The sequence below is a fragment of the Ochotona curzoniae genome, unplaced genomic scaffold (genome assembly GCF_017591425.1).
Source record: "Ochotona curzoniae isolate NIBS_2020 unplaced genomic scaffold, NIBS_Ocur_1.0 scaffold_1037, whole genome shotgun sequence".
In the NCBI taxonomy this organism is placed as follows: Eukaryota; Metazoa; Chordata; class Mammalia; order Lagomorpha; family Ochotonidae; genus Ochotona; species Ochotona curzoniae.
In genome coordinates, this window is record NW_024467083.1 from 16,789,243 (window position 1) to 16,861,331 (window position 72,089).

General features: G+C 39.2%; 1 protein-coding gene across 1 annotated transcript; it reads right to left on the reverse strand.

Annotated features, from left to right (window-relative positions):
• Positions 1-270: 270 nt before the first annotated feature.
• On the reverse strand, positions 271-43,081 carry LOC121168709 (calcium-binding mitochondrial carrier protein SCaMC-1-like). The gene is made up of 10 exons (XM_040999023.1): positions 42,899-43,081; positions 39,256-39,382; positions 37,971-38,058; positions 34,302-34,413; positions 22,790-22,948; positions 16,770-16,922; positions 8,122-8,229; positions 4,376-4,543; positions 2,781-2,931; positions 271-446 (listed from the first exon to the last, which is right to left on the reverse strand). The coding sequence occupies exons 1-10, from the start codon at positions 43,079-43,081 to the stop codon at positions 271-273; spliced, it is 1,425 nt and encodes a 474-aa protein (XP_040854957.1).
• Between the last annotated feature and the right edge of the window lie 29,008 nt (positions 43,082-72,089).

Here is a 72,089-nt window from a genome sequence, read left to right on the forward strand (position 1 = left end):
AGAAAACAGATCCAGTCATTTACTAGACATCAATTTTAAATGCACTGATTTTGTTCTTGGTGTATCAAACATTTGAAAATTCAGCTTTTAAAAAGTGTTTTTAAATTCAAAAGGCTAAGATAAACTCTTGTAACTGACCAAGCGTTCTGGAATGTTACCCTTCAAAATTTTTAAGTTCATTCAAAAAAAAATTTCAAGTTGGAATCCACATTTTCAAGTGTTAAATCAATTCGGTGATTATGTCAATGACAACAGTTTGATACTTGACTTCTATTTTAGTCCAAAATATGGCGTCACTTCCTCATAAACTATAGAGCCGATGATTACTGCAGGAAGCACCTTTATGATATTAGGGGTAATTCCTCTAAAAAATCCCCGTTTCCCTTCTTTATTATATATCTCTCGAATGAGTTGAATCATTGGTGTTGCTTCCTTTTCTGCTAGGACTGTAAATTAAAAAAACAATGTAAATCAATATTTAATCTTTATATATTAATATTACTCCATGATAAATAAGAAATTACGCAGATTAAAATTACTTTAAAGCATACACTCTCCTCTTTATAGTCCTATGCTAGCCAACATGGAATACCTAGACATATATAACATCTAAGTTTAAATCAATTAAAGTTAAAATTAAATAAAACCATGAATTCAGTCCCCAGCCTACACTAACAAAATTTCAAATGCCTGGCAACTACATGTGACTGGTGCTTTCCATTATTGGCTAGCACAGATACAAAGTATTTCCATCACAGAAGAAAGTTCTAGTGAAAAATGATCAAAACCCCTTCATGAAAGACCTCAAAGGAACATTTGGAAGTGGGGCATAACACAGATAGTTTAATAGAGAGAGAATGGGTGATGAGATAAATAGATCTTCCAGTCAGGTTGCACAAATGGTCCTGGGAAAATTGTATCCACCCAAGCAGAAGTATGACATATGATCCTCTACCTTATACAAAAATATTAAAATAGATCAAAAATCAAAATATACAACTTGATAAATCCAATTACTAAAGGAAAACATCAGCAGAAAATCTGCAAGATCTTGGCATATGCAAAGACTTCTTGGGAAAAAAAACAAAACAGAAGTATAGACAAATAAAAGCAAAAATAAGCTAATGAGATCACATCAAGCTAAGAATCTTCTGTTCTGCAAAGCAAAAAATTCAATGTAGAGAAAAGACAACTAAATGGTAGAAAATATTTGCAAACCGTGCCACTGATACAGTATTAAAGTCCAGGATCTATAAAGAAACCAAGACACTCAACAACATCAAAAGAAACAATCTAGGTAAGAAAGAGGCAAAGGACATGAACAGGCATTTTTTAAAGGGTGAAATACAAATGATCAACAGCCACATGAAATAATGCTCAAGATCAATACCCACCAGGAAAATGTAAATAATAATGAGGCTTTCTTTCACCCTAGGTAGAATAGCTGTCACGAAACAACAACAACCACCCTCTGGCAAGGATATGGGGAGAAAAGCAGCTTGGAATACTATTACCATTATGGAAGACAATAGGGAGATTCCTAAGAAATCTGACCATTGCACTCCCGGCAATTTACTCAAACAAAATTAAATCAACAAATGAAAGAATTACTTTTACACCCATGTTTACTGCAGCTCAATTCACAATAGCTGAGACATGGAATCAACCCGGATGTCCATCAACCAATGATTAGAAAGAAAATGGGACACACACACACACATATATATATATATATATATATACACAATGGACTACTACTGAGCCATAAAAAGAATGAAATTCTGTCTCCTGCAATAAAATGGAAGCAATTGTAAATTATGCTTAGTGAAATAAATCAGTCTCAAAAAGACAAATATCATGGTTTTTTTTTTGATATGTGGTAGTTAAGATAGGATACCAAAAAAATGTATAGGAATGAAATACGTATCCTATAATTTGATTCTTGTGTTTAGCACTTATTTATATTTCTGTGGAACTGTCATCTTCCTGCTTTTTACTTGTTAGTGGGTGAATTGGGCCTGTGATTATAGAGGGGATTATGACTTTGCAAAAATTAAGAAATAAAAAGAAAAGTGAAGAAGAGAGGAAAAAGGGAAGTATGGTTATCACCTTAGAAATTTTAGGAAATCTGTCCTCTTTATGTTAGCAGAGTTAAAAAAAAAATCCAAAAATCTAACTAAACAGAATTTGATCCCTTAAATAAAGTATCCAAAAACATAACAGTAGGGTTCATGTAGGAAGTTTTTTCCTTCTTGAAAAAAAAAAAAGAATATATTTTCTTAAAATATAAATTCCCAATATTTCACTATGAAAGGAAGAAACAGACACCCTCCCCAAGCAAACTGGAATTTAAAATGAATTCAATGCCACAAATATGTTAATTTCCTGATACAAAACATGACATGATAGCAGAACTATGGAGGCATTACATGCTCAAGTGGGGATGACCACGGATCACTTTGAAGACCTCCTCCACTGTTCTTTACAGTACCTCCTAATTGTAAACTTCTCAGAGGGATCCCACATAACTGAAAGAAATGAGGAGACTTTCATTCACACATAACTGAATGAGGAGAGATCACACATAACTGAAAGCAATGAGAAATTTATAAAATAAATTTATAAAAAGTTCAATTTAATAACATCATAGATTCAAAATCCATGCCTTAATCAAAGAGCTTTTCCTGCATAATTTTACATTTTTTGTTCACAGAATCTTTAATTTTTACAAATGACTTTTTAGTTCTTTCTGCCTCGTTGAATCAATGACAACAACTCACCATCAGCCTGCATGCGAGTTCTAACAAGGTGCAGAGGGAAGCTGCCTAATTGACCACACATGTGAGACAGTGTACTACATCCCATCAAAATCGTTATCCCGGGGTTTATGGAGTCTTCTGCATAACGCTCTAGCCAATAATTCTTCAAAAGCTAGCAGAGAATAGAATAATAAATATTCTTCAGCTATCATATAATTCTAAATACAAGAGCTCTTTAGTACGAAAGGGCTATCCTGCTCCCATTTCAGGGATGGTATGCGAATGTTTTCAAATAAACATACTTATTCAACCTCAGTTTGAGTTTTATGTTTGCATCTCTCTATGTGCTTTGTTTGTTTTTGTTTGAGATGATATTCAAACACCCAAGCAAAAACTTGCAGAGACTCACACAGATTAATAAATAGTGTGAAGAGGAAAACTGCAAAATCCACTCTTAGTGAAGGAAACTACATCTTCTTTCTTTTTTTTTAAAGACTCATCTTTCCAAATTTGTCCTTTTTTTAAAATAAAAGTAGCTGGAAGAAATTATTTAGAAATGGTATGTTTAAATGCCATTAAGTGCTTCAAAACACTTCATTTATTAAAGGACATCAACTTGGTAATTATGTATTATGACCATGATCAGAATGCATAGATTTATTATTATAATCATCTAATGATTTAAAAAAGAAATGGCTCATGATATTCTGGAGTGAAATAAAAAAATAAACTATTAAAGAATGGAGCGAGCCCAACATAAATAGCAGTGAAAATTCCTTTTAATAAGATCACATAAGTAAGAATATAAAAAGTAACGCATAGTATAATTATGCTTTTTAAAGTGCTAAGTTAAATTAGCCAACTTTGGCATGACTCAGGTACTACTTGCCAAAAATACTGTTGGGTTTGTGCCTTTTGAGAACTGCCCTTCCTAGACTGAGAATTATTTAAGTTTTCTAGTCACACACTCTCACCTGACTCTTAATGGGAAATAGTAAGATGATTTCCATGAAATATAAATGTTCATAAGGGTGGAATGATGGGCTGAAAGGGGAGTGTTCCAGAATTGGCCTGGTTGGTTCTACTCTGTCATGGTGTCTGTCCTATCTCCTTGCTGCCCCTCCTGTCCAACTCCCAATTACTTCTCTCCTTGGCTCTTTTCACAACAGTGCAACAATACCTCACCTGTACATCAAAGTGCACCTGGTGGTTAAAAATCTGATACCCAAGCATCTCTTTGAGGTTATTAAATCAGAATATCTCATTATGTATATGTTGAAACTTTTTAAAAAGATAAACATGTAGGTAATTCTGATATCATCCATGGTTGAAAACCACTTTTTTTTTTTATCAAAATTTAGATCTCTTACCAAGATCTAATTCACAGTAAGAATAAATTAGTATTAGAATATATAAATAACATTATATATATGCATTATGTAATATGTGTATTAGAAAAAATATATATAATGGAAAATCCAAACCAACTAAGTTGAATTCTCAGTCAAAAGCCATTTCATTAAAAAGTAATTTAGAACCATATTCTTAGAATAAAAATTGTTGGGCCATATTTTCTAATCTAAATACATCATGTCAAATTATAAGAATAAACTCACCTCATAAACAGCAAGATCTAATCCTGCATAAGGTAAAATGCCCAGTAAATTAGGAATATAACCCTGAAAAAGTGTTCTGACTCCTCCTTGTTTCAGAAGCTTCTTGCCACAATCAATAATCCCTGAATACTCTCCCGTAGTAGCCACTGCTAGTCTGGTCTTTATTACCTAAATGTGGAATAATATAATAAGGATAAATTGCTCAGGTCTATCCAACTCCTTTAGCCATCCAGTGAGCTATGATAAATTACAATGTTTGTAAACTATCATAGAAATAAAAAGGAAAGAAAGCATAAACATCATTACAACTTTACAATAATTATTTGTTAAAGGTTTATTTATTTGGAAGTCTGTTGCAGTGAGAGGGAGAAAAAGAGCTCTCTGTTCACTGGTTTGCTTCTCAAGTGGCCACAACAGCCATGACTGAGCTAAGTCATTGCCAGGAGCCAGGAGCTTCACCCAGAACTCATAGGGTCACATAGTTGGGCCATCTGCTGCTTTTCTCAGACCATTAACAAGGACCTGGGTGGCAAGTGGAACCACCAAGACATGCCTTAGTGCCTATATAGGATGCCAGCAGAGGTAGCAGTTTTACCTGATACGCCACAAGACTGGCCCCCAATAGTGATTCTCAATTAAGAACAAATGATATAGTATAAAGGTATTTTAAACTAATCAAAATAAAATTTAAAATGGTCACTTTGTCTTTGACTGATATATCCTGATATATCCACTCCACTTCTACTGGCATTTTTTTGTTTGCTGTTTGAAAAGCATAGATTCTGGGTGAGAGATTTCCAATCATGGAATAGGCAAGGGAAGCCTGGAACTCAAAGTCTCCTTCAGTGGGTGGCAGGAATCCAATGACTTCAGCCATCAACTCTACTTCCCAGAGTCTGAAACAGCAGGAGACTGGAATTGTGGGCCAGAGCCCAGCAAAAAATCAAGTCTCTAATGTGAGAGTGACTGTTTTAATAAACATCTGTTAGACCAAACATCCACCCCTTCAAACACTCTAAATGTACTTTAAGATAGCATGTCCTAATACTTTTCCTTTATGATAATATATTACTTAAAAATAAAACAAATTTAGCTAAAATTTAAGTTTAAAATAATGGTCATTTTAGTGAAGAGCCAATATTTTTAAAAACTTCTTAAAATGCACATTCTGCCCCACTGTGTATTCATTAATTGTTACAAATCTGCTAATAGGAGGTGGTAATAGGGGAAATGAGATGAGCAGAATTATTACACAACTTTTTTTTGTAAATTTTAAATTACCATGAAATAAGATGCTAAAACATTTACATGCATACTTTGGGAAATGAAAAAGGTCATTCAGATGTCAACCTCTCAAAGATACAGACACACTTCACCCTCTTCCTTTCTCTATTCTCTGCTTTTCAAGTTGTCATTTCTTTTTTTTTTCTAATTATTCTTTTCCATAGTACAGTTTCACAGTTCACTCCTCTTCCATTTTCTCCCTTCCCATTTTCCCTTCCTCATTATAATCCCTTAGTATACATTACAAACTTAATTTTAATATTTAAATGCAGCATGACATGGTAAGTATAGGAAAGGGTAAAAAGCCAAATATTATAGTGTAGAGGTATATTCCTCTGATATCACAAGGGTTTCAATGTTTTGTTTTTTTTTTCATTTCTTCAGTTTATTTGCTCATATTAAATTCTTTACTGACTTACAGATAGTGCAATAGCATCATTTTCTTCAAGAAGGTTCTTGACTTTCTTTTTCATTTTTTTTTCAGCAACACATTGGTCATTCAGTAGCGTATGTTTAACAGTTTCATTGGGAGTCCATCTTTGATCTGGAAGTAAAGATGCATACTGCATTGTGTCTTCACATCTGGATATGATAGTCTCTGTCACACAACTGCTACACATTTCCTTAAATGAAAATCAATGCCAAAAAAAAAAAAAAACAGCAACAGGAAAAAAAAATAAAAATCTACAACACCATGAAGTTAAATAAAATGCTACTGAGATATAGTTGCCACTGATCTTTTTTGGTGAGATATGTCTCCTGTAAGCAAAAGATAAATGGGTTTTGTTTTTGGATCCAGTCCACTAATCTATGACATTTGATTGATGAGTTTAAGTCATTTACATTCAGGGATAAATTGAATATGTGGGAATTTGGTCCTGTCATTTTAGTAATAGGCTGTTCATTGTTTTAGTCTTCTGCTGTGACTTTACTGGAATATTCTCCACATTTGCCTTTGGTTTTAGCAGATACTATTCCTTTTCTCTATCAAGAAAACAACTTTGTCTTTTGGAGGGCAGATCTGGAAGAGGCATATTCCTTGAACTTTTCTTTGCTGTGGAAGAATTTTATTTTGTTTTTAAAGATAAAGGAAAGCTTTGCTGTGTACGTTATTCCAGGCTGACAATTTTTTTCCTTTAAAATCTGGAATATGTCTCTCCATTCTCTTCTGGCCTGTAGAGTTTCCTCTGATAGGTCAGCTGAGAGTCGGATTGTGGCTTCTGTAAATGTTATTTGATTTTTTTTTTCACGTGAACATGTAAGGATATTTTCCTTAGGTTCAACTGACGAGAGCTTGATTATCATGTGCCTTGGTGAAGATCAATTTTGTTCAATTCTATTGGGAGTTCTGTGCCTCTCCTATATTCTGTTTCCAAATTCTTTTTTCATATTAGGGAAGTTTTTATTTATTATTTCATTGAATAAAGCCTAGCTTTTCTTTCTGTGTCTTCTGGAACTCCCATAACTCCTTATATTTGGCCTTGTAATCGTGTCTTAATTCATGAATATTTTTTTAGCTTGACCCACCTCTTTCTTTCAGCTTTTTGATTGCTTCCCCATTTTCACAAGAAATATCTTCCAATTCTATGATTCTTTCTTCTGCCTCATTCATTCTATTATTAAGACTTTCCACTGAATTTTTAATTTTCTTAATTATATCCTTCCTTCATTCCCAATAATTCTGCTTGATTTTGTTTCAATATTGCTATTTCCTGTGTGACTTATTCCTTAAATTCCTTGAACTCCTGCATGTGCTTCTCGCTATTGATAACATGCTTTATAACAAATTTTAAAGTTCTTTATTCCCCCATTTTCTCAATGTATTTCTCTGTTAACTCTGAGGTTGACAAAGACTTTTGCTCCTTTGCAGGGGAGTCTTCAGTAATACTCACTGTGGCTCTATCTAGTATTTTGCGCTTTGTCATTTCACTAGTGGTTAGCAGATTCTTCTCCATAGGGCATGTTTCTAAGCTTTGTCACCCATAAGTCTAAAGTTTAATTTTACTGATTGTGGTTGGTACTCAGTTCTTCATTTGTAGTCACTTGTGCTACTCCTTCCTGTGAGTTTCAAGCCTGGGCTCATGTGTTAGGCTTCCACCAGGGTCTCCATAGCCCCAGCTCCTGGCTCATCACTCTCCACCTCCTGTGATCCCCTGCTGTGGCTCCACTTCTGGTTCAAGCAATTCCCAGGTTTAGAGAGACACTAGGTGTCCTAAATAGAGTGTTGCTGGTGCTGATCTTGTTGGAACCTGCTGGCCATTAAGTCTGAGGGCCACCTGGACCTATTTTGGATGGCACCCGTAAAATGCCAAAGGCAGTATCATTTTCCCTGGGGGACCAGTGCAATGTACTATGCTGGAAGTGAGTTTATTATATAAAATATTGATCTGGAATTCATTCATAAGAAGTTGTAGTTTTCATCTAAAGCATGGCTTTAATGAAAATGCTATAATAATGCATACCTCCATGGGATAAATACAGGTCTGAGCAGTCGCACCAGCCAATGAACCAGATATGAATCTTTGAAAAACTCCTATATGAGCGTCATCAAAACTAAGCCATTTTTTATACTGTATGAATACAAATGTTGAAATGTATATCACTGAAGTGAAGTATAGTTTCCAAGTCTATAGCATTAATTAGTGGGATAAAATAATATGTAAAAATTATACCATATGCCTAATAAGTACACAACCTTATAGAATACCTAATGTTAACTTTTATGAAATTGCCCAATGCTTAAAAATCCTCTAATGAGTCTTTTACCTTTTCCTGCAGAACAAGTTAACAGTAACACTAAATCACTTAAGCAAATTCTTGAAGATTTTATTTCATAAGGGGTATGCAAATGACCCAAAAGGAGCAGAAATTAGCAATTTTTACCACCACATCTTACACAGGGAAGATATTAAATATTTCTCAGCTACTGGATAAAATCAGAACTAGCAATTTAATGTAGAAGCCTCTATTTGTTACAAAGAATAATGCATTCTTGTTAGCTCAAGCCAGATTATCATAAGAATACATGTTGAAAAAGCAAAGATAGAAATCTAAGCCTAACCACCCACTAGGCTTCAACAGAATCTAAAGGTCATGAGTTTCCTGAGAATTGAACATTTAATGTCCAAAACAACTGTAGCAAGCATATGCCCTCGCCACTTCCTAGGCAGGATGATTTTGTTTGCCTTTTCTAGTGATTGATCAATGTGATTCAGCTGCTTGCTAAGAGCTAACTTTCTGGCTCTCAAATCAGTAACTTTGCATCAGGAAATATGATTGCTTCAGTTAATTCAGAGAGAGTGCTATCCATTTCCAGTAAGAACTATCTTCTCTAGGAACAGGGCTTATTCATGGCAGACTACTGTTTTCTCCCTTGTATATAAATTACATAGCTAAGTAATTTTGGTTAATGAGATAGGAGGGGAAGTTGGGTGTATACATTCTGCAATACTATCCTAAAGATGTTTGTCATGTACTCCTCTTTCTTTCACCTAGAAAATCACAAACAGGCACATCCTTTGAAGTCTTGTAGTGATATTGTAAGTTCCAGATTGTTTACCCTATCTTATTTAAGCCACTGGGTCCTGGAATTTCTTTGAAACAACTGCTTAGAATGAGCCCTAACAAGTACAGGAACTGGTTCCTGGATAGAAGGGCCTACCACAATGAAAACTTATATGGTGGTGGCTTGTTGAAGCACAGATATTGCAGTTTAAGAAGGTGATGGATTGATTTATTCATTTATCCAAAAGACAGAGAAATCTGAGAAGTATCTTCCATCTGGTTCACTCCCCAAATGCCTGCAATAGTTGAGATTGGATCAAGGCAAGTCAGCAACTAGAACTCAATCCAGGTCTCACACATGGGTGGAAAGCCTTCCAAGGCATCCAGCAGTAAGAAGCTGAAATCAGGAGGTATGGAGCCAGAACTTGAACAAGGTACTCTGATGTGGGATGATATTAATAAAAAATAAAATATAATACAAACTAAAAGATTATAGAGGTAACATATGAAAGAAACAACAGAGATAAGAATACTTCTATGATTTGAATATCCCCTCCAAAACCCATGTTGAAACTTCGCTGCCATTGTGTAGTAGTTTTAATAGGTAGGGCTTTTTGCTCCTGTTCCTAGAAGAACAATTTTAGAGTAAAACCTGAAAACTCGAATTTTATTACACTACAACTTGCATTATATTGTACTACTAAACAAAGTATAAACTCAAAGTATAAATATAAAACTAGTTACCAAAAATTCACAAAAATTTTTCACTGAAAATATTAAATTTGGGGAGGAAAAAGAAACACTAATAAAGTACTCTGGAACATTTTTTTAAAAAGAAATTATGGGTCATGAGAGTATGGTCCTCTTGAAAGAATTTATGCCATATTGCCAAAGTAGTATGACCCTGTGTCTTCCTTGTTAATGTACATTTTTTTTGCATTCTAACCTTCCATCATGGGATTGTGCTGTCTGAAAGCTCTTAATAGCCAATAATCTTAGGTCTCCAAGCCTCTTTTCTCTATAAATTACACAGTGTGTGTTATTGTGCTATAGTAGCACAAAACAGACTAAAACATACATCATAATCATAATCAATGGAAATAAAATAAGAGCTTTCACCCGAAGATCTAGTAAAGGTAAGGGCATCCATTCTCAGTCCTTTCATTCAACACATTATTAGAAGCCCTAATCAGAACAATAAGGGGTATTGCTAAAATAAGTAAGTGAAAGTACATTCATACAACACTTAAAAATTGGCACATGTTCTGAAAAATGTATCATTAGGTGATTTTGTCACCTGAACATCAATGTATATACTTGTATAAACTAACAAATCTATTATAGTCCTAGGCAATATAATCTTATTGTATGTGCAGTTTGTAATTGCTATTTTATTACACAGGGCATGACTGTATCTTTGTATAGATGACATGAGCATGTCTATTAAAAAATTCTACAAATTCAACCTCCCCAAATTGTTACAAGTAATAAAAATTTCAATAAAATTGCATGACAGAAAATTCAACATACAAAAATCACTTAATATTTAATAAAAATTTGAGGTAGAACATTAATTGAGAAAATATTGCCAAACCAAAAAATATTGCCAATTACAACAGTGACATAAAGAATAAAATATCTAGGAGTGAACTTAACCAAAGAGACAAACATTTTATACAATGAAAATTATGAAACACTCATGGGAAAATTTAAGACACAAATAATAAGATATCAATGTTCATTTGATTAAAGATTATTCAATACTACCCAAAGTTATCTACAAATTCAATGAAATCCCTAATCAAAATCTCAATGTCATTATCTCTACAAAGACTAGAAACAAAATTCTAAAATGTATGTGGAACAATAAAAGATGACCCACAAGTTAACGATAAGCAAGAACACCAAAGTGGGAAGCATCAGACCTTCTAACTTCAAAACATGTAATAAAATTGTTTATCAAAAGAATATGGAACTGAGCTAAAAATAAATATCTAGACCAAAGGAATAAAACAGAGAGCTGAGAAACCCATACATATAGTCAACTGATCTTCACCAAGGGTTATATAAGCTCCTTACATATTTTAAATAAAATCTCTGAGAAGATACATGATTTGCAAACAGTTTTTCCTGTTCAGTAAGTTGCCTTTCCCCTCTATATATTATTTCTGCTGCAGTGTGGAAGCTCTTTGGTTTGATATATTTCCACTTGTACATCTTTTGTTGTCTGTGTTTTGGTGTCACTAACAAAAGTACAGTCTCATCAATAAAACAATTCTGGATATTAATCTGACAGAACAAACAGAAAATTGACTCAAAATGGATTAAAGATTTAAATATAAGCCTGAAACCATAGAACAACTGGAAGAACTTGGATAAAACGCTTCTGAACATTGATTGTAGAGACGAGTCTTGGGTAAAGTGCTGCTAAATGCTGAGTCTTGTGATCCTTGCTTATAAGTCCTTCAACCTGAGGGTGGTTTTGTGACCCTCAGACAGTCTGAGATTTCCATTACTGCATTTAGACCTTTTCAGCCATGAAGTTCACATTTGCCTCACATTTCCTTGATTATAGTTTATATACAATTCTATAATAGATCCTCCTTTCTCTCCTAGCAGCAAATAAGTAAAAACAAATTACCTATAAATAATTCACACTTGGTCTAGTAAACAAAATGATAGCTTATGCTTGTAAATCACTGTGTGGGCTATTAGTCTAAGCACTTTATATGCATATTATGAATTCCCCAAACAACCTTAATCATTATTACTTCTATTTTTAGTTAAAGAATATTTATATACCATTGCCACCATCTTGGTGGGGGCAGCCCAGGTGAGTCTAACTTGGAGGCATGAGTGCTCAGCTCTCCAAGCCGCATACCTGCTGCTGTGGGGATCTGAGTCAGGTAGGCTCAATGCTTGGGATCCTAGCCCTGGCTACCACTGCCAGGCAGTGGGAAAATTCTGGGCTTGTCTATGCTCCAAGAGATTTCTCCTTCCACAATAAGCTCACTGTGGGAATATCTTAGGCAGCTTTGGGCAGACACAGGACCCTGGCTCTGCTGACCACCGCCATCTTGGTGGGGGAAGCCCAAGTGAGTCTAAGCTGGAGGCACAAATGCTTGACTCTGTCAGCCATATGGTTGCTGCTGGGGATAGTTAAGGTGGGATCTTGGATCTTGGGGTGTGGACTTAAGCAGATGTGGGAGAAGGCATGGGTGTGGATTAACAGGGATCTTAGGGTTCAGATCCAGTAAGGAATGACTTCTCAGGAATGTCCATACACAAGGCTGCTCTACAAAAAGGGCTACAACATGGAACCCACAAGACAGCATCAGAAAAGGGAACAGGTTCTGTGAGGTTGGGCTATGAAGCCAACAAATTCCTGAGTGAACAGGTCTCGGGGTAGAATATGCAGGGCAATATATGGCTCATCTACATGGAACAGCAATCTTTGTTGGCATGCACAAGAACTGTGTATGGGAATAGACCTGGTTTGGGAGCTAAGGGGACACCCCAACTGGGCTGGAATTCCCATTGATGAATGGGAATGCCAGAATCAGTGCATTGTCTTGGGCTAAATATGGCTGCAATCTCCCTTAGCAAGTGTGTGGCCTGGGCCTGGGGAGAGCCAGGCTGGGCTAAACCCCAGCATCCCCTGGTACTCATGAAAGTCAGGATGGGTATAGAATGGACTTGGATAGATCTCAACTCCTGCTGAACCATGTGAGAGCTGTGTTTGGGCATGGACCAGGTGTGACTGGGCTGCAACACCCAACAGTAAAACCCGGAAAGGATATGGGCCAATTGGGCAAGGACACTGTTCCTGCCAGGATAACAGGTAGACAAAGTCAGCCTGGGCCGGAGACCCCCAGTGTGTGCAAGATCTGCTACTGGGAGAAGACTGGATAGAGGAGTTTGGTGAACTCCTTTGTCAAATTGCAGTCCCTCCAGGTAAGCACAAGAACCAAGGCAAGCAGCAGCCCAAACCAGACCAAGTTACACTACTTGTAGGCATACATGTGGCTCAAGTCAGGGCATGGGCCAGACCAGGCAAGTTCATAACATTCACTAGCAGATCCAAGAACCATGATAGGATGTAAGAGACACCAAGTTGAGCTGCATCACCAGCCAATTCACACTCGAACTGGGACTGGAAGATGACTGGAGAAGACTAGCTTGTAGCATCAACCAGCACAGGTTGGAACTGGGGGTAGGTTGAATCTAAATAGGCTGAAGCACCCACTGATGGATGCTGAAGGATGATGAGCCATGTCAGTCTGGTGGGGGGTGGGTGTCAGGTCTGTGAGCCCCAGTGGTGGAGGGTCCAGAGAGCACTGGGTCTCCTGGCCCAGATCCTAGGGCCCATCTACATAGTAAGTGTCGGCTCTGTGAGCCCGCCCTGACTGTAGGGGCTCCAGTGGAGCCTGAGTCACCTGGCTGAAGTCCTTGGGCTTGCCTGCATGGTGAGTGCTGAATCCATGAGCCTCAGGGGTTGGGACTCAGAGGGACCTGGGTCTTCTGGCCCAGGTTCTAGGGCCCACCTACATAGTGTCAGATCTGTGAGCCCAGGGTAGAAGGTCCAGTTGGGTCTGGGTCTCCTAGCCCAGATCCTTGGGTCTGCCTGCATGGTGGGTACTGAATCCATGAGCACCATGGGTGGGGGTTCCAGAGGGGCCTAGGTCTCCTGGGGTCTGTGAGCCCCAGGGGTTGGGGGTCCAGCAGATCCCGGGTCACCTGGCTCAGGTCCATGAGTCCACCTAGGAGAACTGGTCCTCCTTAGTGTAGAGAATAGAGTATTGGATGGCAGACCATGGTGCACATGGAGGACATGGTAGCTCATTGGGACCTGCAGAGGACATCTGGAATCATAGCAGAGAATGGAGAACAGAACATATAACAGCTACCCCAGCCAGGCGATGACTACAAATATCTGGATGTGAGGCTGATGGTCAACCAATGGACAATTGCAAGGCATACCTCATCCACAGATCGGCAAGATCAATAGCATTTCAAAACTTATTGCATGTACCACATTGTGAACCTTGGTTGATGTTGGTGGTCTTTTCCCATCCTCGGGTGCTGGGATAGTTTGGAGGCTGGGTATGGCCTATCCCCATATATGCTCCCTATCTCCAGAAATGGGAGGAGGAAATAGAGAGTTTGGAAGCAATGACCCACTTCTCCCTAACCCTCGATCCTTTCTATTTTGATCATCTTTGTAAACATCATCTAAACTTTAAAAAAGGATATTTATATCGATTGTCCATCTTTTATAGCCTATAAGTGTTGGGCCTAGGATTGGAATCTGGCTTCAGAGTCCAAGACTTTAAATACTACTCTGTGTAGCATTCCTTTTGCCAATAATTCAGAGAATTTGATGTTTAACTACTATTTTTATAGCAATAGGCAGACTTTAATATTCAAGAAGAATTAAGTCCATCATACACATTAAAAATATAGGAAATTTCATGCAGACATGAAACTTCCAATTCAGCCTTTGTGGCAACTTCGAGAATGAGTGACACATAAACAAAGGACACTTTACACTACCAAACTTCATAATTTTTATATTGTGATTTTATACCATCTCTTTATGTTGTATATATGCCATCTTATATACCATATTGCTCACTTGATTACCATACTCTAAATCTGCACCACTTCAGAATAAAGAATTTCTTTAAAAAAAAAATGCAAGCACAATCATCTATTTCCTCCCATTTTATGCAAATAGAAACTTTTGTGTATAAAACTAATTTAAGGAGAAAAAACTTTAAGGCTCACATTTTAGTAGTTAGCATTAAACATAGGACATAAAAATTAAATCCTCCAGTGACATTTCTAATACTGATTCTACGTTTTCAAGTTTAGAATATATTAATGGCAAAGCCTATTCCACCACCTTGATTCTCCTTAACTACTATTAATAATAATATACGATGGACCCCAGTTAACCTTTGTAAGTTCAAATATTATGATCTCTTTATCGAGAACTTCTACTCTAATATAGCATTACAAGTGCTGTCCTTGAGGTTGGGTGAACTTTAAATGGGGCTTCTTTAACTCACAGTTCTGGATCATGTTCTTGAAGAACATGGTGCCAGACGTCAATTTGACTCTGATCCACAATCCCATTAATGGGAATATACTCAAAAGACAGGAAAACATTGTTTCAAAGAGATGTCCACACCACCATAATTATAACAGCATTGTTCACAATAGCCAAAATGTGGAATTAGTCAAGGTGTCCACCATCAGAAGAATGGATAAAGAAAGTCTGGCATATATACATAATGAAAAATTATTCAGCTTTTAAGAACTAAATTCTATCATTCATCACAAAATGGATATATCTGGAAGACACTGTCTTCAATGAAATACACCAGACACAGAAAGATAAATATTGCATATTCTCCCTTACATGTGCAAGCTAAAAAAACTTGGTTAAAAAAAAATGGGGCCAGTTCTGTGGCATATCAGGCTTAACCTCTGCCTGAAGTATTGTCATCCCATATGAGAGCTGGTTCAAGTCCTGTCAGCTCCACTTCTGATCCAGCTCCCTGATAATGATTTGGGAAAGCAGGGGAGGATAGTTCAAGTCCCTTGGTTCCCTGAACCCATGTGAGAGACTCAGACGAAGCCCCTGGGTTCTGGTTCCTGGCTCTTCAACCAACCTGTCTCTGACCATTGCAGCCATTTCAGGGCATGAACCAAAGGATGGAAGATCAATTCTCTCTCCTCCTTCCCTCTCTTTTCCCATCTCCCTCTCTTTCTTCTTTCTCTCTGTAATACTGTCTTTAAAAAATCATTTTTAAAAAGCAACAAAAGGAAATCAATGCCTGCACATATCAGTGTTGTTGCAAATATAGTTTTCTCAAACTTTTTTTTTTACCTTTGTCAAACTAACCTTTAAGAATTTTGTACTACTATAGCTTCAATGATCTGTGATTCCTTTGAAATCCACCACTGTATATGGGTGAAAGAATGATTTTTTTCCCCATTTGATTACTGTTTTATAGCCCTTGCCTGTATTACTGGCAAACTAGGGTCTTTTGCTTTTTATTGACTACAATGTAAATTAAAGATCTGCTCTGTCAGAAGTGAAGGGGAAAAGGATAAATATTTGAATTATAAAGCTGTCACACACACACACACACACACACTATTGAAAGCAAGACTTTATAGATCTGTCCACTAGCTGACTTCAACTTACACTCATGATTACAAAATTAAGTCTTTACAGCCAGCAATCTTAATTCCTCAGTCCATTTAGTTTTCCACTCTCCTAGAAACTATATCATGACTTCTACTTTTTCCTCCCACTTCCAACATTTCCTTGCTTCCCATTTCACTGAATGAATGGAACCACTAGAAATAACATTTCCATAAACCTGCTTGCATCTGTGCCCAATTCATGGCACTTACATAGGTGTGTTTGAAGTGCCTCACCAAAGCCAGCTCTTCCAATGGCAGCAGTACCCATTTCCTTTCACCCACAAGGACTAGGAGATCTTTCTGTGTGCTTCTTTCTCTCTGTAAACTTACCTTTCCAATAAAAATAATAAATCTTTAAAAAAAAATCTATAGACAAATAACACCATACCTGCTCATAGGACCCAATATTGATTGATGTCTCTGGTGCAATTTTAAACACATTTATGCCATTTCCTCGCCAAAGAGAAAGAATCCCTCCTTCTTTTATCATCTGCTCAAATCCACTAACCAATCTCATTTTCCTTGTCTTTAAACTCTGAACCTAGAAGTCAACAGAAGATAAATTGACCTGTCATTTTTATGGCAATATATCAGCATTGCTGTTGCTAATGAAATAATTATACACCTATGCATAAATCCATTGTCATCTTCAGAAACACTTAAAATTAACACATTAATTTTGATCTTGTCACCAACATATACTTAAAAGTTACAGTCATTCCACATTACCTGCAACTTCACTTTCTGCAGGCTTGCTTTCTACAGTTTCCATAGTCTAAAGAGGTGAAATTAAAAAATTTCAGAAATCAGCAGTTCTTTTTTTTAAAGATTGATTTATTTTTTTATTGCAAAATCAGATATATAGAGAGGAGAAGAGACAGAGAAGAAGATCTTCTGTCCGATGATTCACTCCCAAAGCAGCCACAATGGTAGGAGTGAGCCAATCCGAAGTCAGGAGCCCAGAGGAGCCTCTTCCAGGTCTCCCACACGGGTGCAGGGTCCAAAGGCTTTGGGCCACCCACCACTGCTTTCCCAGGCCACAAGCAGGGAGCTGGATGGGAAGTGGGGCTGCCAGGATTAGAACCGGTGCACATATGAGATCTTGGTGTGTTTGAGGTAAGGACTTTAGCCGCTAGGCTACTGAGCAGGACCCAGAAATCAGCAATTCTAAGATTTTAATTGCACACCATTCTGATTAGTGAGATAAACTCTCAATCATCCTCACTCGTTTCACCCCAGATGTGAATCAGTTCTGTCCAACATATCCAGATTGTTACCCACTGGTTACTTAGCAGTGGTTATCAGACCAGCACTCATTGCACTGCAGTACCGGTGTTTAAATAACCATTATTTTACTTAACAGTGGTCCCAAAGCTCAAGATTAGTGATACTGGAAATCTGAATGTTTCAAACAAAAACTGTAAAAGTGCTTCCTTTTCATGAAAAGTTAAAAATCATATAAATTCCTTATGGAAAGTTATTATAATTGCTGGCTTTTATTATTAGCTATTATTGATAATTTCCTGCTGTGTCCAATTTTTAATCTTGAAGTTTATCATGGTCATCTATGTATGAAGAAAATTACTATGTTTAGTGTCAAGTACTACCTTTGATTTCAGGCATCCACCGAGGACCTTGGAACATTTTCTCCACAGTTATGGGGGAAATACTGTAATTTAAAACATTAGAGAATATATGGAAGAAACAATTTTCAGAGAATTTCAGCATCAGCAACATAGGATGCCACTCACAAAATATGATTACTAAAATGTGTGCTAAAATAGTCACTAAAAGTAAAAAGGAATGGAAATACATCATATTTTCAACTGTGTATTCTCCTGGGTTTTGTCACCCATAGCTGACACATTGATTTCCAAATCCTCATTGTTCAGAATGTAACTTTTGAGCTGGAGTCCTTACAGAGTTCAACAGGTCAGGTGAGGTGTTCAAATGGGTCCTAATCTGACGCAAGAGGAAGAAATTTGCCTCAAGGACATGGCATTTTCAATGAGAAGACAACATGAGAAGGCATTGAGAGGAAACGGCTATCTACAGGTCAAGGAGACAGAGCTAAAGTGAACTATCCCACACTGTGCTGGGAAGGCACTAATCTTCCAACAAGTTCATTTTGGACTTGCAGCCTCCAGAATTGTAATATAATAGATTTCTGTTAATTAAGCTAGTTTCAATTTTGTTTTAGCAAATTAGTATACAATGATTGCACAATTAATGTTATCGCCTATGCTTATGATATTTTCCCATTTTTAAAAATCTATCCTTTTCTGATAAGAAAAATGTTTTTAAGAAAGCAGAAGTGAAGAGATTTGTGCTATGGCACAGAAACCTAATCCTCTGCCTATGGTGCTGGCATCCCATATGGGCACCAGTTCATGTACCAGCTACTCCACTTCTGATATAGCTTCAAGTTTGGGGCCTGGGAAAACCAGTAGCAGATGGCTCAAGTCCTTGGGTCTCTGCATCCACATGGAAGACCCAGAAGATGCACCTGGCTCCTGATTTCAAATAGGCTCAGTTCTAGTCATTGTGGCCATTTGGGGAGTGAATCAGAGATGGAATATTTTTCTATGTAAAATCCACCTTTCAACAAAACTAAATAAATCCTTACATAAAAAGAAAGTGAAAGTGAAAACATTAACAAAATACTCTCTAAAGGATAATAATTAGAAACCAAGGAAAAATAAAACTTCTAATCTCCTATGAGCAAAGAAAATCTAGAACAATTTACAAATATACATGAAAGTGCTATAAAAAGTTTGCAGAGGGACCAGAATTGTATCTCACTGTTCCTAGTCCCAGTTGCTCCACTTCTGATCCAGCCTCTTGCTAACATGCTTGGAAAGTATGGAAGATGGCCACATACTTTGTCCCTTGCTTCCCATGTGGGAGATGGGGTGAAGTTCCTGGCCTAGCCATGGTAGCCATCTGGGGGAGAAAGACAGCAAATGAAAATTTCTCTGTTTCTGTCCCTTTGTCTGTAACTCTGCCTTTCAAGTAAATAAGTAAATTTGTGAAAAGTCTGTGGGAAATTGAACAGATTAATTTATTTTGGTGCATAAAAGTTTGAAACCCTTACATATGTTTTTCTTACTATATATTTTTCACAGACCTTTTAAAGAACCCCTCATATGAACTGATTTCAATTTTTAAGATTGATTTATTATTTAAAAGAGAGAGTTACAGAGAGACAGGAAGTTACACACACAATGAAAGTTCTCTTTCTTTTTTTTTTTTTTAGATTTATTTTTATTATTTTTTTTTTTTATTGGAAAGGCGGATATACAGAGAGGAGAGACAGAGAGGAAGATCTTCCATCCGATGATTCACTCCCCAAGTGAGCCGCAACGGGCCGATACTATGCCGATCCGAAGCCAGGAGCCTCTTCCGGGTCTCCCACGCGGGTGCAGGGTCCCAAAGCTTTTGGGCCGTCCTCAACTGCTTTCCCAGGCCACAGGCAGGGAGCTGGAAGGGAAGCGGGGCTGCCGGGATTAGAACCGGCGCCCATATGGGATCCCGGGCGTGCAAGGCGAGGACTTAACCACTTGCGCCACCGCGCCGGGCCCGAAAGTTCTCTTTCAATCTCTGGTTTACTCCCCAGATGGTGCAACAGCCAAAGCAAGAAGCATGGAACTCCATCAGGCTTCTCCCATGAGCGGCAAGATCCCAAGCATGCAGATCATCTTCTGCTGCCTTCTAAGGTGCAACAACAGGCAGTTGTATTAAAAATGGAGCAGCCCAAATTCAAACATGTGCTCACACGGGATACCAGCATCATCATAGGCTAGGTGGTAGCTTAATTCGCTGTGCAGCACCATCATCCTCAAAAATCTTTTGTATCAACTTAAATATATTTTTAAATTCTATTTTCCACAAACATTTTGAAAGGGCCGTGTCTTCCTATGCTAAATCAAGAATATTCATATCATTACTTTAAAATGTTCGTATCACAAGGTAAATTTCTAGGAATTTTCCCAAAAAATAAAAAAATTTATCAATATCTTCATTGTGAAATTATTATTTATTGTTTTTCAAGGTGGATTAAAAACCACCTACATTTCTAGCAGCAGGGGAAAATGATAAAACAAATACTTATTAAAATCATATTTTAAGGATATGAAGTGACATAGAAACATGCTTATATTATATTGTCAATCACAAAACTAACAAAAGGCAATTGCTACTCTAAAAAATACTAAAGTAATTCACTCAAGCGTTAATAATGATCATTCTGGGTGAGGGGAGGAAAGGTAATGTTTACACTCTTTTCTGTTTTCCAGATGCATCTTAACTGGCATATATATTTATTGTGTTTTAAAAATGCAATGTGTAAAACCTCAAAAATATAACTACAGAAATGTTAATGTGGCTTTTATGAAAGAGTAACAGTGTAATTTATTTATTTCTCTGCCAAAATGAGAGCCTTATTTTTTTTTTAACATTTGCTATGTACCAGATACTATGCTAAGTGCTGTATAAAATTTAATTCTAAAAGTAACCTGGCATAATGATCCCCTCTGAAAGGCAGACCCAGTTGGGAGTAACCCATAAATGTAAAGAACCAAGGGCCATCTGACTCCGGTCCCTGCTCTTCAACAGCTCCAAACTTTGGCCATATGACAAACATGTATTTCACAGTGTATCTTTCTGTTACAATACTTTCATTGATAAAGAGGATAGAGCCTAATTAACCTACTTCAATGTCAAATATACGGATAAATGAAAGGAATGTGAACCAATAGCAGAAAAGGCAGAGGTTCTCTCCCCTTTGCTTTCCTTCCTCTTGCTGTTCATTACACTACTACTGTCTCCCCATTTCTCACTCATTTGTCGTATATCACCTTCCTGTCATTTTTGTCATTTGTTCTCTAGTTACTTTACCTTTATGTCTCCCACTTCTTCCTCCTCCTTTTTTGCACAGGCCCCGATTTCTTCTCTTTTTCACTCTTTCCAGGCCCTGCCATTTGCTCCATTCATTTTCACTCTCCCTAACCTATGGACCCATTTTCAATCCCTTACAAAATCCCAACCCCATGTCTCTACAATTCCCTACTACCTTACACACAGCAACTAATCATAAGGAATGACTGTTGTCAATAGCACCATCACCAGCATTATCACAATAGATGGCTTATATGTGCATAAGGGCTTGGAGTATGAAATAGATATTTTGCATCTTTGTATGTCTAACGGCTGGCAAATTATAAGTATATGATAAATATATCTTCTTGATTTTCTTGATTCCTTTCCCTGCCTTCTCTCCTTCCTGTATGTCTCCACCTTGTACAGCCCCCAACTATATTAATACTTGTCCCTTCATGTCTCATTTTTATTTTTTTCTGATCAGCCTAATGATTAAGGAAGTTAATTTTTCCTGTTTCTACCTGCAAGAGGAGGATTTTTCACTCCTGACATTTCCTAACAACTAGAAGAATTTACTCAACTGACTGAATGTAACACTGGTTACACAAAGAATCAAGCATACACAAGGATGGTGGAGTTTTCCACTATCTTTGGCCATTTAAAGTGTGTTTCCTGTCCTTAACCAAGACATCACTACATATTTATGTGAGAAATAAGAAACCAAGAGGAAATGGCACTTATTCTTTCTGAGCATTTCCATAACATTATTTGCATTTCTGTCTGAATAAATAGCACTTGCATCACATTTATTACATGCATAATTTCCCATTTGCCTGAACATACTCTAATTTCTCTGAAGGCAAACTTCACAAAATCACTTTCTAGCATTGTAAATAACTATTGCAATTTAAACATAAATAAATCATATTTATAAGAACTTCATAATACATTACCAAAGTTCCACCAATATGACAATGAAAGACAAACATCCAGACATGCATGCTTAAAAACAAATTTAAATTACCTAGATTGTGGATTACTGCTTTTTATATCTTTGTAGAAAAAGTATACAGCAAATATTAAATTTTAATTATGAATGTTACTAAGCCATACATTCTTTATGACTACTACTAATAATCTGTCACTCAGTAACATAAAGGTAATTAGATAACATAGATTACTTTTCTCTAATGAATATATACTTAGTACTTAAATAGAGCAGAATTACACAACTATTGAAAAACAGAATAATATATCTAAATACTTCATTAAGGATTTATTTCTGAAAAATCTCTACTAGTAGAATGGATTTACTGCTATTCCAAAGAAAATTTTATTTGGTTTACATAGAATCTTAATGAAATTTAAGGAATCCTTCAATATTGAAAATAAGAAAATTTACATCTTTAGGAAAATGTAAAACTTAAATGAAACGTTATATAAAAGAGTCCAAAATGTTTAAGCTATCATCACTCAAGGACTTTTCATTTTACTTCAGCTCTAACAGGGTAGGCAAGCTGTGCCAACTACCTGCATCATGACTTTCAAGCGGTCAAAAGGTGCTGTGCATGTCCGTGCCACTGCACTCGCTATTCCTGCTACCACCAAACGCTTCCACCAATCTCCAGACTTTTTTTCTTGTTCAGTGAATTCATCTGGAATGGCTATACTCTCTCCTATATCAATCACCTAATAAATGCAATAAAAGTTAAAATAATTAGGTAATAAGGTACAAACAAATGACCATCTAAAAATAGCTTTTTGCAAAGACAATATATATAAGGAGCAAAAGGAATTACAGAAGATCGACAGTTTTTGCTACTTGTACAAGATCATGTGATTTTTAAAAAAGATTTATTTGTACTTATTTGAAAGGGAGATTTTACAGAGATAGAAAAGGTCTTCTATCCACCGGTTCACTCTCCAAATGGCTAAAGCAACCAGAACTGGGATGCTTTTAAGCCAGGAGCCTGGAGTTTCTTCCACGTGTCCCATGTAAGTGAACGGTCCCAAGGTTTGGGTCATAATTCACTGCTTTCCCAGGCCACAAGCAGAGAGCTGGATTGGAAGTGGAGCAGCCAGGACTAGAACCAGCACCCATATGGGATACCAGCACCACAGAGCAGAGGATCAAGCCTGCTTTACCACTGAACCAGTCCCTAGATCAAACAATTTTTCACAACACTTGCCATACAAATTTCTGCTAGAGTTAGTCATAATGAAAACTGGAAATCTCAAGAGCAGGACTCACATCCTATTCATTCAACATTGTGTCTACCACTTGCTAGCTAAGAATATATGTTTTCAAATTTTACCTGCTTCATTTAAAATTCCCCAAATGTATGGTTCACTTAGTATAAGTTGAAATTTTAGAGTTTCTTTTACAAAGTCTGTGTTTTAATGAGTTCCAATTTTACTTTATTTTCAATAATCACATATGCTATACATATATGCTAATTTTCCTAAAAGTAAAGGTAGTGTGATTCACAGGAAAGAAGGCCAAGCAACTCAGAAGACCTGAGTTCTACCACTTATCAATCATCATGGACAAATCTCTTTGGTTTTTTTAGTTTTCTTGGCTTCATTTGCTTAGTCAACTAATTTCTCCCTTTCCAGTCACACTCCCACCTCAGAGCATTCATACATGGCTCTCTCTCTACCTAAAACATTTTTCCTTTTCTCATCCCATCACTTCCTCTTTAATCTTTAGCACAATATTCAATGAGTTAGCTTCTGGTTTTTCTTTATTGCTGTGCTAGAAATGCAACCCAACAAGAATAGCATCTTGTTCTCTTTTGTATACTGTTGTAAATGTGGAATGAGGATAATTTTAAAACCTTTTGAGGAAATTAAAGATAAAAATTTAAAAAAAAACTTTATTTGTCAACATTAAGTTCCATCTTGATAAGCAACAGTCGACGTCATTTTTTTTTTAATCCAGATAGAACTGGGAGTCCTGGAAATTTAACTATGTCAGTATAGTGTATTTTACTTTATTCACCGAAGAAAATTGGCTGCTTTTTGAGATTTTATTTTTATATTATAAAGCCAAAATAATTCAGAGGAGAAAAATATGTGCATTAAGTTCTGTAACATTTCCACGAAAAAAAAAATGTATAAAATTGCCCTTTTTGATGAGATGATTGAGCAAGAGCACCATGGTGCTTAGAGAGAAGTGTCTGGTGAAGCTTCCCAAGACATCTTGTTAAAGTTGTGACCAATTTTGCAAATACTCTCCTAGTAAGTTGTGCTATCACTCTTCAGCCCTCCTGAAAGCTAACACGCAGAATACCTGGAGCTTCCCAAGTAGCTGTTGCCATGGCCTATGCTCTTGACCAGGCTACTTGGGCCATGACTGGACCACTTCCACTTCTTTATCTTCAGGGCCATACCTGGAAAGCCATCTTTCCTTTCCTACTACAATTTTCCCCAAAAATGTTGATCCTATTCATTAAAAGTTTATCAAAATCTCTGCTTTTGTCTGCATTGGATCTGGCCACAAGAGTCTAGGAACTTAGTGAGTGGAACAAATAATTTTTTTATTCAGAATTTGTAAGCTGAACCCATTGAGATGTCTCTGGCATTGGCTATTGCATCAGCAGTCAACTGGCTGCCTTCATACATTAGGTTAGAACCAGATTAACTCTTTTTTCTTTGCAAATTGATATGAAGTTTTGCTGCTGCTACTGCCTTTATCTTTCAACATCATCTCACCCCTTCTTAAAATTAGTTATCCATAATGTAAATTGCAGATTTCTGTGGGGAAATTGTCCATGTAAACATGCCCTAAACCATCAGTGATTTCACCACTTTTTCACATAAACTTGACCATAAAGTTGAGATTTATTCTTGTTTCAATTTTAACAAAATTCATGTTGCTCTGCAAATCTGTATCTTAATGCTCTTAGCACCTCAAACTAGGTCTTATTCAGACAAAACCAGCTAATAAGAATTTATTTCAATGCAAAAAAAAATTTTCATGTAGTTGTTTCATAATATGTATCTTCCATGAACTTTCTGAACACATTTTGAAGTATGAAGATAAAGGTTCTTAAAATATTGGCTGCATTAGTAGTCTAGCATCCCAAATCCTGTCCCATGTATTAGCAGTATAATGTTGCAGAAGTTACTCTTTTAGCACATTGTAAGCTCCTAGAGGGCAGGACTTTTCTATTAAGAGATTAAGAAATACGACACCAAGGAAAAGCAACAAAGTTATCTTAAAAATACTGTACAGGAGTTGGGATGGTGGTATACTGACTAAGCCCCCATCTGCAGTGCCAGCATCCATTATGGGTATCAGCTCAAGTCCTGGATGCTCTACTTTCCATCCAGCTTCCTGCTTCTGGCCTGGGAAGGTAGCAGAGAATGGTCCAAGGCATTGGGCTCCTGCACCCAGTAGGAGACCTGGCTTCTGGCTCTGGACTGGCTCAACTCCAGCCATTGTAGCCATTTGGGGAGTGAACCAGCAGATGCAACATCTCTTTCATACTATTGCTTTTGCCTGGAACATTCCTTTGGATACGCCATACTTCTTAAGGAGATAGTATGCTAAGACGGACAAGAACACGGCCTGTGAGGTGAGAGGACCTGCGTTCAGCTAGAAATTTTGTTACTGTTAAGTTACCTTACCTGAAAAGTGATGGACAGTTCCATTCATCCTCCCTCACAAAAAACAAAGCCACTCAATTAAATATTTCTATAATTCTTTTTTTAGATATTTATTTTTTATTGGAAATGGGGAGTTATATATATATAGAAAGAGATGTTGTATCTGCTGGTTCACTTCCCAAATGGTTACAATGGCTGACCCAAGGTTTGAAGACTGTCACACTGACAATAGAAAAAAAAAAAGAGCAATCCAGTTAAGGACATTGTTTGGAAAAGAGCAAAATGCATAAACTAATTAGGCAGAAAAAGAAGAGAAAGCAAGAGAAGACTGGTAAAGGAAACCAAAGGAGTGAGGGAAAACATTAAATAGCCCAAATGCATCCCAGCTGTAGGCAACTGCCTGAATTACCTTGTACCTAAGCAAGTATTAACACAGCTGCGAGAAAAACAGCCAAAGGTTCACTGGCATTCTGGGCCTGGCTCATGTAAATTCCATGCTAACTATACCAGTGTGCCAGCATAGTTGCCCACTCTTTAATGTTAAATTCGTGGGGGCGTGGGAGTGAACCGCTGCTACCCAGTTGCTAGGGTCCTTGGACCAGGTGGGGCCCACTGGAGGCTTTTGATGTGGGTAAAGTTGCAGCCAGCAAAGTCCTCCCTGCTATGGAGGGAGGCCCATCAGTGGCCTTTCACACTGGCAAAAAGCCAGTGCTTTCATCCCATGTTGCCTTCAAACAAATCAAGACCTCCAGTCTCACAGAGTAGAATCTGTGGGTGTATAGTCTGGTCTAGGCAAACAGGTTGCATAATTAGAGCCACCACATTGCTGCCCTTGCAAAGAAGCCAACACTCTCTTGGAGTAACGATGAAGATATAGGGGACATAGCAATTGGTGCTGAGTAGAAGTTGTCAGACTTCTGAAAGAGATCCATTGAGATCTCTCTCTTGAGAGAGAAGAGTTCAAAACCTATGATAGGCAAGCCCTACACCTCAAATCAGCAGGAAGAAACTAAATGTGATGAATCTGCACCTTTTAGCAGATTAAAGTCAGAAATCTCTGATGCAAGAATGGAATGGCACAGGTAGATAACTACTTTAGGGTCATAAGCTGGAAGCCACACTAGCCCTGCTCTTTGGAAAGATAAGATAAGCTCTGCTTATCCATCAATGACCCCTCATCCAGAATGTACTTCCTGTCACTGGGGACCGGAGGTGGAAACATAAAACCACTCCCCTTCCCAACTTCACTTGAACACTCGCAGCCTGGAGGTCAATCTTTCTCTCTTCCTGCTGAGAAAAGATGGAAGGCAGAAACATTTTTCTCCCACCTGTCACCTCCCAACTCGCCAAATTCTCCCACATGTATTTGTAATCTCACCTTTTAAATAAACTTAAAATTTAAAAAGACAAAAAATCCTGCAAAGTCAAGTGCTTGGGAAAGCTAAGCTAGGGAAGACATCTAAAGGCATAATGCAGAGTGAGGGCAAAGTCCACAAGAAACGGCAGCATTACTGAGTTTCAGCCATCCCTATCCAGTTGTCCTTGTGTAGGAATAAAGGTCAGGGCTCCCAGAAACCCTAATATTTCCAAAGAAAACAGAAAATTAAAATTTATGTGAGGATACTTACAAAAATTTGTGGATGGAATTAAAAGGTAATGCACATTTTCCATGAACCATTTTTTTTAACTATATGTTTTTGTTTGCTTTTTTAAATTTTACTTTTTATCATTATTTTTCATGATACAGTTCCACAGGAACAGGGATCCTTCATCTATTCCCCATCTCCCATTTCCTCCTCCCTACTGCTTTCCCACATATTATTACAATATTACAATAGTGTAATCCTTCAGCAAATCACAGATCTCATTCTGCTATTTAGTGTACCATGACGTTGTAGGTACAGACAATGGTAGATAGTCTAGTATCCTATTGTCAAGGTCTGTTTAACAGTTTCATGGGGGGGTCTTCATTTTGTTCAGAAGCAGAGAAGCATTCTGCTATGTATCTTCTCATCCAGGTATGCTAGTCTCCATTATACAGTTCACCTATTAGACTATATGTATGTAAAAGTTTACCTATATATCTATTTATCTGACATTTTACATGGAGGTTGCCTCAGATCACAGAGAACATATGATACTTGTCATTTTGGCATTGGTTTATTTCACTGGACATAATGGTCTCTAGTTGGGACCATTTTGTTGCAAGTAGTAGAATTACATGATTTTTAATGGCTGATAAATTCCACTTTCAATGGGCACCTGGGTTGCTTCCAAGCCATTACTATTGTGGATTGTGCTGCTATAAATACAATGTTGCCTGTTGTGGACTATGTTTACTGGCTCTGTATGTAAGGGGATGCATGATAGAAGTGCAGTGGAGACTGACATGTTCAGATGTGGAAACAAAGTGCAGTATGTCTCTATGCATCCAGATTAAAGATGGACTCCCAGTTTATATCTGACAATAGGCTGCTGGACTCTCCGACACTGTCCATGTCTACAATATCAGAAAACACTTCAAGAGCAGCATGATGGACTTATGACTGTTCATGGGCCATCCATTGTAACACTAGAGGGGAAATCAATGGGGAGGGAGGGAACTTGGGAAAGGGGATGGGAAATCCCAGAGTCTATGCAACTATATCATAAAACAATAAAATTTTTTAAATACAGGGTTGCAGATTAGTTTTCATATGCAGATTTTATTTCCTTTGGATATATTCCTAGAAGTGGGATAGCTGGATCATATGATAGATCAATTTTCATTTCTTAGTACCCGCCATACTTACTTCCATGGTAACTGCACTAGCCTACATTCCAAGCATCAATGGTGTAGGATACAATTCTCACCACATCCACGCCAGCAGGTTTTGTTAGTAAATTGCTAAATATAAACAATTCTCACTGGAACCAGGCAGAATTTTAATGTGGTTTTTATTTAAATTTCCCCAATAGCATGAGCATGTTTTCATATTATTATTAAACATTTGAATTCATTTTTAAAATGTCTGTTCATCTCCTTTGCCTATTTCTTTACAGGGTTGTTTATTTTGCTGCTGTTGAGTTTCTGAAGCTCTTTGTAAATTCTGGATATTAGTCCCCTATTGGTCGTGTAGTGTGCAAAGATTTTCTCCCATTATGTTGATTGCTTCTTCACTTTGCTGACCATTCCTTTGCTGTGTATAAGCTTCTTAGTTTGACGTAGTCTCATTTGTTTATTTTGGTTTTGACTGCCTGTGCATTGGGTGACTTTTCTAAGAAACCTTTATCAATGCCTTTAGCTTGTATAATGCTTCCTAAGTTTTCCTCTAATATTTTTATGGTTTCTGGGTGAAGATTTTGTCATTGATCCATTTAGAGCTGTTTTTGTATAGGGTGAGAGGAGGATGTCTTACTTCTTACTTCTGAAGGCTGTTAGCCAATTCTCCCAGCAGCATTTGTTGAAGATACCTAACTTTTCCCCTGGATTATTTTCAGTTTTCTTGTTCACAATGAGTTGGCTGTTCATGTGTGGGATCACTTCAGAGATTTCTATTCTGTTCCATTGATCTTCTCTGTTTCTGTACCAGTACCAGACCATTTTGATGACCACTTCCCTGTAGTATGCCTTGAGGTCTAGAATTGTGATTCCTCCAGCTTGATTTTTAATCTTCAGGATAGCTTTGGTTATTTGTGGTCTCTTGTGCTTTCAGATGAATTTTCCTATCATCTTTTTCCATATATGAGAAGAATGCTGTTGGGATTTTGATTGGGATCACACTGAATCTGTATATGACTTTCTGTAATATGGACATTTTCATGATGTTGATCCTGCCAATCCTGGAACATATAAACTTCTCCATTTTTCATTCTTCTATTTCTTTTTGTTTAATGTTTTGAACTTTTTATCATAGATGTCTTCCCTATCTTTGGTTATGGTTAACCCAGGATATTTAAGATTTTTCTCCATTATTTTAAATAGGACTGTACTTAAAAGTTCTTTCTCAGCCACAGAATTATTTGTGCATATTAGGGCCATTGATTTATGTTCATTAATTTTGTATTCTGCTATCATGTAAAATTCTCTTGTAAGCTCCAATAGTTTCTTGATTAAGTCTTTTAGTTCTCCTATGTATAGAATCATATCATCTGTGAATAGGGGTAATTTAAATTCCTCATTTCAGACTTGAATACCTTTAATTTCTTTTTCTTGCCTTAGAGTTCTAGCAAGGATTTCCAATACTATAATGAATAACAGTGGTGAAAGCAGACATCCTTGTCTAGTTCCAGATCTTAGTGGAAAAGCTTCCAGTCTTTACCCATTTAGTATGATGCTGGAATTGGGCTTTTCATACCGTGTTTTAATTGTATTGTAGAATAGTTCATCTATACTTATCTTGCTTATTGTTTTTACCATGAAGTGGTGTTGGATTTTATTAAATTCGTTGTCTACATCTATTGAGATGATCCTATGATTTTTGTTTTTCAATTTGTTCATGTGATGTATCACAATTATTGATTTGCATGTGCTAAACCATCCCTGCATGCCAGGTACCACCTGGTCTGAGTATATGATCTATCTGATGTACAGTTGGATTTTCATTTACGTTCATCAGGGATTTCGGTCTGTAGTTACCTTTCTCTGTTGTGTTTTTATCTGGCTTTGTATTAAGGTGATATTGGCTTCATGGAAAGAGTTTGGAAAGATTTTCTCCATTTATTATATTTTGAATAGCTTGGAGAGAGTTGGGGTAAGTTCTTCAAACTTTTTTTTTAGAATTCAGCAGTGAAGTCATCCTGTCCAGAACATTTCTTTGTTGGGAGATATGATTACTGATTTCACCTCCATCCTGGTTATGAACCTACTTAGATTTTAAATTATCTCATGATTCAGTTTTGATAACTGGTCTGTGTCCAGCATATTTATCCATTTTTTCTAGGTCTTCTGACACATAGGTGTATAATTGCTTGTAATAATTTCTGATGGTGCCTTTTCTAAGCATAAGCATTAACTGAAATGCACGTTCCTCTTAGCACTGCCTTGATTGTGTCGCACAAGTTCTGATATGTTGTGTTGATGCTTTCATTCATTTCAAGAAGTTTTTTTAGCTTCCTCTTTGATTTCATCTATAACCCCTCGTTCACTTAGCAGCATGTTGTTCAGTCTCCTGAGATTTGCACATCTTCTGAGGTGTTTTGACCTTTTAGTCTCTAGTTTCACCCCATGATGCTCTGAGATCAATGAACTTTGTAAAGACCTCCCCTACATATGAAATTTCTCAATTTCTAAGCCCTATGTGAGCCAAAACAAAATTCTTTTTGGCAAAGCATCACCATACTATCAAAAGTGTTTTCACAGTATAAAGATAATGTTTACAAAGAGTACTATTGGTATTTCGCCCTTACTCATTCAGCACTGACCTTCTCCACACATGCATGTTCACTTTACAGCAGCCAGAAGCCGACTCTTTACCTTTCCAAGGCAGGCTGGGATACCAGGAAATCAATGTGCACTGCTAACCCTCTAGAACAGCCCTGGACCAATAATTTCAATTTAAAATAGGGATGGATACCCTAGCTTCTTCACTGTTAGGCAGGGTAACTCTGAGTAATGTGTTTTATTTCCATTCTGAGTTCCTCAATGATACTAAGCTCTCAACAACCAAGGTGCCAATGTACTTCATAATACACCCTCATATTTGGTTTCTGTCCTTTCCCTCTTTTTCTTCACAGGCCTCTATTTCCTGGAATCATCTCCAAAATAAGATACTTGCATTTTAATTCTATCTCAGAAAACAATTTTTAATACCATGGGAGACCCTCAAGGAGTGTTTTTTGTTAAATGATCATCTGTCACTGGGTGGAAAGAGACTATAGGATGGCAAGAATAGAAGTGGCGTAGCTAGTTAAGAAGCTAATGTAACAGTTTCAGACTAGGGTGGTGGCTTCAACCAAGATAACAGAATAAGGATGCTCAAATTCAGGATAACATCTTGAAGACAGAGCTACAGACTTCCTAATAGTTGTTGGGTACTAAAGCTATCAGGAAAGTAAGTGTTAAGAATAGTTTTTAGGATTTTAGTCTGCTAAACTGTGTAACCATTGAGTTGGTTGAAATAACCCAGAAGACTTAAAACAGAACAAATTCATTCACAGTTTTAAAGACTGAAAATCTAAAATCAAGTTGTCAATAGGAATATAATGCATCTGAAACTCACAAGGGAATATTTCCTTGCCTTTTTAAACTTCAGGTGGTTTGTCAACAACCTTTAGCATTCTTTGGCTTGCACCAGCATAAGTTGAATCTCTGTCTGCACCTACACACAATGTTTTCTCTCTGTATATTTATCATCATAAATGGCTTCCTCTGATAAAGATAACAGTCATACTCCATTCTGACCTTATTTTAACTTTGTTTTACACTTGCAATAGCTTTATTCTCAAATAAGATCACAACAAGCTGTGACTTAGGACTTCAACACGTCATTCTTCAAGTGGACACAATTTAGCCCATAACTTCGTGTACAAATAAATGTAAACACATTCATAAATAAATATGCATATAAAAATTAAAAGGAAGCTCTAAGGGAAGGGGCTGAGAGAGGATTCCATGAAATATGGTGTCCTGGGAGTCAAGTCAACCACTTATTTTAAGGATAGAGTGATCATTTATAACAAATCAACAGAGATGAAAATGAAATATATATAAAAAAAACCACGATTGGTGGGGTTTGCAAATGTAAATCATTACCAGTCTTGAACAATTTCAGGAGCTGTTGACAAAAAAGTTCGTGAGGTTTGAGGCAGAATGGAGCTCATCAAAAAATTTCCAACCTTATTCAACTGAAATTATAATGATACTATGTTTAATATAGTTCCTATGGGCAGAAAATTAGCTAAACAATACTACCACTGGCAATAAAATGTAACGACGGAAATTTTTGTCCTGTGCAGATGGAAACAAACTATAAACAAAGTATTTTGGGAAAAAAAATGTTGGTGTTACCTAGTAAAAATTAACAATTATTCTACATTCCTAGAAAATCTCTTGTTTATGGGGAGATAGGTATAAGAAAATTAATAGGAGTGAGCATTATGATGTAGCAAATTATGCTACCACTTCAGACACTTGCATCACCGGATCAGAGTGCTGGTCAAGTCCTGGTTACTCTGTTTTCAAAGCAGCTTCTTGCTAATGCATCCTGGGAAACAACAGATAATAGCTCAAGTAAGTGCCTGGGCCCCTGCCAGCCACTGGAATGCTGAGATGGAATTTCAGCCTCCTGGCTTTAGCCTAGACTAGCCTTGGCTACTGCCAACATTTAGGGAAGGAATTAATAAATAGGAGATCTCTCCCCGCATGTCACTTTTTTGTTTCAATTTTGTTTTGTCACTTTACTTTTCAAGTAGATAAAAACATAACATAAATATACACTTTTAAAAGGGAAGTTAACAATTACTTACAATCACAAAAATCTACAAGTAACACAAATGTTCATTAGTGAAATATATCAACAAAACTGATATATTTATATAGTGACATACTGTACAACAGAAATTAGTAAAATACGGTGATAACCATCATTGTAGTTGAATCCAGAAAAGCAGAATGCTAACAAAATTATATACAATTCAAAAAAGGCAAAATTAGACAACATACAGCTCACACACATTCACACATGGTAAACATAATAAAAAAAACAAAAACAAGAAATCCAACATACATGTATTCATTAATTTTTGGAGGAAGGAGAGCAATAATGCCTGGGAGAGACACAAGCGACCTCTTTCAAAATAAAGGTCATCACCTATTTATCGTCAAGAACCTCCGTCTGACAGAAAGTAGAAGAGTGGGTTACTTAAGGATAGGTGCAAGAGTAGTTTGTAGTTCCTGGAAGTGCCACTTTTGTCCCAGAAATAGATATTCCAACATCCTCTAAACCATCATTGCCATATCCCATATATGTAGAACCTCACAACTCCTCCACATTGGAACAGACTGACCTTTGCTTTTTTTTTTTTTTTTTTAAATAAAAATGCTCTTGCTTTCACTTCTCTTGTTCATGACGGGTTTCTGCCTTCTGCTGAAGCCAAGAATAAGACAGAGGCCATGCTACCCATTAATAGTCCCTTGCTGTCCAGTGTCACTTTCTGAGTCTATAATGTTGAAAGCCTAATATTTAGATTTACTTTTCCTGTTACAAAAGACCCAACCAGGCATGTCATACCTGTGAAAAAAGAAAAATCTGAAGGTACTTCTACAAGTTCATGAAAAAATTGACTTAAAAAATAAATATATTTCTATGCACAGTATCTTTTAAATCCATGCATGGTTTTATATAATACATACTTTTCATGAAACTTTAGAAGATCATTCATACCATTGATCATAATAATAGCTATGACATTTGAAGCTAACTAAAGTAGTAAAATGCAAAAGTACTCTTACTGTGGAACGCTTCCAGAAACGAATGATTTCATTGATATTTGAGGCAGGATGAAGTAAAAAGTAGTCCCTCCATTCATTCCAGTCTATTGTCATTGTCCCATCAACATCGATGCTGAAATTTTTTTTAAAGTACTTAAGATTAGCATCACTATAAAAATAAATGTAATGTTTCTTAAATATTGATCACTGGCACACACCTTCGTATATCATAATTTTCACAATGTTTTTTTTAAAAAGCAAAACTTTGTTTAAGAGCAGTTTAGTTTTTCAGAAATATTGAGAAGACAGTATAGGTAATTGTTTTATATTCTGAAACCCTATTCCTCCTATTAGTAATAACTTAAATTTTTACACTTAGCTGCTGGGGCCCTTGCAGTGGGTGTGGACACAAAGGTGTGAAGAGAACAGCTCCCCTGTTGGCAAGGCTGCGAGGAGCTTCCAGCTGTATGGCAAGGCCTGGCAGATGTCTCTCCAACCACCTTGAAATAGTCTCACCCCCTTTTTGTGTGAATACTCAAGCATCCCACTACTAATTCTGTAATCTATTGAGGCATTGTTCGTTGCCCCTGTGAGATGGTTTTTGCAACCAATGTGAGCTTAGAAGTTAATGTTACTGATAATGTCTTGGTGAGTGGGCCTTTAAGAATTTATATACAGAAGTACAATTAAGCCCATGCTGGTTTTGGACACCTTATTGTGTTCCTACCCATTGCCCTGGAACCTGGCCCAGACATGTAGCACCTTTCTGGGAAATGGCTTTATAAATATCCTAAACATTAATAAAAGTGATGAGACTATGAACTGAATCTGCTACGGCGATAAATACAGTTATTTCCTAAAGGCTTTCTTTGGTGCATACAAAATGTACCTGTTTTAGCTGCTTTTATATTTTTTTGGCTACAGGAATTATAGGGTGCTTTTATTAATATCATAGACATATATCTAATTATTGTTTGACTGTTAATGAGACTGTAGAGCCTGTAGTTGTAGGGGGATTTAATATATGAAACTTTTGTCTTAGATCTTTAAGTTTTTCTCTTTTGATGTATTTCTCCCATTAAGTGAGAGATAAGTTGTAGAAGCAGAAATGTGGTAGGAATGTATTTCTGATTAGTCGGCAACTGCATGTGCCTTGGCCTTGGAGTCCTGGCTGTCATCTAATGGCTGCTACTGAAGAATGAATAATGGCTTGCTTTGAAGAAAATGATTATGGTAACTTACAGAATTATCTTTAGGAGCACCTGGTTGACCATGAAGCAAAACATTAATTAATCGAACATCTGTGCATGCCAGCTTGGTCATGAAGTTAAAAATAAAACAATCAAACATGTGTGCAGAAATTTGTATTGTGGCTAAGTAAATAAAAAAGACAGCTTCTTGAGCTGTTGACAGAGGGCATCAAGTGACTGTCTCTGTGTCTTTTCACCGATTCCACATCCCCTCTTGAGCTCTCAACTCTGGAGCTGGCTTCCGGCACTTAACGAATATTAACAGAGTATTATTAACTAATATTTACATTTATTTATGTAATTTCTGTATACTTACATAATATCTACTCATATGCCATTATTTTTCAGTTAATGTTCTTTTTTTGCTTGATGCTTTAGGGTCTCCTCTAAGACATTACAGTCCATTTAGTAATAGGCTCCCGAGTTAAGATAATTTCCGAGACCTTACATCTTTAAGGAGTATTGAATAGGTATTTTTCTTAGCACATTCCCCTACTACAACTTATTCCATATTACCTTTTAAATCATCTATTTGTATGAGGGTTTTTAAAAAGTTCTTGAAAAATGGAATTAAAAGACACATTTATTTTAGTCCCCAAAATATCAAATTTCATACACAGATGTAGTTATCGCATATATCCCAGTGTCTCTTCAAGGGAAAGACAATTTCTAAGTCACCTGTACATTTCCAGCACTGAGAGTTTTATGAGTGAGTGAATAAAAAGTGAATAAAATTCACCAGTGGCCAATATGCCCACTTCAATCTGCTTCCAACCAGGACACTACATTGTGGTTACCTGGTATTATCTTCCCTACAAGCCTGAACCCAGGAGGCAAAAACTGTGGCTTGTTTATAACTGTGTCCTGTTCACTGATGTTCATGAGAGTTCAACAAATAAATTTCAAATAAATCCCTGCTCTTGGTAGTTCATAATTTGTTTCACAGTATGATTTAGGACATATTTGCAATTTTTGATTAGTGTGTTGAAATATATATATATATTCAACATCATTACAACAAGAATAGAAAATTAAATTGCCCAAGGATATAAAGAATACAAAGAAATACTTAAATAAAACTCACAAAATTCCAAGTATTATCTTGAAGCAGTATCTGATACAGCACCGATGAGAGCTGATTCTCCTGGAGCTACACATCTCTCATTGTTGTTAAACACCACAAGACAGTTGTTTAAGTCACAGATGCTGTCACGTATGTCACCCTAACTCAGCCATGCTCTATTCTATGCAGAGGACCATCAAAGCACTAGACATTTGGGATCAATGCATCTCAACTCATACACCTAAAAGAATTCTGAAGTGGGTCAAAATGTGTACCGATTGCTTCTCAAACCCAGGAAAGTGTGAGAATGAACACACTCCCACCAACCCTCTTAGCTGTGAAAGCAGACCCCACACAGAGAAGTCTGTGTCACAGGGAGAGATGATCACTAGATATTCATGAATAAGAGGATTTACTTGGCTGCCATTGCTAAAATGCTCAACTACCTAACAAAATGCTTAGAAGTGGTAATTATTTTAAAAATACTCCATAGGGGTTTTAAATATGTTGATTGATATATAATAATTGGAATATTTCACATTTTGTGGTATTTCAAATATTGATGTGGTATTTCAATGTTCACATGTAATGTGTCCTGGTTAGATTACAACAATAAACGTTTCATCTCCTTAGACTTCTCCTTGTGCTTGTTGCCCACTAGTCAGAACTTCTTTCATCCTTATCCTATCTTCTAGGAATCATTATATTACATGAAAAAGAACCTACAGTATGTCTTTATGTGCCCAGTTCATTTTACTTGAAATAATGCCCTGTAGTTCCATCCATCTTGTTCCAAATAACAGGATTTAATTCCTTTTTATGGCTGAACAATATTTTTTTGCTGTGTCTATAGACCAAATTTTCCTTATTTGTTCACCCAGGAACGGCTTCTAAGCTGATTCTATATTTTGGATATTGTACATAGTGCTGTAATGATCATGGGAGTGTAGGGACCTCTTTAATATGCTGATTTCATGTTCCCAAAAATGAGATAACTTGACCACAAAGTAGATCTATTTTTGGATTTTTTAAGGAATCTCCAACAATATGGATGTGTTCATTTGCATTCAACATGGATGTGCTAATTTGCATTCCCAGAAACTGTGTAGAAAAGTTACTTTTTCTCTACACATTACCAGCACTGTTTATTTTCTGTGTGATAATGGCCACTCTGAGGTTAGATAATTTCTTATTGTGATTCCATTTGTTTGTGGACTTGAAGTTGCTTTTAAAGAAACAGATGCGCAGTGAGGACAGAATTAAACAAATTCAAAAGTAAGATTTGTTCAAAGTCACGTAAGAAAGAGGAAATGCCATGTTTGTAGCTATTAGCTTCTAATACTAAGTATAAAACACAAAACTGCTTAAAGGGCTAACCTTTTCAGAATCTTCCTTGCCTGAGCTTCCGAAATATTTATACCCAATGATTTCACAGCAGCAACCACCTCTGACGCTTCTATAATTCCTTTAAAAAGTAAAAAAATACTAAGTTAAATAACATGAAAAAAATAAAGCAAATATATTTAGAATGCAACAGTATTTAAAAGTCTGTATGTTTTGTAGGTCTATAACCTGTTAATTATAGCCCAAAGCCTAAAAAGGTATAAAAAGTGAATGACTTCTTGATGAAAAAAAATTGCCTGATGTGAGTTTGGGGTGGGCATGTGGCATAGCAGTGAAATGAAGCCTTCAGACACTCACATCCCCAGTTGGAGAATCTGGGTTCACACTGTGTCATACACCCATATTTTCTTGCATGGAGCTGGATCAGTTTGTATCTGGTGTACCCATCTTTGTTTACTCCTCTAAGACACTCCCTTTTGTGTGGAGCAGCCTTTCATTTTCAAAGACCCAGTACAATTACAATCCCTTAAAAAAGGTGATAACTTCAGATCTTTACCATTTCTCTTGGGCCTATACCGCGTAAGATGTTGCCAGAGAAAATGGGTGGTAGTACCTTTTAATTTGCTGCTAGCGTTTTATTAGAGGGATACATTCTGAAGTCCCAGCTCCACTCCCAATTCCAGCTAAGGGGCACTAAGGAGCACCCTGGAGGAGCAGACGATGGCTCCAGTCCTAAGGTCCCCGACACCCATGTGAGAAGTCACCCAGGTTGACTTCAGGACTCCCCACTTCAGCCTGGTCCAGCACTAGTTGTTGTGGAAAGTGAATCAGCAGATGGGATATCTCCCTCCCTCCTTTACTTTCTCCCTCCATTCTCTCTCTCTCTCTCTCTCTCACCTCTTTCTCTTCCTGCCTTTCAAATAAATTAAAAATAAATTTTGCAAACATTTTAAAGCTAAAATGTGGTTAACTTTAATCAATTATTTTTTTTTCTAATTTAGTGTGCTTATCTGTATTGCACTGAGGAAATCTTCACACATATAATTTCACAGTGGTATTCGGTTATTTGGACACCATCTGCTTCGTATATGCACTATTCCTTCTTAAAAGTTCAGTTTCTAAGTCTCAAAACACATTTGATCTAAGGATTTCTAATAAGAAGCTCGTCTTGGTTATAATTTATATATTATTCTTAGCAATTTAAAAATTACAGCTATATTACTAGTAGAAATATTTGAAACATTGATAGAAGTAAATTAAAGGACAGAGTGACAGTTGACTGCATGTTAAGCTAACTGTAGATGAACTAAATACACACCATCACTATTTTTGTCCAGACTATTAAATGCTAGCTTCATTTTTTTCTCATGATCTTGAAGGTATTGTACAAATTCTTCAAAGTCCAATCCTGAGTCAGCATTTTTATCCCCAGCCTGAAGGATTTCCTACATGGAAGAAGAAACCCATTGATTGCAGAGATATGTCATAAATAAATCCATTAGATCATGCTAGCATTTGTACATTTCACTCACACTAATTATGAGTGCCATAGCACCAGAGATCTTTGTCTTTCAGTCTCAGCCATAAGGGTAAGAACATTTAGGTATTTTCTAAGTTGTGGAATAGTAAAGTCAATAACCACCACACTTTTTCAGATAATTATGAATCTTGAAAGCAGATAAGTATGCACCTGAGGTAAACAATAAATGCTTAGAACCTCAAGGAAGTAAAGACAATAAAATATACAGTCTGCCATTATGGCCAAAATTTGTTTACTCAGTTCAATAATATGTGGAATAATAGTGTGTCCAGCTTAATGATTTGAGATCTAGCCTAGTAAACTGAGAATGTGTGTTTGAATCTCACTTAGTACTTATTCTTTCTTTTAAATAAACAATACTTTTTAAAGCTGCATATCCCACATATTTCCAGCAGACTCCTTTCTTCACCTCATTTTCTTTGTCTTTGTATCTCTGATACCTAACATAAAGTATATCATACACAGGTCCTTAATAAGGGTTCACAGAAACAAAAAATAAATACTGCGAGCCAGACCCTAGCCTAGGTGTGAGCGATTGAGGTGAGTAAGAAGCTACACAGCAGCAAAGATCACTTATATAACCAAAGGCAATCTGTTAGATGACAAAATGAGAATGCAGTTAAGGTTAGGAAGAATCAGATGAGTCTTTCACAGAGCAAGGGCTTGAGCTGAGATTCGCAAGGGAAAACAGGCATTATTAGCCGACCAGATAAGTGAGAGAGGATATCTCCAGAAGACATGATGAAGCTGTTTTTGCGGCACAGTGGGGTAAGCTTGAGCTTCTGACACCAGCATACCATGCTGAAATGCCAGCTCAAGTCCTGACTACCCTGCTTCAAGTTTCAGCTTCCTGCGGATGTGCCTGGGAAGGCTGTGGAAGACAGTGCAAGAGTCTGGGTTCCTGTCTCCATGGAGCCTCTGGTTGCTGGCTGTTGTGGCCATTTGGGTAGCAGAAGATATCTCTCTCTTTCCCCCTCACTCTTCCTCCCTCTTGACCTTTCAAATAAAAAGATATATAAATCTTCAAAGAAAAGAGTATATGAGCATTTCCAAGGAGGCAAAATAAACGTTAATTATAAAAATACAATGACAATGATAATAGTAATAACATTCATAAGCACTTATTTCTAAGTACTTTATTTACATAGAGTCATATGATATTCCTAACACCTCTATGGACTTTCAATTCACTGAAGACAAACAAGCAAGAAAAGAGACAAGAAGGCAGAGTAGAGAGTATGAACAAGGTGTATGTCATAAAAAGGATTTCAAATTAATTCTGCAGCTTAGTGTTTCCCGGTGAGTGTGATACATCTGGCACACACATGCAAACAATGCTAACACCAAATCGCACAATAAGAAATTATCTCCCTTGCAAACTTTCTGGTTACATCATGAAGAATGTCTCAGTTTGTGCTAATTCGCCATCAATATCTGTCAGTATTTTACAGAAAAAAAAAATCAGAGAATCCCCATTTATGGCAGTGATACAAATTTCTGAAGTATTACAGCTGTAAGACAACAGAATATGGAACCTCAGGCCCTACCCCACCTACCCCAAATGTTTAACCATCAACTATACACAGAGGAGGTAAAACTTTTTAAAACCCCAATACTTGGAAATAAGCCTGAGATAACTCCATGATCTGAAAAACCTAATGCTAATCATATTAGAAGACTAGGGAAAATACTTGTTTTCTCCCCAAGTCAGGACAATGCCAGGTGCGGAAAAATTTTTGGGGTCTTTCTGCAGAGGGAAATTTTCTGGGGTCTTTCTGCAGAGAGAAAAGGAAACAAATGCAGCCATCCCACTTCCCTAGCATTCTGGGACACTTTCCCAGAAGTCATTTCTGGCCTTACCTCGCAAGAGACACACCTCAGTAACATAGATATACATAGACTGAAAGTGAAAGGATGAAAACAAACTTTATATGCTAATAGAAAACAAAAAGCAAGCAGATGAAATCATTCTAATATAGAAAACAGACTTTGATGCAAAAACTGTCAAAGACTAAAGGGAATTGTGAAATGGTGAAAGGATCAACAGGAAGACCTGACTGTTGTTGAACCCAATGCCAGAGCACCTGGCTATTCATAACAAATGTTAGTGGATTTAAAGGGGGACACAGAATCCAAAAAAAAAAATAATAATAATGGAGGACTTTAACACCCTAATTCATCAACAGATAGATCAACTAGATAGAAAACCACCACCAACAACTAAAAAGCTTATCTGTACTATGAACCAAACGGACCTAATTAATATCTACAAGGACATTTTATCCCACACAGGCATAACTCACCTTCTTTTTATCAGTGCATTCAACCTTCTATGGGCCATAAAATAAGTCTTAGGAAATTAAAAAGAAAACATATTATACCACAACTAAATATAGCTGTAAATTAACAACTAAAGAAACTCTAGACGATATACAGACACTTGGAGACTGAGTATCTGCTTCTGATGAACACTGGTTCATAGCAACAGTTGCAATTACAGTATTGAGTGTTCCCATGGTTGGGAATCTGATGGAGGATGGCAGTGGCAAGCATACACATCCCACAACACAGTGAGTGGGTTCAAGTCCAAGTTCTACTTCTGACTTGAGTTTCCTGCTAATGCACATCTTGGGAGGCAGTGACAACTCAACACGCGGGGCCCTGGCACCCACACGGAAGACCCAGATTGGGTTCCAGGCTCCTGGCTTTGAGCTGGTGCATCCCTAGCTGTCGCAGGCAGTTGGGGAGAGAATCTGTGAGTAGATCTCTGTCTCTGTTTCTTTCCTTTCCAAAAACAAACAGAAGATGTTCTGAATGTCTTGCCTAGGAAACAAATACTCATGTAGTTTGCAAAACGTGACAGTAATTGCAGGCAAATGTCCTTCCTAATGGAACTAAAAAATAAGGTGCACTTTCCATAACCTTTTTGAAGCTCCCTCATGTAAATGTATAACCCGTGAAAGCAGGCTGAAATAAGTGTACGTCATCTCCGAGACTGCTCGTTGACAGAGGGAAAATGATTTTCTTCTCTTCATATTCAGAAATTTCATTTAAATACTTTCAGCAATTGTCCAGAAGAGGGCCTTAACTGAAGTGTAAGCCAGGGGCCTGGGTCTGACTCTGAAGTCCCTCCGTGTGGACATTAGAAGGGAGCAGCTCTCAGGCACCTATCCGTGCCTGTCATCAGATATTCTTGAGAAAAGAGGGGACCCTGTTCTGATGAATTCCCAACGGCCAACACGACTGCCAAGTACTATGGGAGGTTAATGTCAGACAAGGTTCCAGACCACTCAGCGGAGTGCTTCGGCCGCTGTGGAAAGCGGCTATACGGCGGAACCCCCCGGCTCTGACCAGGCTGAGGAGAACCCCACTCCTCTCTGCCTCAGAAAGGCTTGCCCACCCTCCTATGCGAGTGACTTACCTTCTCCGAGTTCTGCCCAAACGCGGAGCTCCGGTTTTTCAGCCCCTCCTTGAGCTCCAGAATGTCCAACACGCCGTCCCCGTTACGGTCCAGTTTTTCAAAGAGGCTGCCGTAGCGTTTGTTGTCATCGTCATTCTGGCAGGCCACGCCTGGCAGCACGAAGCCCCGCAGCCAGCGCAGCATGGCGGGTCGGCAGGCGCCTGCGGCGACCTCCGAGTGACGGCCTTCCGGTGACACCTGCCGCCGCTTCCCCTGCCCAGGTGAGCACCTGGCAACTGCCTGCCGGGATGCCCGCGCTCCCGCGCTCCGACCCGCGGCAGGTGAAGGCTCCCGCGCCAAGGACTCGGGCGCAGCCGAGAGAGGGCCGCTGACCTCGTCACGGTGCACCCTCTCCTCGGGCTTTCTGGCCTGAGGCACCTCGCGAGATTTGTCCTGCCCTGGTGACCTGTTCCGAGCAACCTCTGGGTGGGGTTGCCGAGGAAGCTGAAGGAAGTTTTGAGCAACCTGAGCACGTTCACTCGGGATTCTCCAAACGTCCTGTTAACAAAGTTCCGGGCTGAGCCCTGAGAATCATGGCAGCCGGTGAGGCCTGGACAAGCAAGGTGCTGGTCTTGCTCCATGCCCTCGGTGAAGCCACGGTGCCATGGTACCCCTGTGGGAAGACCTGAGTGTTGGGGTCAGGGAGCTTGGTAGAAGAGAGGAGCCCCTGCCAGTGTTCTCATCCTGGGCCTGTGTTGGTTCCAAGATCCCACCGCTGCGTCCTCACCCCGCTCCAGCAGCTAACGCCACTGCAGTCTCATTTCAGCACCTGCCATTCCGAACTTAAGCTTTTGTAATCCAAGTCACGATCTCTTGCAGCTCCTTTAGCTTCTTTATGGGTCTCATAGCTGAAGTGGAGGCCCTGAGCAGTTGGGGTGCACGGCCCTGAAGTCTGTTGTACTAAGGTGGCTGTGCAATTTGTTACTAGTCTAACACTGTGTCCTCTGCCGCTGGCACATTGGACAAGCCCAAACTAGCTCAAGTGACTGGATTCCTGCCATCTATGAGGCAGAGCTGGATGGAGATACTGGGTCAGGCGTCAGCCCGTTATAAGCTTCAGGGGTCAGAATCAGCAGATGACAGCATTCTCTGCCCCTCAAAACAAAAAAAGCAAACTCGAAATTCCGAATTAATCCAAAGAGTAAAGTGGGGGAAAAGTTAAAAAATAGGCCAGGCACAGTAACCTAGTGGATAAAGTCCCTGCCTTGCAGGTGCTAGGATCCCATATAGTTTGTGTCCTAGATGTTCCATTTCCCATCCTGCTCCCTGCCTGTGGCCTAGGAAAGCAGTGGGGGAGAGCCCAAAACCTTGGGACCCTGCACCGGTGTGGGAGACCCAGAAGTTTCTAGTGGCTCAGCTGCAGCCATTGCAGCCACTTTAAGAGTGAACTAGCCAACGAAAAATTCTTTCTGTCTGTATCTCCTCTCTGTGTGACTACCTTTCCAAAAAATAAATCTTTTTAAAAAAATAGAGTAAGAATAGTTGAAACAAAACAAGATACTAGACCTCACAGCCAGCGTGACACTGTAAATACAATTAAAAGGCATTACAAACAAAAGCCAGCTCTTAACAATGACTCCCTGCAGTTTTACTTTCTACAGCTTCATTACTCATCACATCAGTCAAACACAATCCAAAAATATTTGAGGGATAACCCAACAATTTCACCCTTAGCTTTTTACGCTACAGAAATGGCCATGTGTGTCAAACAAACAAACAAACAAACAAGACCCAGAAGCAAACCAAATATTCTTTTCTTTTTTATTGCATATTTATTACAGTTCTTCTTCACAAATATACACTCCTTTAGGCCTCGATAACAAGTAACAAGTAGAAAAAATAATAACAAAAAGCAGAGGAATAATAAGTAAACAAAGAATTGAAGAACCTGCTGTTTCTTCAGTGTTAGCACAGAAGCTATACACAAGACTCAGACCCAGAGAGTCACTTTTGTACCCTTAGATTATATTTTTTAAATTCTGTGTATTAATTACCACAGATCAAAGAAAACATATGATATTTGTCTTTGGGACTAGCTTATTTACTAGCTTATTTCACTAAAGCGTAATGGTTCCCAATTGCATCCATTTAGTAGCAAAAGAAAAGATTCCATTCTCTCGATGACTGAGTCGTATCCATAGTGTATGTGTACCACATTTTGGTTATTTGGTCATCTGTTAATGAGCGTTTGGGTTGATTCTATTTCTTAGTTATTGTGAATTGGACTGCTATATCTATAAGGGTACAGATAACTCTGTTGTATTCTGTTTTCACTTCATTTGAACGAATTCCCAGGAGTGGGATGGCTGGATCACATTGTGGATCTATTTTCAGATTTCTGCGGAATTTCCATACAGTCTTCCATAATGGTTGCACTAGTTTGCATCCCCACCAACAGTGGATTGGGGTAGCTGTTTCCCCACATTCTCATCAGCTTTTATTTATTTATTTATTTTTGATTTACAAATGGTAGCCGCTCTAATGGGGATGAAGTGAAACCTTATTGCAGTTTTTATTTGCATTTCCCTGATGGCAAGTAAGCCTGAGCATTGCTTCAGATGTTGGCCCTTTGAGCTTTCTCCTTTGAGAACTGCCTTGTCTGTTGCCAGATCTTAGCGCATGCAACTCCAACTTCTCCCCATTCAATATGATGCTGGCTATGGGTTTTTCATTTATTGCCTCGTTTATGTGGAGAAATGATTCTTCCATACCCAATTTTCTAAAGTTTATTTTTTATCAAGAGAAGATCTGTATTTTATCCAATGTTTTCTCTGCATCTACGAGACAACCATGTGGTGTTTATTCTTTAGTTTGTTGATATAATGTATCACATTTATTGATTTACGTATATTAAATCCTGAATACCAGAAATAAATCCATCTTGGTCTGGGTGAATGATCTTTCTGATGTGTTGCTGGATTTGGTTAGCTAGTATTTTGTTGAGGATTTCTATATCTGTAATTTTTAGGAATATCTGTCTAGAGTTTATTGTATGTTTTTCTAATTTTTGAATTAAGGTGATGATGGGCTCATAGGAGTTGAGAGGATTCCCTCCCTTTGGATTATTTTGAATATTTTGAGAAGAATTGGAGTTGATTCTACAAGAAAATTTTGGTAGAATTCTGCGGTGAAGCCATTTGATCCTGGAAATGTCTTTGTTGGGTAGGTCCTTATCACTGATTGAATCCCCATCACAATAATTGGTATATTTAGATTTTCTCTGTCCTCCTGAGTTGGTTGGTAGATTGTATCCATTGAGAAATCTATCTTCTTCGTGGTTTTCCAGTTTGTTGTTGTATGACTGTAGTAATTTCTGATGATTCTGCATCTATCTATGGTGTCTAATGGTTATACTTCCCTTATGTCTGATTTTGTTGACAAAAGCAGTACTAAGAGTAAATTTTTGGGCCTGGCACGATAGCGTAAAAGTTAAAGTCCTCGCCTTGAACGTGCCAGAATCCCTGTTCTAGCATGTAGCATCCATCAATATAAGCCAGAATGGGTATAGGCCAGTCTGGCTAGGCCACAGTATCCACTGGTGAGTGCCCAAACCGTGGGTTGGCCACATCAGTCAGTAACAGCACCCGCAAGCACATGAGAAATCCCAGTTGGGGAACTCCCTGTAAGCTGTACCTATTGCTGATGAGCATGAGAACCAGGGCTGGGAGATCAAGCTGGACAAGGTGATTGGCACTTATTGGCATAAATGAGGGCCAGGTCTGGGGGCAGATCAGGCTGAGCACCTGTGGGTGTGCGCAAGAGCTAGATGGGATGTGGGCTGAGCTGAACTAGGCTACAGCAGGGGCTGGATACTCAAAAACTGGGGCTATGCAGGGCCTGGTAAGCATTACAGAGAGTCACCCCAACTAGGCCACAGCACCGCTGGTATAGTGAGGACCAGGTCTATGGTGGCCTGGCTGGACTGGGTTGTAGTACTCATTGATTCGTGTAGGATATGGGGCTGGGGCAGAACTGACCAGGCAGCTACATCCCGATGGGTGTGTTGGCTGATGTGTTGGACAAACCACACCTTATCCTGTACTATCCCACCTATCTTCCTCCATACCTGACCATTTCCACCTTAATCAGAGACCCACAAGGGTGTGCATCCCTCTCAACTATGTAAATATGTAGACAATATTACAGGACATTTCATTTGATCTATGGATTCAAAACAATTGACAGTGACAAGACGATCTTAAATCTTGCACAGATTAGTAGACTGCATTCATTCAGCATATTTATTCTAAACATTGCAACATACTGTGAGCTTCTCCGAGTGAGGGAGTGAAGGGAGGGGCCAGTATCCCCCACCCCACCCCCAAGCACCAGTACAGGAACCTGGCCCCTCCCCACACCGTGGGAGCCTTGTTGGGGAGCACCCTTGGAAACAGCCCCACACACTGCCATGGGGCACATGTGTTGGGACACAGGGTACCCTGGACTCACCTGTGGGAGTGGGCTACATCAGCAAGCTCCCCAGTAGGGGAGTCCTGCCAGTAGCCCAAGCTGCATGCATGGATCACAAAAGAGGTTTGAGCTGCAAATACGCACTTGCAAGTCAATAGTATACATAGAGCTTTAAAGCTATACGGGAGAAAAAAGATCACTGGGAGGAGAGGAAGGAGAGAGTCCTGGAGCAAGGTCTACAGGCAACTCTGTGCAATGGATAAGAGCCGAGACTCAAAGTCAACCAGCCTGCACTTAAACAATCTTGAAAAAATCACAAAAATCCCTTAGCTTCACTTTTCTAATGAGTGCCAGTTTTTTTCCCCCTGAATAGTGTGTTATTTAAGCTGGAAAAAAAAATTACTTTACATGTAGCCTGGAGTATAGAAATCATTTCATAGATCAAAGCTACTGTTATCTTTTTTCAAGGAAACTGAGAAAAAGCTACCAAAGAAACAGGAGAAAACAGGAAGGCATATCATTAAAGAAATCATGAGACAAGGCTGTTTTTAGAGTGGAAGAGCTGCCAGACATGCCAAATGCTACTGAAAGATTGAGTAAAAGAAAAAGCTGGGGCTGAATCGTGCCTTTCTATATTTGGCAAGCAATGCATCAGCATCCCCGATGAACTGGTGGGGCAGAAAGGAAATCGGGGCGCGTCGGAGATGGGTGAGTCTTCCCACCTCAAATGCACATAAAAACAAGTTCCAGGTGAAAACCTGCTGCAACATGTGAAACCTTAAATAATCATGAAGCAAACCTAAATGAATACATTTGTGATCTCGATGTAGGAAGAGTCCCAAACCAAGGTTTTTTTCTTTAAATAGTCATTTGCATGTGTAGACATTAAAATACAAATTTGACAAAATTAAAACCATGAGCATCAAAATAAATCATTAAAAAGGCGGCAAAGAAAAGATACAGATAGAACAAAAAGACTAACAGCCAACAGAAGATATTCAGTGCCCGGCATGATAGTCTAATGGCCAAATCCCTTAGGATTTTGTATTTGAAATTAAAATGTTAGAAATGTTTGCTTCATCCATATAGTATAATTGTGACATATAGGACTTTATAGAAATGATAAATGGAGAAAGAAACAGTTTTAAAAAGTCCCGCAATATTGCATTCACCCACTCTGTATTGGGATCACGTACTGGGCTAAGCGGTATGCAGGCTGCTAGGGATGTGAGGGTAAAATAGTCTCTAATTTCCATTTGGGAACTCATAGAGACATAAACGCATAATTTCACATATTCTTATTTCCAATGTGATTTTTTAAGTTATTGAACAGATTTTATAAATATAAGGAATGGACAAAGCTCATCTTTTTTGTCTGCTGAGGGAAAAAAGGGCGGGAGGGGTGGCAGGGGCACAAAGACTAAATGCAGTTTGATTACTTACCAGTAGAGGGGGCAAGAACACCAGAATGACAGCTTAGGAACCCTTGAGCAGTAAGAATTTTCTGTAATTTTCAATAAATGTGATTCGTTCAATGAATATGTTTCCCCAGATCCACTGACATATTTAGCTATGAATATACAAAGTGCATAAATTTATGCCGAGTAAAGTATTCTTGGAAAAAACAAAATGAAAAATAATTTTCATATATTTCTGTTTTACTTATTTGTTGTTTTACATTTTTTTTCCTTTATTGTGAAAGCTCATTAACCAAAAAAAAAAAAAAATCCATTCCAGAGGGTCAGCAGCAATGAAGCCAGAATGCCTGGGTCAAGTGCTGACTGTGCTCCCAATTCAGGTTCCTGCTATTGCACACGCTGGGAGGCAGAGGTGAGGGTTCAAATGGTTAGGACCCTGCCACCATGTTGGAGACCTGGATTGAGTTCCTGGCTCCTGGCTTCAGCCAAGCCCAGCTTTGGCTACGAAAGGCATTTGAATAGTGAACCAGCAGATGATAATTTTAATCTCTCTCTTTCTTCCTTTCCCTCTCTTTTAAATAATATAATTGAATTTTAAAATATTTGCAACTTGCCCGTCTCATAAATATTGCAGATACAGTTTATTTGTCTTATCCATGTTTTTGCAAGTTGATTGTCAAGTTACTGAACCCCAGTGTGATAAGTACTCCCAGCCAACCTGGTCACCACAGAGAAAGACACATTTTTATTTGAAACACAGCATACAGAGAGAAGAGACAGAGACCTTCCATCCCCTGGTTCACTCTCCAAATGGCCAAGAGCCAGGAGCTTCTTCTGGGTCTTCTGTATGCATACAAGACTTCAGACACGGGCCTTCCTCCACTACTTTCCCAAGCCATTAGCACAGAGACAGACTGAAAGTGGAGCAATCAGAATTCAAGTCTGTGCCCATATGGGACATCATGTTGGTGCCACAGGCAGAGGCTTAACGTACAATGCCACAGCGCCAGCCCCACATTTCTATATTATCTGTTTTTTAAACATGGAAAGGTATTATCCTCATTTATGCCAATTCCTTTCGCTGTAATTCATATATGTAATATTCATGCAATTAAAACCAAACTGCAGCAGGGCCTGATGCAGTAGCTGAGTGGCTAAAGTCCTCACTTTGAGCATGCTGGGATCTCATATAGGTGCCAGTTCTAATCCCAGCAGCCCCACTTCCCATCTAGCTCCCTCCTTGTGTCCTGGGAAAGCAGTTAAAGACGGCCCAGGGCCTTGGAACCCTGCTCCCACACGGGAGACCCAGAAGAGGTTCCTGGATTTTGGTTTCAGATCGATTCAGCTCTGGCTATTGCGGCTGCTTGGGGAGCGAATCAACGGAAAGATCTTACTCTCTGTATATCTGACTGACTTTTCAATACAAAATAAATCTTAAAAAAAAAGAAAAAACATTTTTTTAAAAGATTTATTTTTTTATTATTTTTTATTGGAAAGGCGGATATACAGAGAGGAGAGACAGAGAGGAAGATTTTCCGTCCGATGATTCACTCGCCAAGTGAGCACAACGGCCGATGCTATGCCAATCCAAGCCAGGAGCCTCTTTCGGGTCTCCCACGTGGGTGCAGGGTCCCAAAGCTTTGGGCTGTCCTCAACTGCCTTCCCAGCCACAGGCAGGGAGCTGGAAGGGAAGCAGGGCTGCCAGGATTAGAACCGGCGCCCATATGGGATCCCGGGTGTGCTAGGCGAGGACCTTAACCACTGTGCCACCGCGCCTGGCCCAAGAAGAAACATTTTAAATGCAGCTGTAGCAAATCATTTTATAGTAAGCCAAAGTATATTTTTTACAAAAACATAAAGCAGAAGAAAAAATTACTTCACCAGGATATGTTTTGTTTAAACTTTTTAAAGGCCCATTAACTTTATTTTTTTAAAAAGATTTATTTATTTTATTGGAAAGGCAGATTCACAGAAGTTGAGAGTGCTGTATCCACTGCTTCACTCCTGAAATAAATGCAAAGGCTATAGTCAAGCTGATCCAAAGCCAGGAGCCAGAAACTTCTTCTGGGTCTCCCACGTGGGTGCAGAGTCCACTACTTTCCCAGGTGATAAGCAAGGAGCTGGATCGGAAGTGGAGCAGACAGGACAAGAGCTGGCGCCCATGTAAGACACCAACACTTGAAGGTGGAGGGTTTTCAACCATGGCCTTAAGATATGTTTTTTTGTTCTGTTTTTGTTTTAATTAGTGTAGAAGTGCTTCTCTTTAGGTTAGTACAGGTTTCATTTATGACCATTTTGTTGGTATCACTGCCAGTTATTCATGGACCACCTACTGGATGCTCCACTTACGCAAATACAGGGGGATTTGGGAGCTTTGAGGCAGAGGAATGCCTTCGTTTCCTAGGACTGCTGTAATAAGTGGCCAGAAAGTGAGCAGTCTGACACAATGGAAGTTTACTCTTGCACAGTCCAGGCAGCCGGGAACATGTGATCAAAGATTCATTTCTTCCAGATCTGTAGACTCTCTTCTGACACATCCTCTTGGTTTCTCGTGCTTGCCAGCATCCCCTGGCATTCCTTTGCTTGCAGCTGCATCACTCTAGTCTCTGCTTTATTTCTCTGTGGCCTTCTCTGTTGGACATCATTCTGTATAGCCATGTAATCTTCATCTAAGGAGACCAGTTCCTGGACTGAGAGCACACTCTACTTCCATATGACCTTACAAGTAACTAACTACAGCTGCAGAGACATTTCCAGTTAAGTCCAGATGGACATGAACTTCAGGGGAGTGATGCTATTCTGTATGTCTAAGGAGACCTTAAAAGGGAAGAAAAATATGTTTGTCCCTAGGGAAATTACATGGATACAGAATATATTATCTCTAGAGTAGACACATGCCAACTTTTCATCTTACTTTACCTCACTTTCACATTCATGACTTTTAAAACTTTTCCATTCTTCTGTTTTAATTTTGTCTAAGCTACAGTGAGACACAGAGAAAGATGCACACAGAGAGATGTGTACTAGCAGGAAGTTGAACTTGAAGTGGAATAACCAGATTAGAGGCAGCACAGCAGAGACTCAAACCAGGTACTCCCAAAGGGGAATGGATGGAAGATCTCTCTCTCCCCTTAGTTCTGCCTTTCAAATAAGAATAAATACATCTTTAAAAAAAACAGACTTCTCCCAAATATCACCTCAGTTCCACTTCCAATCTAGCTTCCAGCAAATATCCCTAGGAAAGCAGCCAAAGGTGGCCCAAGTACTTGTCACCTGCATGAGAGACCTGAATGGTATTCCTGGCTCCTGGCTTCAAGTTGGTCCAATCTTGGATGCTATGGCCTCTTGGGGAGTAAGCCAGTAAGTGGAAGATCTCTATCTATGTAGCTATCTATTCCTGTCTGTCATTCTGACTTTCAAATAAATTAATAAAGCTGAATGACATTGCAGTTTTTTGTATATATCACCTTTTCTTGGTCCATTCATTCATCAATGGGCTTTAGATAGTTTCCAAACCTAGATTACTGTGACATGTGCTTAATGAATGTGGGAAGAAAAGTTAAAAGCCTCCAGAAAAGAAGTTAAAAGCTTCTAGAAAGTTAAAAGAGAAGTTAAAAGCCTCTAGAAAGAGAAAAAAAGCAGCTTACCCCAAAGCAATAATATAATAAACTAGCATTGAGCTCCTTCTTAGTCATACTTTATGCTAAAAAAGAATGAACAATGTTTTCATGGTTCCAAAGGAGAGACAGTGTTTAATACAAATTTTGTGCTTTGCCAAACTATAAATCAATATGAAGGCACACAAACAACAATTTCACATTTGCAAGTACTCTGAAATTCCATCTCCACTCTGCTTTTTCTGATGAGGAGACTTTTGTATCTGTTCCAGGGAAATGAATCAACAAAGAGAAAGACATGGAAAGAGATATGAAGGCGTAGAACTCAGGACTCTAATGAAAAAAACAACTCCAAGATTATGGTTGTGCTGTGTATTTGTAAAACAAGTCAAATCAGAATAGGACGTTAGTGGACTCCAAGCACGAGGTCTTGCAGAGACCAGTGAAGTGTCATCCACACAAAACATGACTATAGAACTGGGTGGTAACATTGCTGTAGTGAGGAAAACATGTGTTTCTTCTCTCAACAAGATCAAAAAGAGACAACTGAAAATTCCAGGAATGACAAACAACAAGCATTGTGTAACAGTGTCAAGATAAAAATATGAACTCACTTAAGGTATGGCACAATTCCAGCAGTTTCTAAAATGATTTTAAAAAAAGTTATTTAATTTGAACATTCAAACATTCTTCCTTAAGAAGTCCAGAAGTCCTGATCTTGAACTTGTAAAAAATGGAAATGTAAATTTTTGCACGTGATTTGTCTATGTCATAAACAATAATGAATTAGTCATAATTATATAAATAGAAGGAAAGTTAGACTTTTTAACATCCACAAGTGAGGCTTTCGCTATCTCCTCTGCCTAGAGCTCTTATTTCCTGAGGTGATCACAAGGATAACACCCTCCCGACCTTTGCATCTTTACTCAAACTCCACTTCACAATGAGGCTGAATTTGACTAATAGATGTGAAAGTGTCATGCTCATGGGTTAGCATTGTGGCATATAGGCCAAGCTTCCATCTATAATAATGCCAGCACTGCTTCAAGACCCAGCTGCTCCACTTCCAATCCAGCCTCCAGTTAATGCACCTGGGAAAGCAACAGATGATGACCCAAGAGCTTGGGCCCATGAACCCTTGTGGGAAAACCTAAAAAAAAAAAGCCTCTGGCTCCTGGCTTCAACCTGGACAAGTCTGGCCTTGGCAGCCATTTGGAAAATGAACCAGCAGATGGCAGGTTCTCTCTCTGTCTTTCTTACTCTGTAACTCTGCCTTTCTGGAAATAAAAAGAAATTTAAAAAATAAATCTTGGGGGCTGGGGGAGGGAGTCTCACTCCACCTCCCTGACTCATGATCTCTCTCCACTCCCTTTCTTCCACATTGAACTTAACAACATCTACTGCACTTAAGGGTCTGAAGCCCCGCAAGTCCCTCCAACGTGAACATTGAGTGTCAGAGAGGCTGGGATCAGTTTTGTTTGCTGAACAATCAGACTGTGTCTCTCACCGTGAATAATCACTTAGCCAATAAATGTAGCTTTTGGATCAAGAGATGGGACAAAACCCAGAGTTTTAAGGATGCTATTTAATTATATTTAAGTATAAGCAACCAAATCAAATTTATAGTATAGTTATATACAAAACTGGAAGACAGTACCTAAATCTTTGTTTCTATTTTTATTTTGAAATTTCCTTTTGTTTCCTTGTTTGAGAACCAGAGAGATAGAGACACACAGCCAAGGAGCACTCCGATCCACTGGCTCAATCCTCACGAACCTGTAAGGGAGCCAGGCGTGGGCAACATTGAACAGGTCTACCTTGAGAGTGAGTCAAGGCTCCCGCCCCCACAGTCCACAATGGCAAGAAGCCAGACTCAGGAGCCACAGCTGGAGGTCAACCAAGGCATGCTAACGTGGAACACGGTGTCCTAGCAGTTAAGCACCCCCGTGACAAAACCCTGTTTTTTTATTATAGAAAGGAAATAGATGTGAAAGTTAGTGATCTTCTTCACTGACAGCTTAAGAAATGTCAGCAAAAGCATACAGCTGAAAGTTGGAAAGTCATTACTGGAATACTAAAAAGGAGAAATTATTCCAAAGTGGCTGCTACTGCTGTGTAGGTACAGCCATGTTCCACACTACAGCATTTTGATCAGCAGCAGCCTGCATTTTCAATTGTCCCATAAGACTATACCACCTAGTTGACATCCCAGTTAACTTGGTTTGTATAGGAACTCTGAGGTTTTACCCAATAACAACCCTGCCTACCAACACACGCCCCAAAATGTACCCAGTCAGTAAGTGACTCATGACTAAATCTGTCTTAAGTAGTGAAATACAGTCTTGAATCACACACAGGAGATTATTTGCAGCTGTAACTTCTCAGGCGGCAGTTCAGACGAATAAAGTGATAAAAATTGATAACTAAAACCTTTTGTATCTTTTTTTACCAAAAAAGGAAGAGCTCGTCTCTGGGAAGAAGGGAAGAGAGCTATTGTTTTCCATTTTAAATTCTCCAGTACTACTCTGTTTCTTTCTACCATGTCCATGTGTTTGTTTGATGTAAATTAAAGAAGACAATGTAAGAAGGAGAAAAGAATAAACAACTCCAAATTCACTCTGGCCCCTCAGCAAACATCCAGCAGATTCCCCAAAGAACCACACATTATGACTAAGATCATGTTGGCCTGGAAATTTCCAAAGCAGATGTGTCCAGCTAATCAGCCCGGCTATAACAAACTAAATGAAACAAAATAATATTAAATCTTTGGTTTTAAACACTTTAACTTTCTGATATATACCTGTACAGATTTCAAACTGTTCCTCTGCTCTCTAAAATAGTCGCTCGTTGAAAGCCAAGGGTTCCTCTCTCAGCCACCTGTCAGTTGCTAGGGAAGTCGCCCAGTATTTTAGCATTTGATCTTCTTTTCTCCCTTCTGGAACATATGGGTTGGCCTGCCTCTTTATGAGGTTGCCAAAAGCAAGAGTAACACGCCAAATCAGACATGTACCACCAAGAGCAGGAAATACTACCTTTACCTCAAAGAATGTTTGTTACATCAAGATTTTTTTTAATTCTTAATTTTAGTTTTTAATAATGATTACATGGTCGATCAGGGTGGGAAGCATCGAGGTTTATGGAAAATTGGGTGAATTCGGGCCCGGCGCGGTGGCGCAAGTGGTTAAAGGTCCTCGCCTTGCACGCCCGGGATCCCATATGGGCGCCAGTTCTAATCCCGGCAGCCCCGCTTCCCTTCCAGCTCCCTGCCTGTGGCCTGGGAAAGCAGTCGAGGACGGCCCAAAGCTTTGGGAACCTGCACCCGCGTGGGAGACCCGGAAGAGGCTCCTGGCTTCGGATCGGCATAGTATCGGCCCGTTGCACTCACTTGGGGAGTGAATCATCGGATGGAAGATCTTCCTCTCTGTCTCTCCTCTCTGTATATCCGCCTTTCCAATAACAAAATAATAAAAATAAATCTCTAAAAAAAAAAAAAAAAAAAAAAAAATTGGGTGAATTCATTGCTTTAAAATTTGCTATTTTTTCTTGTTGTTCTTGGGGGGAAGAAGAGAAACAAAGGGGGAAATCACACATGGCTTTCCACACATCCCTGAACCCAGGGATGAGGAACTACCGCCTCATATCAACCCAGAATCTCAATGTGTACATATTCTGAGGGTTCTGTCCAAGTAGTTTGGATATTTCTGAAATGCTGCCATTTTCACTGATCCAAGGATGAGCTACATCAGGGTTGCTGTGGTAACTGAGACACCACGAGGCCCAGAGGCCATGACAACCAGATCTCTCCCTGGGGACTGTTGTCAGGAAGGAAATCTGACCCTTCCCACCATAATCAGAGGCTCACATGGGCATGCATTCCTCTCAACTATATGAACAATTATTAAAAATAAATTTTTTAAAATAAAAAATTTAAAGCAAAAGATGAAAAAAAGAGAGAGATAACTGAAAGGGAGTTCTGATTGTGAGAGAATGTGCAAATCTACACTAAGTTCTTAGAGTCACTTTGTATTCTCTACCAAATTCCAAGCTGAGACTAAACACTGCACTGCACTTAGCTGAATATTCTTCGGCCAGCCTTAGGGCTTCACACAAATGCCCTCCCAACCATTAGCAAGCAACAGGGCCTAATAGAGACCGCTTCTGTCCATACTCAGGCAAAAGACAACTCCGGCACTCAAAATCGGTTCCATCCCAGGAGGGTAGGGAGGTAAACAGGGAGTCAACACTAAAAAATGAAGGCTTCCTGTTTCTCCACAGCCGTCTTGCAGGAGTGGAATCAGGCTGTTACCCTGGTTACAGAGATCAACACACTGCAACAAAGGCAAGGTAACATGCCACACCAGGTGTCTGAGATGCACCAAGCACCAAGCACTTGATCTGTACATTATTATGTGAGCTTTTGGCAGGACAGGGAGAGAAGCCCAAAGATAAGATTGTAGACCACACTTGCTAACTTCATTATGTAGTTTATTAGACATTCAGCAGTTAAATTTTGAAGGGCCTCTATCAAAGATGGCGATGTTTGTTTCACCACCTTTTCCGGGACTGTTTATCAACCACTAGGCTATCATACCAAGGGCTTGATCGATCTTATGCTGCCTTCCCATAAGCAGGGAACTGAATCGGAAGTGAAGCAGTCAGAATGTGAACCAGCACCGATATGAGATGCAGGCATCGCAGGCAGGGGCGTAACTTGCTATGCCGCACTGACAGCCCCTACACCAAGAACTTGTATCTGTTCATACGATGCATACTACAGTATATATACTGTGACCTATAGTCTCCCTGCTATGCTGTGTAACACTAGGAACTTATTTTCTTAATTCTATTCTGATTTGGTACCCATTAGCCAATCTCTATCCCTCCCTACCTTACGATGCATTTAATAATAACCATCCTGGGTCCTGAATTCAGCCTTGCACAGCCCCAACCATGGCAGCCATCTGGGGAGTGAACCAATGGATGCATGACCCCTCTTTGTTTTTCCCTCTCTGTGTTTATAGCTCTACCTTTCAAATAAGTAAAATTAAAATATTTTCTTTAAGGATTTACTTTTATTGGGAAGTCAGATTTACAGAGAGGAGAGACAGACATAAAAATCTTCTATCCACTGGTTTACTCCCCAAGTGTCTGCAATAGTCAGAGCTAAGCCAATCCAAAGCCAAGAGCTTCTTCTGGGTCTCCCACATGGGTGCAGGGTACCAAAGCCTTGGGCCGTCCTCCACTGCTTTCCCAGGTCACAAGCAGGGAGCTAGAAGGGAAATAGAGCAACCAGGATATGAACTGGCACCCATATGCAAGGCGAGGACTTCACCCACTAGTCTGAAACACCAGGCCCACAAAATTAAAAAAAAAAAATGAAAATTCTACAAGGAATAATGAGAAAATAAAGGACAAGGTTGTGGCATTTCAGGAAGAGCCATCACTTAGGATATCCACATTCCAACCTGGAGCACCTGTGTTTGACTTCCACCATCTCTTCTGATCCTGCTTCCTACTAATGTGCAGCCTGGAAAACAGCCTCTGCCCCTCACGTGGGAGACCCAGATGAAGTTCATGGCTCCTGGCTTTGACCTGGACCAGCCCTGGTTATTGGAGGTATTTTGAGTATCTGGGGTGGTAATGGTCTGAGCTAAGCTAGACAGTGGAACTCATCTAACAGGAACAAATCTGATACTCGGAGGAGCCAATGATAGGAGGAGGCTTGGAGGGGCCAGGTTGCAGCACTCACTAGCATAAACAAAGGCCTGGACTGAGGACAAACCATGCCAAGAATGGGCATGGCATCCACCAGCACATGTGAGATCTGAGGCTGGAAGTGGGCTTGGTGGGAGAACTTGAGAAACTCCGCAATTAGGCACAAGAGCCAGAGGTAGGGACAGGCAAGGCCGTAGCACTCATCAGCATTTGTGTGAGTCAGGTCTGGGGGCAGGTCAGGCTGAGCCAGGCAACAATACCTGCTAGCACGCACTAGAGTTAGGACAGGGTGTGAGCCATGCCTGGCTGGGATAAGTTGCAATACCTGCCAGCAACAGCTGAGAATGTAGGCAAGCTATGCCAGGCTGGGCTGAAGTACCCACCAACATATGGAAGATCCAATGTGGGAAATAGGCCTGGCAGGGGAATTTTGGGGACAACCCTGCTAAGCTGTAGCTCACATTGGTGAATATAAGAGCCAGGGCTGGGATCAGACCAGACTGGACAAGGCTGGAGCACCCATTGGCATGTGTGGGTTGGGACTTGGGGCAGGCCTGACCTGGTTAGACCCCAACACTTGCTGGTACTTACAGGGGCCAGAATAAGTATAGGATAGGACAGGTTAGGCCAAGGTATCTGCCAGATCACATGAGAGCAGAGTCTGGGGATGACCCAGGCTTGGCTAGGCTATAGCACCCATCAGTGAGAACGAGAATGGGTACAGGCCAGTCAGGCTAGGCCATAGTACCAGCCAATTGAGTGTTAGAGCTGGGGGGGGCAATCATGTCAGGTTGAGCCATAGCACCTGCCAGCACTTGCAAGATCCAGGGCTGGGAGTGGGCCTGGTAGAGCAACTTAGAGAACAAAGAGTTGGGGCTGGGGCCATACCAGACTGGGCTGCAGTACCCATTGGTATATTTGTGGTCTTGGTATGTGGGCAGGCTAGACTGGACCAGTCCAAGGCACACACTGGCATGAGTGAGAGCCAGGACAAGGTACAGGCTATGTCAGGTTGGACCAGAACACCCACCGGTTCATGTGAGGGGTAGGACTAGGGACAGGCCAGGCTGAGTTGGGCCATAGCACCTGTTAGCAAATGCCAAGACTTGGGGCAAGCCATCTCAGAATGTACCACAGCATCCACTGGCATGTGCAAGGGCTGGGGCTAAGAGCAGGTCTCATAGGGAAGCTTGGATACTCCCTCTGCTGGGCCACTGTTTCCACATATGAGTGTGACTGCCTGGACTGGGGTCAGGCTGATCTGGACAAGGCTGCAGTCCCATACATCAGCTACCTTTTGGACTGGGTCTGGGGGTAGGCCACACTGGGCTAGGCTGTTGCACCCCCTGGTGAAGAGAGCCATGATTGGTGTTGGCTAGCTGAACTAAGCCACAATACCAGCTGCCAAAAGCCTCCACAGGGTGTAAGTCATGAGTAGCTGAACCACAGTAACCCCTGGCAGGCACAAGACCCAGTGTTGGGATCATGCCTGACAGGGTAACTAAGGATACTCCTTTGCTGGGCTTCAGCTCCTACTGGTGAACACAAGAGCCAGGATTGGTGGTGTGCCAAGCTGGTCAGGGCAGCAGCACCCATCTGCATATATGTGGGCTGAGTCTGAAGGTGGGTTAGCCTGAACTAAGCTGGAGCACCCATGGGTGTGCATGAAAGCCAGATGGGATACAGGAAGGATTAGGCTAAGCAACAGCACATGCCAGCACACACAGACTGGGGTGGGGGAAGGCCAGTTGGGGTTTACTGGGGGTTGCCCTGACTAGGCTACAGTACCCACTCATGTTCGTGAGGACTGGACCAGTGGCAGGCTGGACTAGGCTAGACCGTAGCACCCATCAATTCACCTAAGAAATGGGACTAGGAGTGGAACTGAACAGACAGCTGCATCCACCAGTACATGCGTTGGCTGATACACATAACAAAATGAAATTGGCACTGCACTGGCTGGCATACACAGGAGTCAAGTCACTGGACTCAAACTCTGGCCACAGGGAAAGATCATATATGATGTGTGTGTTCTAGTCTTGTAGTGCATGTGTGAGGACTGTGCCTGCTCAATTGATGATGCCTGTGCAGTGGACACTGAGTGCCTCATCAGAAAATGGAAAGCAGAACAGGTTGGACAACTCTCCTGACCAAGCTTTACAGCATGTTCCTGAGTCTGTGGATGCACAAAGGTGGACTAGGTCAGCCAATAGACTTTGGAAAGATTTTCTCAACCCAGGTGTAATGAAGCCAACAATATCCCAAACCCTTCAAAACCACTCAAGTAACACTCTCAGAAGGTTCTTCCTCACATAAGGTCCCTAAGGCATCATCAAATGACCACCCCATTCCTGAGGGGTTTAAGGTAATTTCACAGCAAGAGGAGACCCCTTCCCTTCACTCACAATGTACCAGGAGAATAAAAAGAAAAGATCTAAAATTTGTCCCACTCACCTTATTCTATGCCTCGATCCTCCCCACCCTAATCAGCGGCCCACATGGGTGTTTGTCTCTCTCAACTATGTAACAAATATCAAGAATAAAATTTAAAAATAAAAGAAGAAAATATTCACAGAATACTTCCTCTCTATCTTGTATGTGTGAGTCTCTTCATATGCTCTCTTTTGCTTTGCCTTTCAAATACATAAATATTGAGATAGTAAGACCTCTGTTAGCTGTCAGAATAGAAGCTGTGTGAGTACAGGAATTTCCTTTGCTTTGCTCTTTGTCATTTGTTCAGTGCATAGAAGAGTGACTGCCCATGAATGGGAATTCAATATAGTTATTATGTAAACAAAAGAATTAATAAATTCCAAGTAAGTGAACATGAAATCATCCAAGTTTCACTGAATTACAGTCATGGACATCATTCAGAAAACTGAGGTTCGGGGATTCTGTTGCTGATAGGGTAATTTGGGGAGAATTGTTTCATTTCCTTGTACCTCAGTTTCTTCATCTGTAAAATGGAAGAATAAGGCTATCTATTTATAGAGTGTGAGGTATATATAAACACAACAAGAGCTTGGGCCAGAACAATATCTAGCTCATAAGTTTTCACTAAGTGTTTATTGATATTATTGTTATCATAAATATTACAGACAACCACATTTTCAGTTTAAATTGGGGTGGTAGAGGAAAAGACTATTTTTCACATACAAAGGAACTTTTAAAGTCACCACCATTGGTAGATATTTAGCCTATCAACTAAGATACCCACATTCGGTGGCAGAGTTGTGGGTTTCTTTTCTGCCTCTGGCTGCTGCTTTTGCCCCCAGCTTCCTATAGATCTGGGAGGCAATAGTGATGACTAAAGCAATGTGTTTCAGCCATGCACACGAATATCTGGGTTGAGTTACTTCTCCCTCGTTTTAGCCCTGGCCAGGCAGTTAGATGGCTATTCAAGCATTTGGTGAATTACACAATAAAAGAATGTTTCTCTCTCTGTGTCTGTCTCTGTCTCTCTCTTTCTCACAATACACACACACAATAAATAAGTAAATCATAATCACTAAATATGTATTAGTATTTGTAATATAGTCTTTAACTTCATGAAAGGTAACATAAAACAGAGAAATTCAGAACAAATGTATTAGAACCTCAGCCAGGGCCCAGCAGCGTGGCCTAGCAGCTAAAGTCCTCGCCTTGAACGCGTTGGGATCCCATATGGGCGCCGGTTCTAATCCCAGCACCTCCACTTCCCATCCAGCTCCCTGCTTGTGGCCTGGGAAAGCAGTCAAGGATGAGCCAATGATTCGGGATCCTGCACCCATGTGGGAGACCTGGAGGAAGTTCCTAGCTCCGAATTGGCACAGCACCGGCCGCTGCTGTCACTTGGGGAGTGGAATCATTGGATGGAAGATCTTCCTCTCTGTTTCTTCTTCTCTCTGTATATCTGACTTTGTAATAAAAATAAATAAATCTTTAAAAAAAAAAAAAGAAAGAAACCTCAGCCAGTTAGAAACCAATCAAGTTGCCATTCACATTTTCCACCCAACCCTCCAAAAAAAACAAAATTCAGTTCTTGTACAATTTTTCCAGAACACTCTGACAGTGCAAATCAAAGCACATTGGTAGTCTTCAATGCCACTCTAATCAACAGAGACAGAGCCCCTGGCCATTGGCCTTACCCCATTTATGCCACATCATCACCACAGCCCCTTACTAACAGCTTCAGCCTTGGAGGCAACAACAGGCACAACCCAGGATTATCATGTTAATGCAAAGCCAACACGCTTAGCTCCACCAAAAAGGATTCCACCAAAAAGGCGCTTGGTTAACATACATGCCAAGAAATCAATTCTCTGCTACAAATAAACCCAAAATGAAAAATTAAGCATTGAATAATTTTAGTAAGATTTGCCTTTCAATCCGTTGTTTTATGAAGTTACCTCAGCTTCTTTCCTGCTTGTCATTAGGGAAGAGTTTTGCTTTTGCTATCTATCATCTGCATTGTTGCTTCATATGAAAACATTCAGGGTGAGCTTCTGCCACGACCTTTGGTCAGACTGACTTGCCAAGCATGTTGCAGCCTTCATTGTTCCCACGGCAATCTCCCTTCCTTAGTACTGTGAAGCACGCTGAAGAAAGGAAACGATGCTGAGTGTCTCAGCAGACCTTGGGCTTGGTCCTCCTTCCCCAAGAAGAGACGAAAAAAAAAAAGTAGTGTTAGTTTTGTTAAATAAATGTCACTCTTAAGATTTAAAAAAGAACTAAAAGTTGATAAGGTTATTTATGACATGATTGCACTGCATGTTCCTATTATAGTCTTTTCAGATTGAAAGAGAAAACCAAGGTGGTATAAAGCAGTTTGCGTAGCAAATGAATGCATTTATAATAACAGCTCTTCCGTGTCCTATTAGGAAAGCATTTAAGTAAGACGTCTAAGTAAGACATTTAAGTAAGACAATTGTTAAATTCTCTTACAAGTGTTTTTATCTTAACTAATTTTGCTGAATTATCAATTTTATTTCTTAGAAATATGAAATACACAGTTATGCTTCCCAACTGAGAACTTACATTTCATTTCATGATGGTAATTGTCAATAGGTTATTTTCTTTAAATATATTAACCACATCACATTCAGTTTAAAAAGCTTGTCAGTTTAAGAGTTCAAGGAGCATATAAGTTAAAAGCTCAAGTCCACCTACAGATGGGCACTTTTTGTTTTGTTAAAGATAAATATCTTTTGCGCTATTTTAAGAATCTCCTTGGCTAAAGATTTTGGATGCAATCAGAAAATCCATATACCTCAGACACTTGTCTAACCAAGAAGGTTGAGATAAGGTTACAAAAAGTCTCTCTCCAACTCATCAGTCACAGAACATAAATATACTTATCTAATAAAAGGAACAATATTGAACAAAAGTAATGTGGACATCCGTTATTGTCACAGTGTGAAGATCCAAGATGTCTCCCAGTGCACTCCACATTGTTATCACTGGCTTCAGTTCAAGTCCTTGTATATGTGTGGGGGAAGGATGAGGAGAGACGAGTTCCCCCAGAATATGATATAAATATGTTTGCCTTCCAAGAGCATATTTTCTACATCAGTCTAAAAGTCTGTTTCCCTTCATGTGTTCCCTGAATTTATTTGTGGTATTATCATCTTACCAGTCACAGATTTATGAAACAGAAATCATTTTTTATGCCTCCTGCTCTCTCCATCACTGGATACAACAGGTTGCCAGGTCTTACTGATTCTGGCTATAACAGGAACCTCTCCAGAATCACCATCCCTCTCTAACTCCTTGTTGGTGCCTCATTACTCAATGCTTGCACTGCATTGAGAGCTTGCCTCTCACTGCTCTCTGCTGTTAGCTTCTCCTTAAGCCCAAAGTATCCTAAATACTCTCTACAAGATTGACTTGGCTAATGAGCAACTCTAGTTTTTTCACATCTTTACTCAGAGGTTTTACGATCTGCAAAACAAACTCCGGATTCTCTGGACCAGCCAGGATGTGGCCACAATCTGTGCTTCCCACCTGATTCTCTTCTGCATTCTCACAGCTACTCTTTTCTTTGTTTTAACTTCTCCCCCTAAATTCACGTTTTCCTGCCTCCAAAAAGGCCTTTCCTTCCGCTCTGTCTTTGTAGATCTTTCACTTCCTTTGAGAGTCAAGGTCTAGCTCAATGCCACATCCTCCACAAAGTCTTCTTAAAAATGTCTCATCTGGAAGTAATTGCTTCCTCCTCTGAAGTGTTCATGAAGGTTGTTATGTAAATACCTCTTTCTCAAGTTTCTTCTAATTCTTATTTTCCCTAATGTGATTTCCTAAGATCCAACTTTTAATTTGCTTTTGAATTTTCTAATTGAATAACATAGTAATAACTGCATAAATAATGGTTGAATAAATAAATATCTGTATATTCAATAACAAGAGTACACATTGCACCAATTTTATATAATAAAAGGCCAGATCTAATTCATAACAAACTACTGCTAATCAATAGACTTGATACTGTAGTCATACACCAACAAAAAGTACATTAAAAATGAATAAATGTTAAATATAGGTAACAAGGGGAAGCAAGGTTTTCTACCCCGTATCACCTCAAAGTATTTATTCATTTTTAAAGATCAAACTTCAATGTATGTATTTGCTTTCTTTGATAGGCTTTCTCTTAATAAAGTTCTGATAATAATTCAGGAACCTGCTTTTATTTGAACAGCACTATACCCATGTACAAGACATTCTAAAGATGCATTATAAATAGTATTTTGGGCCCAGCACAATGGTTCAATGACTAAATCCTTACTTTGTAAGTGCTGGGATCCCATATGGGCACCAGTTCATGTCCCAGCCACTCCGCTTGTTGTCCAGCTCCCTGCTTGAGGTCTGAGAAATCAGTAGAGGATGCCCCAAAGCCCTGGGACTCTGTGCCTACGTGGGAGACCCAGAAGAAGCTCCTGGATTCCAGCTTTGAATCAGCTCAGCTCAGGCCATTGTGGCCATTTGAGGAGTGATCCAAAGGATGCAAGATCTTTTTCTCTTTCTCGCCTCCCTGCAAATCTGATCTGCCCTTCCCACGGAAAAAAATTTTTTTAAATAGAAATGTTTTACAAAATTATTGTTGGCCAATTATTGTGTTGCAGTAGAAAGCATAAACAAATCTGTAAAGAAATGTTTGTCTAGAATCAGGATTCGGCTGTTGTTTTTTTGGAAACCTCTCATCCAATAAATGTGACTTTTCAACAAAAATACCTAAAGACTTATTTATATTCCATTCAGTATGACTTTGAAGTTAGGCCATTTCCAGATATTTATTTTAATCAGTATGTTCTATGGGCACAATTCTTGCAGAATTTTGAGCAAACATACCTAATTCTTTCATTTCTACTTTCTTTATTACTAAAACCAGGCAATGTAGCTGACTTGGCTCTACTTAGTTAAAAATACACTTAAAACACCATCAGTCCTAAATATGGCCAAAGTGAATCCAGCAGTTTCATTTCCTGAAAAAAAAAAATCAAGTGAATGGGTTTCACTATGGACTTTTGAGATCACATAAAGACATCATCAGATTCATTTTTTTCATGTGTGTCTAGCAACGTGCTTGGTACCTTTAAAAGCACTCACTAAATATCTAATGATTGATCTTTCAATCCATAAATGAGAGTGCTGTTAGTAACTGTTGGCTACAAACTGTGTGGTTGTGCTGTACTGAGATCCAATGGAGAACCAGACAGAGAATGTGGTCTGTAAATGATTCTGAGCCTAATTCATCTAATTTTAGAGCCTGAGAGGATGTTAGAGGTGATAAGTTCTCTGGCCATTTCTCCTCTGTGCTTTTGGCATATATATGCTTATTGAAATACAGGTATTAACAAGTACTTCATTACTTCTCTTCATCTTCATCCCTGGAGTGCAAAAACACTGCCATGCTTGGGCAGTCCACCTCCAGCTGGGTGATTTGTAGTTTGTAGATAGTGAAATGCTTATTGCATGAGTGCCTGGGTACTTCTAGACGTCTGCTCTCCAGTATTGTTGCCGTTTGTTCGTATGTGGTTATTTAAACTGTTCAGAATTGAGTAAAACTGAAAACTCAATACTTAGTCACAACAAACCCATTCCCAGAGTTCAGTCTCCACATATGGCCAGTTACCATGTAGGAGAGCAGAGACTTTCCATTGTTGCAGAAAGTGCTACTAGTCAATGCTTGTCTAGACTATCTGCTTTTTGCAGAACAGAATGAGCTTGGGGAAGTTGTCATTTGTTCACAATCAAACCATCAAAAGCAGAACTGGGATTAAAACAGGAACCCGTAAATTATATCCCTTGTTAAGTCATGCCTCCGAATCATTGAGAATTCCAGTTGTATATAACCTTAAGTTAGAACTCCTTTGTAAGCGACATGGTCTTTGCTATTATTATTATTATTATTATTATTATTATTATTTTGTATTTCAATTGATCAGTTTGTGTGCTTTACTAAATTTTCATAAAAAATTTTTAAACATGTACATGAAAGTTTTGAATCTCTGATGTAAATGGGGAAATATAGTTTTCAGATATCTAGGTAAGCGAAGTATCAGTCTTTTTTGGTCAGTTTAATTAGAGAATGTAAAGCTAGAATGCATTCTGGTCAATGGGTGTGTTTCCTCACATTTCTTTGAAGCATTCTGCTTTGATTCGCTAATTCACAAGAATTTGGGGGATGTAAATCAACACGTTAGTAACCTTCATTTGGATTTGGAACCCAAGATTGGCTTCATTTAAATTATTAAAAGTTTTTCTCAGGTTTTTGAAAGAGCATCAACATTTTCAAAAATGCTTTTTAAAGAAACAGCCTCATTTCCTACAACTTATATAATGTATTTATTTAAGAAATTAGTATTTAGCAACAGGAGTTTGGTGTGGCTTTAAGGTGCTGCTTGGAATACCTGCTTCTCAGAGTGCCTGAGTTCAATCCCTGCTTTGTTTCCAATCCAGTTTCCTGATAGGATGCACCCTTGGGAGCAGCAAATGATGCCAGCTGTTGTAGGTATTTGGGAAAATGAGCCAGCAGATGGAATCGTTCTTTCTTGCTCTCTTGCTTTCTTGCTCTTTCAAACAAATAAAATTTTAAGAAGCAGAAATCAATATTCAGTGTTCTCTGGAGAGAGAAATTCAGTTCTGCCCACTGAAATAACTACCTTTATAGAGGTTAGAAATGAATCATTCCCTCCGCTACCCTCATCTTAAGACTCTGGAGGAAGCAAGCAGAGGAAGGGCCACTTTGGAGTTTAGCAATTTCCCACTTGCTGTCGGCCTAGGGCATTTAGAGCTATCAAAAATGCTCAGCGAAAGAACACTCCGTGATACACTCTAGTTATGTTCTGACTGGAAAGAAGTTGTTGAATAAACTTTGTGGTTTCTGGTAGAAAAGTATACAGCCCAGTGTTGATTTTAAGAAATAAATACTGTCCCCATCCACCCACTCCCATGCCTCTTGCTCTCTGTCTGCCTCTTGCTCTCTGTAACTCTTTCAAGTAAATAAAAAAAACCAAACCTTAAAAAAGAAATAAAAACACAATTTTCCATCTCTCATCGAAATTTGAAAATAGGTTTAAAAAGGAACTAGTACTGAAAGAGGTCAAGTTCTAAAATCAAATAAATTAATTTAAAAAGTAATCTGTTTTTTTTTTCTTTGAAATGCTTTTATTCTCCCATCAGGCCAACTAATATCCAAAATAATTAAATGTTAATATTTAGATATCAGTAACATCTGTATTCACTGCAGGACAAAGAAAGCAGGTGTGTTTTGACTGCTACATTTCCTCTGATATTAAAAATAAATAAATTAAAAATTTAAAAACAGGCCAGCACTTTGGTATAGCAAGTAAAGCCATCATCTGCAGGATTAGCATCCCATACGGGTGCTAGTTTGTGTCCCAATTGCTCCACTTCTACTCCCACGCCCTTCTAATGTGCCTGGCAAAGCAATGGAGGCCTCTGAACCCATGTGGGAGATCAGAGGAAGCTCCAGGCTCCTGGCTCCTGGCTTCAGACCAGCAGGCTGAATCAGCAGAAACCTTGTCTTGTTTCTCTCTGGAACTCTGCTTTCACATAAAACATTTTTTAAATAAAATAAAGTCTTTAAAAATGAAAACTAAAGCTTTTGCATTTCTAGAAATATAATTATTACACACTCCTAAGTCATTCTCTTATAATCAATCTCCAAAACTCTAATCTAGTTTCACTTTAGGCAATGGAAAATTAAAGTAAGTATTGGATTTAATTTTGTTGGAATATGCCTTTTCAAACAACTCAGTTTAGCAATTTCCCAAAAATCAATGCACAGAAAACATAGTATCATGGACTTTTAGTTTTTCTTTAAACTATCATAATGTTTGTGTTTTTTAAATGTACATTAAATATAGAATCATATGTAAATTTGACACATCAATAAACAACAAAAATATATAAATTAAATGCAACATAGTCTCTTAAGCAGTGTTTTAAATTAACAATAGCTGAATATTGCTCACTTGACCAACTTTTTGAGGAGATTTACTCTGTCCCTGCTATATTCTATGTAATTCTAGCTGGTATAACAAACATACCCTAAGTTTCAGTGGCATAAAAATCAGAAGACAGGGTAGGTGTTAGGATTAGCAGTTAAGATACCTGCATCCCAGGTATCTTACCATTCTCGGTTTAGTTCCTGCATCAGAGTTCCAATCCCAGTCTCGTGGTATTCCAGAACCTGGAGGCAGCAGTGGCGGCTTAGTACTGGGTTTCTGCCACCTCTGTAGAAGATCTGGCCTGAGCTCTTGGCTCCCAGCTTCTGTTTCAGCCCCGGGTAGGTATTTGTCAAAAAAAACAGCAGATAGGAGTTCTTTCTCTCCCTCTCCATCTGCCTGTCAAATAAATATTTTAAGCTAAAATATCTCAGTCAACTAAGCAGTCACAAATGGCAAGTACTGTATGATTTCATTCACAGGAGACATTTATAATAGCGAGATAGATTGATACACAAAGTAGAATGGTGTTTTCCAGGAATAAGGATAATGGAAATGGGGCATTACTGTCCACTTTTGAAAAGATGCCGGGAGATGGATAGTGGTGATGGCTGCACAACACGAATGTGTTTAATGCCTCTAAACGTCACTTAAAATGGTAAATTCATGTAATGTATATTTTAACACAATTTTTAAAAATAATTAGAATATCATACAGAAAATTAAATACTTATTTCTGTTGACGCCATGAGCACCAATATCCTGGTTGACGGGTTTGGGAGGGTGAGTGAGGCATTTTGTATAATACTTAGGACAGCCTGACAGCAAAGAATTATCCAGTCTAACCTGACAATTATACCAAACATGAGGAGCTATGACCCATCTCTCCCTAATATATAAAGAGAGAGCAAAGGAATTGCATTAAGCACTTGCAGGTGGAAAACGGAAGACACTGTACTGTTGCTCAGATGAAATTCTGCAAGGAAGCACTGTGATGGCCCTGAACTGGCAGTTGGGCACAGTTAGATCCCATCTCCGCTCTCTGGGAGAGAGCTCCTCGTCCGTGGTCCTCTGTGGTTACTGGCTCTGATCTCTGCAAGCTTTTCTTCTAAGCATGCATTTTGACTGAGTGTTAGAGGGTGTGACTTCCTGCTTTCAGCACAGATTCAGTTTCTCTACAGCAACTACCATCCTCCAAGAACCAAAGACTTCTCATCAATATCTTGGGGCGGGGGGGGGGTGGGGGGGGGAAGGAAGAAGGTTCCAAGCAGTTCCACGTGTGAGTAACAATGAAGTTTGGTAAATACAATTCCTAAGAATGATTTCTGTCTTTGTTTCTTCACTCCAGAGCCTGTCTCCCTCTCAATTTAAAGTGGCTGCTTTGAGACTTAAATGTGAAGGCCGCACCCTAAAAATCTCATCTTTGCTGACAACTGGCCCTTGTTGGCCAAAACCCTGTTTAGACATAGCTCCTGTTCTTTGAATGACAGAGTAATCAGTTTCTCTAAGCCTCTTAGGATTCCAATTTCTGCTCTATCCATATTCCTTTTTCATCCATGTTTGCAAGCCTGCTAATTACTGTATGAGTTTGTTTCATGTTTGTAATGTCTCTCTAAAGATTGATAATAGATCTTACCTCCTACCATCCTATTTTTGACCATTTCCTGGATTTAGGGGTTGGTAGTGCTGTTTTCCCTATGAGCTATTGTGGGCTGTGCTTGGAAAATGATTTGCTCCATCAGCAACTCGGGTTGCAGTTTTATTCCTGTAATGAGACGTTGAGAGGTGGGACCCCAGTGGGACATTAGGGGATGGTTAGAGCTCTAATCCCATGAACGGATAACCCATTCACAGGACTAATGGAGTAATGTGATAATGGGCTCCTCAGAGGGTGAATGTGCTCTTAGAGCTTGTTTGGCTGAGTCTCTAGTGTATTTCTTCTTCCTTTACCACCTGGGGACTCTGCCAGTAAGAAGGCCATTGCCAGATGCAGTCCCCCAACCTCAGAGCAGAACTGGGAGCCAAAATAAACCTCTTTTTCTTTATAATTCGGCTGGTGTGTGGCACTGCGTTGACAGCCACAGAAAACAGGCTAGACAACGGTTTCCGCTTTCCAGCCTCCCGTAGTAGTTTCCTTTATTGTCTAGGGTTTCGCTAGTTTGAGACTTTTACAATAGAGCCCTGCTCCTGTAACAATTTTTTTTATCATTATTATTAGAGAAAAATATCTCAAAAAGTCACAAGGAAAGATTGTTTCGCGTTCCTGGTTAGGGGTGGAAAGGTAAAGGGGCAACCATTTGCCACACAGTCACCTCAGGGCTCAGGATTACAGAGCTGTTCATTTTGCAACTTGGAAAATTTACCTTGACATCAAAATCTAATCGATTCAAGTTCATGATATAAACAAATCTATCAAAGGGATGTACTCGTGACCAAAAAAAAAAAAAAGTAAAATGGAGGCTCTCTTCTGTTGGCTGGGCCACTTGGAAGCAAGGTATGATGATATCTATGTGTTATGCAGACTCCTCTCATGTTTTTTACAGGTGTTAGAGTCACTGGTGATGGGGCAGCAATAGCAGGTCCTATTGTCAGCTTTCCATTCTAGCTATATTGTAACTTAGAATAAACTGGTCTGAGTAGGGTAGACAATAAAAGTTTTCTTTTCATAGGCAAAATGTGGCTTTCCACGGACTAACTCAGAGGTCTGAGCGGCTTCAGGCTGGGAGCTCCTGCATGCTGACCCCATGGCTCCACCATGATCATCATGGAGGGAAAGAGACACCTAGAGAACAGTTCAAGGACTTCTCCCCATCTAGTCCTGGAAGTAACCATTATTTGCTCTCACATTTCCCAGGCTAACACTAGTAACACGATCCCACTTAACAGCAAGCAGATTGGCAAATGAAAATTGCCATATGCCAGGAAGTAAAGGAAAACCAGCTGCTAGACAACATAGATAATGTTTATCCAAGTGAGAGACTTTGAATCCAACAGTCAGTTGACTTCTGCTCCTCCAGGTCTTCCAACGGTTTCAATAGCAATGTGATACTTGGATAAAATACCTAGAGTGGTTTCTGATTCCTAGGGAACCAAGACAGATATGTGGTAGAAGCACTCTGTCCCCTCACCTCTCTTCTCCATTGCATGCCCTCTGGGCCTCACTTGGTGATCCAGAAAACTGTTCTTCATGAACCCCATCTTCCAGGGTTTGTTCTCTGGCTCCAAATCACAGGAGGCTTCGAAAGCAAGATGTGAAAGACATCCAGCTATCTCCCAATTTCAACTCTACACTGGTCTGTGTCCCTTGCCCTGTCCTCAGCCCTGTAGTTATTCCACTTTGCTCAAACACTCCATCAGGGCATTTGTTTCCTCTCTTGATCCTGTCCCCTTCCACGTGTTTAAACATCAAGCCATGGCTCTGAGAAAGAGTAACAGACTGTCTCCCACCTTCCAGCTGGACAGTTCTATAAACTGCAAAGCCGACTGGATCACTCTTCTGCCTTAGAACGTTAAGGCTCTCGCCTTGTCACCACACCCCACTCTAAACTGC

What these genes read in the sequence shown, in the direction of transcription:
- LOC121168709 (XM_040999023.1), bottom strand. Translation starts at nt 43,081, where the DNA reads ATGCTGCGCTGGCTGCGGGGCTTCGTGCTGCCAGGCGTGGCCTGCCAG. An exon ending in CCTGTATTTATCCCATGGAG is followed by an intron (nt 4,544 to 8,121) that starts GTATGCATTATT and finishes TTCCACATTTAG; the next exon opens with GTAATAAAGACCAGACTAGC. An exon ending in TAGATCTTGCTGTTTATGAG is followed by an intron (nt 2,932 to 4,375) that starts GTGAGTTTATTC and finishes ATTCTCTGCTAG; the next exon opens with CTTTTGAAGAATTATTGGCT.